General features: G+C 41.2%; 1 protein-coding gene across 1 annotated transcript; it reads right to left on the minus strand.

The window, feature by feature from the left end:
• Nucleotides 1-21,577: 21,577 nt before the first annotated feature.
• Nucleotides 21,578-36,844, minus strand: Tnfaip3 (TNF alpha induced protein 3). The gene is made up of 9 exons (XM_055599487.1): nucleotides 36,706-36,844; nucleotides 33,089-33,398; nucleotides 29,202-29,392; nucleotides 28,190-28,337; nucleotides 27,864-28,034; nucleotides 26,195-26,375; nucleotides 25,130-25,992; nucleotides 24,251-24,420; nucleotides 21,578-23,652 (listed from the first exon to the last, which is right to left on the minus strand). The coding sequence occupies exons 2-9, from the start codon at nucleotides 33,381-33,383 to the stop codon at nucleotides 23,368-23,370; spliced, it is 2,304 nt and encodes a 767-aa protein (XP_055455462.1). The 5' UTR covers nucleotides 33,384-33,398; nucleotides 36,706-36,844; the 3' UTR covers nucleotides 21,578-23,367.
• Nucleotides 36,845-72,089: the final 35,245 nt, after the last annotated feature.

Here is a 72,089-nt window from a genome sequence, read left to right on the forward strand (position 1 = left end):
TGTTGAATATTCATTTCTGTGTCGTGAGCACGCCTGCCTGCCACTCTTGTGGTATCTTCTTTGCCAGTGTGCAGCTGTCCTTCCCTTCTAGGTGCCTGTCTGTCTCTCATCTAGAGTTCCTCACATTCTCACCTTATTTTTGCCTCTGCCTTTCCCCTCTTCCCTTCCCTTTCATCTCCATTCTATGAAGAAAATGAGAGGTAATGTGTTGTGGATTATACCCTGTAAAGATACCTATGATTTATCAAGCAGATTGCTAAGCAGAGATGACCATATCACACACCACGAAGAACTCTTACACCATCCAATTTTCATACAGCAGTAAGATGTGTTCTATTTTAAAATCATGTTACTACAAAGAAGAGACAATTCTACTACATGACTATACTTTTCACACCCGACTCCTTTCCCTTTCTCGCTCATATTTCTTTGAAGAGGCCATTTTAATCATCTGCAGTGGTAGACAGTAGAATCCACATGAGTTTACCCATATGTGGAGTGAAACCTTAAGAGAAATTACGTCTTAACCTTGGTGGGAGGCCTCGGGCATGGCTATTAAAAATAACTTTCTAAGTGAAAAAAAAAAAGTGTATTGGCAAAAACAGATAGTCTAGAAACAGGCATTTTCAACATAAGATTACATATTAAAGTAATGTGAATTAAACTGGAACTGGGGATACAAGAACCCCCCCCCCCAAACACACAATTGAACTGAGAATGGTAAAATGAAGCAGAAAAAAAACCTCCTCATAAGGGTACCAGGACTTCCCAAAAGGGTAACCGGGGGCTGAGATGACATGTGTGGGCGCTGCCCACATTCAGGGGTATGCCCCAAGTTAAAACTGTTTCCAAAAACCCCTATGCGACCACAGACAGCGCAGAGCCTGCCACACTTATATTTAGAAACAAAGCAATAAATACAGGAAGGAATTCCATCAGATATAATGAGATTAAAACAAGCGGCTTCTCTCCACTTTGAAGAAAAATAAAATTGTATGTACCTAGTCATCTTGTTTGAAAAGTGAACCAAAAATACACTCTCTCTTTCTTTTTTTAAACAACTCAGTGGGAAAAATAAATTTCATGAGGGTAATTTTGCAAAGTTTTCCTATGTAGTTTTAGTAAAAATTTTAGGAAGTTTTTGGTTCCATTTAATGATTCAACATTAGAGGTGTGTGTGTGTGTGTGTGTGTGTGTGTGTGTGTGTGTGTGTGTGTGTTTGAAAAAAGTAAATTATCTTGGTTGCTTGCTTGCAGGCAGATATGCATATCTGTGCATATACAGGAGAGAAAGAGGGAAGGGAGAACATGATTACAGAGTGGATCAAGCACATGGTTGCTGGAGGAACACATCAGAACAAATCTCTAGAGGATAACCTGGAAACACTATCAAAGTTTTGTGCTCTGTTTCCACAAACTTACTCTGAGAAAATTATCATAAAATAATGAAAAGTCATAACTTTATAATAACAGAATATTGAAAATGTTATGTGATAACATAAAATAATTAATTATATTACATATCATGGAATGTACAATGGGTCCACCAAAAGATGCAGAAGGCTTACAATAATTGATAAGAAGATGGATGGATGGATGGATAGATAGATAGATAGATAGATAGATAGATAGATAGATAGATACCTCACCATTTGGTTAATCAATGCCTAGAAAGAATGAGTTCATTTGTGTAAAAATGTGTTTATTATTGAATAAAATCTGAATGAATATAACATCAAGGACCTTATGGTGGTTATTCATCTGAAAGCAAAATCCTTGAAATTGGAAATAGTACATTTGTATTACAATGGTGATCCAAAGCTAATTTGAATGACTTCATTAAATTGTGTGTTGGGGTTATAGGTAATAGGTATTTTAATTAATTTTGATGTTATACCAATTTTTCTATTTTTTTCAGTTTTTATTTTATATTTTATGAAAGACAACAGCAGCTGAGTGTGGTGGCGCATGCATTTAATCCCATCCTATCACTCAGAGAGGCAGAGGCGGGCAGATGGCTGTGAGTTCAAGACCAGCCTGGTCTACAAAGCAAGTCCAGGACAGCCAAGACTACAGAGAGAAACCCTGTCTGGAAGAAAAAAAAAAAAAAAAAAAAAAACCAAACAACAGCAAAATAACTGAATAAAAACAATAGGGCTTGAGTGATGCTCGGTGCATACCCATAATCCTAGCTAAGGCTGGAGGAGGACAGGCCTGGGCTAGAGCAGGATCATCTCTAAAAACCAAAAATTAATAAGAAATAATCAATAATCAACCACATGAATACGAAAACAGACAAAAATGTGTTATGGAAGTTAATGTATATGCAGAGAGAATTAAATACACGAAAGTAAAATTAAAATTTTTGTTGACTAATATTAATAGAATAGTAAAATAATAGAATGTATACTTTTTTAGCATTTCTATCCACACGCTTACATAAGTACACACACACACACACACACACACACACACTCACGAGTTGTGGGCTCCATGGGTAAAGGCAATAACTGTCTAGCCACATACCCTTTATCCGTTTTTGGAATATGTAGTTGAAGAAGAGGACTGACTCTGAAAGTTGTCTTCTGTCTGCCACACAAATGATAATAAAAAGCCAACAAAAGAAAGAAAGGTGAAAACCACATGTCAAATGACAAAATATCAAATGTTTGTGGAGAGTCCTCTCAAATTTTTAATTTACTAAAATTCAAATCTGTGCATAAAAGTCAATTGAGTTTTTATGTAACTGAAAATAAGTTAGGAAAAAATATAAAAAAAAAAAAGATAGTGTCTCACCATTCTAAGAAAAGGCCTTGATGTGTAGCTCAATCTCACTGAAAACTCTTGATTTTTCCTTCCTCAGCTTTCCCATAGGCCATCATCTCAGTTTACTCAGTTTAAGAGTCCCCTTAAACCACAGAATAAATATCAAAGGAAGAGAAAACACAAGATATAGAAATACTTTCATTTTCTTTCTTTTTTTAATTGTCAATTAAAATTTTATTTTTTATATTAATTACAGTTTATTTACTTTGTATCCCAGCTATAGCCCCCTCCTTCATTCCCTTCCAATCCCACCCTCCCTCCCTCCAAGATGACTGATAGGGGAGGTCTTCCTCCCCTTCCATCTGACCCTAGCCTATCAGGTCTCATCAGGACTGGCTGCATTGTCCTCCACTGTGGCCTGATAAGGCTGCTCCTCCCTCAGGGGGAGCCAGCCACTGAGTTTATGTCAGAGACAGTCCCTGTTCCCCTTACTAGGGAACACTCTTGAATACTGAGCTGCCATGGGCTACATCTGAGCAGGGATTCATTTTCAAAAGAAGAGCCAAATTGTATAGAGAACATTGTGTTGTTTTATTTGTTAATCTAAGAGATCTGGCTTCGTGTGTTGTGTGACCTCTTAAGTTCATGGCAAAGAACATGATTTCCCATCCTCCTGCTCTAGCATATCTCAAAATCAGTTTCAGAGGTTAACGACTTAAATGTGAACAATAAAGCTGGAAACACATGTTTGGTTATCGAGACAGGCTCTATCTACATAGTCCAGACTGGCAAGTTCCTGGAGAACCTCCTGCCTCTGCTCCCTGAGGGCTGAGGCTGCAGAGAGGCGTGTGCTGCTCTGCCTGACTGTTAACAAGATTTTTAAATAACAACAAAAGACAACACCTTTATGACTTCTAGAAAGGGAAAGATTCTGAAATAAGACTTTCATTTGTCAAAGGAATAAGATTAAAAATTTTCAATGTAAAAATTTAGTCTTGGTAAAAATTCAGCTACAAAATTCACAGAATATATTTGCAATATATTGATCTAACAAAACTATGTGAGACAACTGACTCATTAATAGGACAAAGATGAATAACAAGAAAGATACTTTAAAAGAGTATTTTTGAAAAGAAAGAGATGCCATTATTTGTAACATTAAAAGTTACATAACATTCAACTTGCTGATTTTTAAACATTTTTATTCCAGAGAACTTTCTATACTTATGCAATGAAATATAATCATACTGAAATAGGATCACATTAAACTTCCATTTCTTCTTTACAAGTGGCCCCATCAACCTGCTGATTTTAACTCTAAATATATCCTTAAGAAAAATTATAGCATACAATACCAAGACTCAAACAAGAATACTCAAATTGTTTGTACAGAAAAACAAGATAACCACAAGTGTATATAAATACAGGGATGGACAAATAAATAAAATTCATAGAGTTGTATATTAAATAGCAGTGGAAATGAATTATAAGCTATCCTTTCAAAAATAGACAGCATTTAATCAGAAGAGAAGATTAAGTATGAAAAGTTTGTAATGAGGCAAAACTAACCAATAGATTGTTCAGAGTAAATACAGAGTAGAACTGAAAGCAAAACAAATTATTTTATAAAAACCTAGAACATCCTTTGTAGCCAGGGAAAAGGCTCATTCCCTGTACTGGGTTGACAGTCTCTGGAATAGAGAACCATGGGAATAGAAAGGGGTCCATGAACCCTCAAGAGGGTTGAAATGTCTGGTTTCTTAAGCTCAGAGAATTATATGTATTATTATTAATTATATTTATTTTTATTTATTTGTTTGTGTTTCAAGACAGGGTTTCTCTGGTGTAGCTTTGGCTGTCTTGGACTTGCTTTGTAGACCAGGCTGGCTTCTAACACGCAGTAATCTGCCTGCCTTTGCCTTCCTGAGCACTGGTATTAAAGGCATGCAACCATCAGACCCAGCTTATTTTATTTTTATTGTAAACTATGCCTTGATGTATTAGCTTTTTATTCAGTTTCTTATTAAGGTTCAAAGGCATTACAATGAGTTTATAATTTTTTTTTTCTTTTGGAGACTAATGGGCTTCTAAGAAACACAGGTGACATTTTCAGATGTGATGATTCTGAGAGTCAGTTGTTTGTCAAATGAAGACAACACTTAACTCATAGTGTGTTGTTAGGATGATGTTAGAGTATAGTGATAAAAAAATGAGCTTATATGATATATGGTTCATATTTGAAATATACTGATAATAAAAAGTTCTTCAACAATAAGCAAAAATAGAAATCATGTGTTTGAAATGAAATGTGCTAAATGGCATTAAATTACTGCTGCTCTGTTCATTACATCACTCCCAAATTGTAGTATGTTTTATTGAAAGGACTCAAAGTTTGTGGTCTAAACTTTCTCGCCATCTATTTTGCACACAGCATTACTACTAACATGTTTCAGCCATCACCTTTGGATTTGATATGCAGAATACCAAGGGTCTTCCAACTTCAGACTTGAAGGAGCCACCTGCCAGCAAAAACAAGGAAAAAAGAAAGTGGAATTAAGTTCAAGGAGATTCAGGGGTTCAAGTTTGAGCAGACATGGCTAAAAGTGAAGTCTTGAATTACTGAAGAAGTCAGAAGGAGCCTCGTTCCTCCAGAGGCCAGGATTGCATGCAGGCCACTATCTGCATGACTTCATTTGATCAAGACATATCAAAGCGAATTGGTTTGACACCCCCAAAAGGGTAACTTCCACTAGCAAAAGTCATACTGCTCTATAGAACAAAGAAAAGGTTACTTTGCTAAAAATCTTTTGAGTCAAAAGAAGACAGAATTTCCTCCCATCACGAGGAACCAAGAAAAAAACATCGTATTTCCTGGCTGCCCACTCACCTTACCATTCCCTCCCCCAAGTCCCTTTACACAGCAGAGAAAGAAATCACAGAAGAGAAACACTGGCTGGGTGAGCCAGACTTTCCTTCCCAGTGTGATTCAGCCCCTGCTGGAGGAGGGGTAGGCAGCCAGCTCTAACTGTGTACTCTGGGCTGGCTTTCAATATTAGACATCTGGAGTTTTTGAAAATTAACACTGGAACAAAAGTTACTATCATCCTATATGTCCCCTTCACCCACCCTCAGTCAAAAGTTTATTTTAGCCTACTTGAACAAGAAGGAGGAGGGGGGGGGAAGGAGGAGCAAAAGGAAAAGAAAGAAGAGGAGGAGGAAGGGGAGGAGGAGAAGAAGAACGCTATTGGGAAACACTGTCTAGAACTTTAGGAATCAAATCAACATAAAGGCATGTTATTAGGGATTACCACCACCCATGACTGATTTTATTACAAACTAAAGGAACCATGTGTTAAGTGACACTGCATGTCAGTTAATAGCCTTCCTCTCTCCTTCCAGCATATCTACCTAACCGTGTATGACTGCCGCCAGGGTGAGCAACAGTAGCTATTATCCGTGTAGTTGTCTTATCTAGGTGGAATGATCTGTGATTGAGTCCCAGAGATAACACGATGCCATGGGGTCCTTTGGGCATTAGAATAGCAAGGAGAGTTTTGCCAAGGCCTCCTAGGGTGTCTGAGGTGCCTAAGGACTCTGGGAGGTACCCTCTAGTAATCCACAGACCAAATAAGAGCTCTAGGTTGCTGGATTGTTTAATCCACTACATATGCTCCACATTTCCGACCTAAGACTCTAATAATACATTCAGTTTCCGTTCCCCTTATTTGGTTGCAATGTACCTAAGATAACCTAAGTGTCCAGAGGATATCTGCACATTACCTTTGAGAGGCCTGACTCACTTTTGTTTTAGGTTCCCCACCAAAACTGTCAGCATGATGTCTCTCTGTTAAGGTACACTTATTGTGTGAAGTTCACACTCCCAGGTATTGTGAATTCTTCTGGGCCACCAGAGTACAAACAACACTTTTGTTTAAACCCCAACAGACTCACCCCACAAGAGTGATTTATTGTATCAACAATATACCTGTGAAACAGCTACCTAGAAACACTCACTGTCTAGCAGAAAAAGAGAGTTCCCAAAGCTCAGTCTACATGAACTTCACTATCATTCTCTCGAACAGGATAGAACATTTTAGAAGGTGCTGCCAAATTGCTCGCCTTCAGGGTAATAAGGAATCTGGGTTGAAAATTTAGACAGCTGCCATCTTCTATGCTCAGATTACAGTAAGGAGAAGTTATCTGTATCTCCTGACAGCTTGCTAGAGTCTTCCACCATGTAGGTTCCAAGGATCAAAATCAGTTACCAGGTACTTTGATGACTCAGGCATTGGAATTTGAAGTCACAAATCCATATGATCCTATTCATTAAATACATTTCACACAAGATCATTGTAAAACACTTTAATCTAAACTCTGCTCCCCAACTATGACATATTCCCACTTTTGAAAAAGAAAATTGGCTTCGACTCTTTCTTAAAACTGATATTTACTTTGAGGGGAAAAAAATAGAAGGTTTAACTTTGGCACACTTAGTTTTTCCACATAACACTCTTGGGAACTGGGACAAATGGACAAGAAGCCTTCAGATTTAATACTGCATTTAAAAATAGATGCTGGCTTAACTTTATTGCTATTTATAACCACTCCCTTTTTGGATGTGTGTGCTGCTCACCAAGGGTACGCTCATTGAGAAAATGAAGTCTGGCTATAGGGCTTGGGGGAAATCATTTATCAGATGTATCAGTCTTTCAGTGTCTCCTGTTTGGTCTCGTTTAAAACAGTCTTTTCCACTCTCAAGTCAGAAAAATATTTTCCTATATTTTCTTCAAGGTTTAAAATTTGGTCTTGACACATGACTTTCTTACTTTGTCTAGAACTGTTTCTTAGTGTGCTATGAGCCAGATATCCAACTCAATTTTATTTATAATTATCATTCATTCCCAGCTGTACTTAAATACCTCGTCCTTTCCCTGCTATTCAGCTAGGTCACCCCATCACAAGACAACTTTTTTAAATGCAACACATGAAATAATGGTCTCAGTGATGGCCAAGAAATGCTAACCAGGAATGCGGAGATACCATTGTATAACCATTTGGTTGGTCTCTCCACTCTGTTCCACTGGAAATAGCTCCTTCTCTGTATTCCAGCCAACTCTATTACTTGTTTATTTTGTCTTAGGATGGAGCCAGTTTTTGTTTTGCTCTATCATACAAGGACACTTGCTCAACCATGTTCACATCAGATGTCCCACAAGCAAAGAATGGATAAAGAGAGTGTGGCACATTTACACAATAGAATACTACTTAGATATTAAAAACAAAGAAATCATGAAATCTGCAAGCAAATGGATGGAACTAGAAGTGATCATCCTGAAGGAGGTAACCCAGAAAGACACACGTGGTATGTACTCACTTACAAGGGGATTTTAGCCATATAGTATAAGATAAGCATACTAGGAGATAAATAACAAGGAGGATCCAAGGAGATAAATAACAAAGAGGATCCAAGGGAGGATGCATAAATCTCACTTGGAAGGAGAGATAGAATAGATGGAGGTAATGGCTGAAGAGGGAAAAAGGTAGAAGAGGATGCACAGAGAGTTAAGAGGGCAGAGATCAGACCTGGGAAGAGTGAAGGCCAGAAGACAGAAGGCCTGTAGAGAAAAGAAAAATGGAGGGTGACAAGCTGGAGACCTTGGTCAGGGTAGGCTCCTGGGAGGATATGAGGGGACTCAAGCAAGACTCCTAGTAGCAGAGACCATAGAGACTAAAGAGGACACTCACTAACTAGTCTAGCCTCCTAGTATAGTATAGTATAGTATAGTATAGTATAGTATAGTATAGTATAGTATAGTATAGGGAGGGGAACTCCAACCCACCCACAAAAACTTCAACCCAAATTTACCCCACCTACAAGATGTGCAGGGATAAAGATAGAGCAGAGATTTAGGGAATGGCCAAACAATGCCTGGCCCAACCAAAGACCCACCCTATGGGACAGTGCCAACCCCTGACACTATGAAGGAAAATCTACTAATCTTGCAGACAAACACCTGCAAGAGTTGTCATCTGAGAGACTTTACCCAGCAGCACCTCAAAACAGATGCTGAGACCCACAGCCAAAAGTTGGGAGATGCTTATGCAGTCTTGTGGAAAAGTGGGAGCAAAGAGAAAAGGACTGGAAGTCGCGTGAGCTTCTCAAGAAGACCAACAGAGCCAACTGACCAAGGGCAACAAGGGCCTGTGGAGACTGAAGCGCCAAGCAAAGACCATGCATAGACTAGACCTAGGCCTCCTACAAAGATGGCCAGCTTAGGCTTCATGTGGATCTCCTAGTAAGGGAAGTGGGGACTGAATCAGACAAGGACTCACTTGCTAGATTTTTTTTTTTTTTACTTTCACCTGGTGGAACTGCCTTACCAGAACATGATCTGTCCTGATGAGCTGGGGTGGATGAGAAAAGGAGCTCCTCCTTTCTGAGAAATAGGAGAGAGGGAGAGGAAAGGAGGAAGGGAATGACTAGGAGAGGAGAGGGATGGGACTACAACCAGGATGTAAACTGAGTAAAAAAATAAAATTCAAAAGTTCCATTTACAGGATACTATCAAGGATAGACCTTAAGAAAATGGTTTTTAGGTGATTACAAAACTATTATACCTACAGTTACAACACACACATTATAAAGGAAAAAAAGAGAAATTACAATTAGAGCATTACCAACTAGAAGGTATTCTCATACATATTTTGGCATACTTCCTCTAGTCAATCTCTGTAAGACATGTCCCAGATACTGTAAAATTTATTTACTCTCTCTCTCTCTCTCTCTCTCTCTCTCTCTGTGTGTGTGTGTGTGTGCGTGTGTGTGTGTGTGTGTGTGTGTCCCACAATCTGCATGCAATGCCCGTAGAGTTCAGAAGACAATGTATAGGAAGTCTATGAGTCCTGGGGACTGAACTCAGCTTATAAAGCTTGGCAGAAACTGTTTTTACTAGCTGTGCTATCCTGACAGCTATGTCTAAGTAGTTTCTTCATCCATCTTTCCAGAAATACACACATACACACACACACACACACACACACACACACACACACACACACCACCCTTACACACATCAGATCACAAGTATATTACTTTTCTATTTCTATACTGTTACATTAGTATTCTCTAAACCAAATATGCCTTAAAATAGGAGTTTGTATAGCTGATTTGTTAAAAATCAATTCATACTAAATTTTATTTAGGAGTTGGGAGTGATGGTTTCAATCCCAGTAACCATCAATCTAGAGGATGACGCAGAAGGATTACAAATTTGAAGCCATGTAATGAAAACTTGTCTTTCAAAAACTTTACTAAATTAAGACACAAAACAATAAAAAAAATTCCTTTAGGTAATTTTTTTTTTTTTTTTTACTATTTCTGGTAAATAAGGTTAATGTGTAAAAACTCAATACATTAATGTTAATATGTTTTCACTTCCTGTTATATTTTGGACACCTGTCACCTCCCTTCTTCCTTTATCCCCACACAGCTGGTATGACCAAACATGGACCTGTGTGGGCTCCACCAACCCTCTGACATGCTTAATCTTAAGTGGATGCTGAATCCAAGGCCATGGTGCCTAGAGAAGGCTTCGGTGTCTTTGTGCCCACTGAACTATGTCCTTTCTCTTCTGGCCTCTCCTGAGAGTATTGGGCTACTTGTCTGGATGAATGCTGGAAATTTCCACATGAGCTCAGATCTAGGTCTCTGACAGCATTCAGCTTCTTTAGGGGCTCTCACTATCAGATATTTATATTCTTATTTTGCTAATCAGTAGCTCAAATCAATGCAAACATGTTGATTGCCTATCCTAAGCCAAGCTAATGTGGATGGTGAGATGGGTTGGTCTGGACTTTGATTTTATGCTGAAATGCCACTGCAAACAGACCCCAGTCAGCCCTGCCAAGAGCCTGATTTGGGACTCACCACAGCCCTGACAGACTGGTTCAGCCCCAGATTGGATTCCATAGACACTGACACCATATGGAGCTCGCAATGTCTCTTTGGCACTGTAACTTGAGCAATAAACCATCACATTCAGGACCATCTTCCACTAATTCTGGCTTCCTGTCCAACTCTAGTGCTCCTTACCAAGATCCTGGCTGAGGTTTTGGAAAAGTTCTGCTGGGTTCTGACATTTACAACTTTATAGTTTACAAAAATATCTTTACATGCATTTCCCCAATCTAGTTTTGAACCTTAAAAAAAATGAGATGATAGAAGAGGCTTGTTACATTTCAGTTTCTCCAACAAGGGGATCTGAAGTCGGATGAGTTAGTTGTAGTGACATAGCTAATGAGTGCCATCTTTAGGATTTGAACTCTCTTCCTCCTTTCAGTGTTTTCTTCAGGCTGTGGGGCTTGGGAGAGACAATCTCCACTTTGAACAGACTTCACATTTCATTTCAAAAGGCAGGCATCTTTCCAGCATGAAAAGTTAGAAAGCCAGGAAGCCCAGGAAAACACTTTAACCCCCTCCCCCCAAATAATAATTCAAAAGGCATAAATATGAGAGACTGCTTTCAGCAGGGTAAAAGTCTGTGGATGTGTAGGACCTCTGAGCCAAATCCTTCCTTGTCTCAAGGCCAGAAACTCTGTGACTGAGCAACATGCAGAGCTGTCTGGGGAAAGTTAGGTCCAACATCCCTGCACACCTAGCTGACATGGATACTTTGGAGTAGAGAAGCATTCGTAGTTTATAAGACCCACGACAGTGTTAGCTGGAACGACCTGTTGTTGCTGGCACTATCATCAATGGTCTCAGCAGCGAGTTGAAAAGACTAAGGAAAAAAGACACCATTGTTTTCTGGTATCTATGCATGGGGTAGTGGACATAGACAGGAAGGAAATATGATCCCACTTCTTCACACTTTCTGTTGAGAAAGTCAGCAGCAAATATTGTGAATGTCTCTTCTCCTTCCTTCCTTCCTTCCTTCCTTCCTTCCTTCCTTCCTTCCTTCCTTCCCTCCTTCCCTCCTTCCCTCCTTCTTTTCTTTTTGGTTAAAAAAATTAGTGTGTGTGGGGTGGGGGGTGGGCAGGGTTTTCATCAACATGGAACTTACCAAGTAGTACTAGGCTGGCAGAGAGTCCAGGGATATGGTGGTCTCTACTTTCCAACACTGAGATTACAAGCAAGCACAACCACGCCTTCTTTGACATCAATTCAGGATTAAGTTGCCCTATTTGCACAGCAAATACTTTTCACACTGAGCTGTGTCTCTAGCATTGGTGACATGATTTTGAAGTGAAAACCAGGAGTAGTGACCAGAAAAAAAAAAATTCAGGACAGGGTTTCATTATGTAGCACTGGCTGTCCCGGAACTCACTATGTAGACCAGGCTGGTCTTGAACTCACTAATTACTGTGCTTTACCTCAAACACTCAAACACTCAAGTTCAAATCTCAGACATTGAATTATACATTCAGCTGAGAGCAAAATGTAATTTTCCTACTTGAAAAAAATTAACATTGGTCAAAAATGACAAAATTATATTCTACATTGAATAAAAATACCTAGAGAAAGCAGCTGGATTAGACATAATAGTATGTTTTCCATATTAGGAGAGTTTAGGCTCAAGTCCGGAAAAATGCGTAGGTGCTAGCTAGATAACTCGGTCAGGTCATCACAGGCTGTGGAAGGGGCAGGGAGGGTGCCCATGGCAGTTTTGCATTCTGCATGGAAGCCAGAATGGCTGTGGAGATCTCTCAGTAGTAGAAAGCCCATTACTCATGTCACCAGGGGTCTTACAGGTTTGGCCTTGCTTGAAGATCTATTAAAAACAAGTCCCGTGGACGAAGGTTAGGGACATGGATTTTACCTGAGTCCTTGTCCCTAGAAACCTCCAAGTTGAGAGTATTCCATGGCACCAGGGGAAGAATATTATTAAATGAACATTTAAAAAGATCCCACTGCTATGCTGCAGAGGAGAATTTGAAGGAGTTTTGGCAGTACACAAAGGACTAGCCATGAGACGGTGAGATGGTTCAGGTAAGAAATTATGTGATGGACATGGCATTCCAGAGGAGATGAAAGTTTAGACATTAAAGAGATTTTTTTTCAGGAGTTAAAATATTATTCTGGATATTTCATTTTTATTAAATAATATTTAATATAATAATTTTCCATTTCCCTAAAGGACTAGAAGGTTTGCTTACTGTATTATTCTCACATCCATCAGCACATTTTCTGATTTTATTTTAATTTACTTAGTATATTTACTCAGATACGTGACTTTAAGTTGTATTTTTCTTAAAAATACAAAATCCTAGCAGAACGTGACGGTGAATGCCTATAATCCCATTACTTCCGTGTTTGAGGAGAGAGGATGGATGAGCTCAAGGTCAATCTGTTTCCATAGTGAGTTCAAGGCCAGGCAGGGCTACGTGGTAAAACCCTGTCTTAAAAAACTAAAAACCAAATCTTCCAAGCAAATACCAAAACAAAAGGGGCACAACATTTGTTTATATAAAATATTTCTAATTTTGGTGGTTGAGTAGACACAGCATACTGTATGATCATTTAAGGGGTCTGTGCAACCTGCAGCTGGCGTGGGGTCAGTGGCCCAGACCCTGTGAACCCAGGAGCCTTTGTATCAAGAGATTCCTCTTTCCTCTTGGAAATGATTCCTGGTGTTTTGTTTTTCTTGTTGTTTTCATTGTAAAAATGACCACCCATTAAAAATACCTATTTATTAAATACTCTTATTTGGTATTAGTATTTTCTAGTAGAAATTTTACCTCCCGGCCCTTTTTTGGTTACGGGAAAGCTGGATTTCTTAGACTCAAATAATGTCAAGTCTCCTGTTTTGAAACCCTCTTCCATGTTGACTACATAAACAAGTAAATGAATGAGGCAGAAAATACTATAAACAGCCATCTATTAGCCAATGGATACTTCTTCCTGTGTTAGAAATTCTAAAGTTCAAATTGATTTGAAGCTTACTTTGTAAAGAGGGTCATGAGAACTGTGAAGTGTTGGTACTTCCTATTTTCTGACTCACTCTAATGGAAAATCTATAAAACTGGAGTTTACAGAGTGATGCTGTGTACATTTGTGAAACTAATATTCAACTACATGCTAATTGGTTTCACCTTCATCAACTTATTGGAACGAGGGGGTGTGGAACATCCAGGGGACTGGCGGATTTCGGGGGGACGAGCCCTCAAATGAGATCTGGCTCCCTCAAACCTGAGCAGAGTTTCAATGAATCAGATAATGGAAAATATCTAAAACACCTAGATAAGTAGATGGGTGCTGTTCTTGAAGAGCGCTGTGTGTGTGTGGTGGGGAGGATTGGCAACAGAAGAGAGTTTTATTTTAATTGCTTTGTTATCTCAGAGTTACAAATTCCTTGCTTTGTTTTTTAAGGGGTAATTTATTTATCTTGAGAGGAGATTTTTATGTAACCCAGGCTGGCCTTGATTTCAGGATGATCTTGACCTTCTCAAACTCTGGCCTCATTCCCTGTGTGCTAGGGTTACAGGTGTGCACAGCCCCACCCCGTTCATGTGGTGGTGGTGGTGGTTGAGCCCAGGACTTTATACATTAGGGAAGAGCTGCATCGCCTAAGCTCCATCCCTAGCCTAAGTACCGTGGCAGAAAGAAACTCCGGCTTCAGTTTGCTGCACTTTCTCAAGATACACATGTACTCCTTGTTTGTATTCCTATGTGACTTGACAGTAGCCAATTGTCCTTTTTAGTATATACCCATATATAAAAAAATGACAGGTTTGTTGAAATGGCTTATCAGGGAAAGATGATAGCTACCCATCCTGATGACCTAAGTTTAATCACTAGAACTCACATGATTAAAAAAAGACAAACCCCCAAAAGTTGTCCACTGTCCTCCACCTGTGCACTGGTGGCCCGTGTGTCCCCCTTCACTCGCAGGACAATGTGCACACCCACACACACACAAGATTCCCCAAGTGACTAACTTCAACTCAAGACTTTACTTAATAATAAGAAAAGAATATAGGGTTAGTGAAGATCCTTTCCCAATCTGCAGGCTGTAGTTTTGTTCTGACGACAGTGTCCTTTGCTTTACAGAAGCTGTTCAGTTTCATGAGGTCCCACTTATTGATTGTTGCTCTTAGAGCCTGTGCTGTTGGTGTTCTGTTCAGGAACTCCTGTGCCAATGAGTTCAAGGCTCTTCCACACTTTTTCTTCTAACAGATTTAGTGTGTCTAGTTTTATGTTGAGGTCTTTGATCCACTAGGACTTTAGTTTTGTGCAGGGTGATAAATATGGGTCTATTTGCATTTTTCCATATGGAGACATCCAGTTAGACCAGCACCATTTGTTGAAGGTACTATTCTGTTTTTCATTGTATGGTTTTGGCTTCTTTGTAAAAAATCAAGTATCGATAGGTATGTGGGTTTATTTCTGGGTCTTCTATTCTATTTCATTTATCCACTATTCTGTTTCTATGCCAGTACCATGGAGTTTTTATTACTATTGCTCTGTAGTACAGCTTGATATCAGGGATGGAGATACCTCCAGACGATCTGTTGTTGTACAGGATAGTTTTGGCAATTCCGGGTTTTTTGTTTTTCCATATGAACTTCAGAATTGTTCTTTCAAGGTCTGTAAAGAATTGTGTTGGTAACCTAGAACCTCTGCTCAGATGTAGCCCATGGTAGCTCAGTATCCAAGCGAGTTTGCTAGTAATGGGAACAGGGACTGTCTCTGACAAGGTGGGGGTGGTGACAAAAAGATGAGGCAGGGTCTCAGGGGTAGTTGGCAGTGCCTGTCCTAGCACCTTGTGCAGAGACAGACAGTACTCTGAAGGATTCTTCTTGATTTATAAGGAAAAGAGATTCCATTGTTGAGAATCTGAGAAGGGCATGTCCCATTTGCCGAAGAATGCAGCAGTCACTGAGTCTGTCACTAGCTCCTTTGTGTCTGGTTTTGGGCTCATGGTGATAGCATCCTTCTTGAATGTTTCTGACGAGGGAGCAACTGATCACAGGCATAAGTTTTTGTACCTGTTTGGTAAAACAGCTCATGCACAAATGGTCATTACAGTAGCTTACCTCGAACCTTGGATTACCTGTTATTGGCCCTGGGACATTGATTTTGATGTGGCCTTGTGGCCACACGCAGAAGAGGGTAACCATTGTATTTTAATACCCCAGATGTGTCCTGTTACTGTGTACCCTAAACTTTACTTGTTTCCATGGATACTGATGAGTTTAAACCCTAGTTGTTTAATTCACTGGCTTATGAAACAAAAATCTACAAGTCTACAAGTGCCATCCTAGGCTAAGGATGAGTGTCTGTGTTGGCCCCATTTACAGTACTCAAGAAACTGAGGCAGGATCCAGGTCAGTCTGTGCTACATAGTGAGAACTTGTGAAAAAAAGAAAAGAAAAAGAAAAGTAAGAAAGAGTGAAAGAGAGAGAGAAAGAAAGAAAGAAAGAAAAAGAAGAAGAAGGAAGGAAGGAAGAAAGAAAGAAAAGAAAAGAAAAGAAAAGAAAAGAAAAACACCTTTCCTTTCTGGTAGGATAAAAGTGAGAAGTTCCCTGATATATTTCAATGTGTGTGTGTGTGTGTGTGAGAGAGAGAGAGAGAGAGAGAGAGAGAGAGAGAGAGAGAGAGACAGACAGAGGGTCCCCTACAGGACAGAATCAATGGGATGATTATATATGGCCATATGTGTTTGTGTGTGTGTGAATTTATTAACTCAGCTTACATCAAAATAACAGTTTGAAAGGCTGACAATTGGCTGAAATCTGGAAGGGTCCTGGCAGGTCCTTAGTCTGTGATGGAAACTTGGGTTCTGATATCAGTGAAGGGATCAGCAGCAGCAAGAGCAACAGGGTAAATCAAGAGGGTAAGCCAAGGGATAAAAGGCAAGTAGCATTCCTTCTGCTGGGCCTTTTTTATCTGAACTGCTCCCAGGTGTCACCCACAGTTGAGGTGGATTGTCTAGCATCAATTAAGGCAATCAGGGTAGTTCTTCAGTTGAAGATTCTTATTGAGATGATTTTAATTTGTAGCAAGTTGATTTTAAATTCAACCATAAAAAGTGTGTGTGTGTGTATGCCTACACTTGTGGGGAACTAAGAGGACCATACACTATAACATAATCAATTAGTTCTCTCCTTTTTCAGTTAGTTGGTTACAGAGGGTCTAACTCTGGTTACCATGTTTGTGAAGCAAGTGCTTTTACCCACTGAGCCATTTCACTCCCTCTCTAATTTATTTTCTAACTGATGTATTAAATGAGAAAACAGAAGTGCAGAGGCATGAGACAAGTTGCCTAGGCTGAGTAACTACAGGAAAAAAGACCCAGAAACATAAACGTTTCTCTTATAAAATATCAAGCTCTTCCTGTGATATTTGGATTTCCTGTCATCTATGATATCAACTATTAAACATCACACATGGTATATTTTTATTTTTCTTAATTACAGTTTATTCACTTTGTATCTCCCCTGTACCTCCCTCCCTCCTCCCCTCCCCTCCTCCCCTCCCAACCCCACCCTCCCTCTTCCCCACCCGTGTCCCTCTCCCAATCCACTGAAAAGGGAGGTCCTCCTCCCCTTCCCTCTGATCCTAGTCTATCAGGTCTCATCAGGAGTGGCTGCATTGTCTTCTTCTGTGACCTGGTAAGGCTGCTCTCCCCTTGGGGGGGGGGAGGTGATCAAAAGATCATCCTGAGTGAGATTATCCCAGAATCATAAAGACACACATGGTATATCCTCACTCATAAGTGGATACTAGACATATAATATAGGATGAACATACTAAAATCAAGCTAATTGGGAAGGAGGACTCTGGCTAAAATCCTCAATCCCCATTCAAAAAGGCAAAGAGGATGGATATCAGAGGAGGGAGAAAACAGGGAACAGGACAGGAACCTGCCACAGAGGGCTCTACCCTGCAGGGTATCAAGGCAGATGTTGAGATTCATAGCCAAACTTTGGGCAGAGTACAAGGAATCTTATGAAAGAAGTGGAAGATAGTAAGACCTGGAGAGGACAGGAGCTCCCCGAGGACAGCGACAGATCCTAAAAGTTCGGGCACAGGGGTCTTTTCTGAAACTGATACTCCAGCCAAGGACCACTCATAGAGATGGCCTGGAACCCCTGCATGGAGGTAGCCTATGGCAGTTCAGAAAAGTGGCCTCCATAGTAATGGGGACAGGGACTGCCTCTGACAGGAACTGACTGGCCTATATTCTTACATAGCTTAATATATACCCCCTGTGCTTGCCAGCATGTAGTCTTAGCTTAAGGAAAAGTATGACCAGAATATATAATAAGAGGGGGCTGAAAAGAGGAAGCAGGAGGTGAGAAGACTGAAAAAGAAAAAGGCTCAGGTACTGGATGTGGATGTGGGGGAAAATATAGAATTGGCTAAGAAGAGGGTCGTACCTCCTCGGGCATGGAAAACTCGGACGTTGGGCACTGTGAATCCCTTTTGGGCAGTAGTATATATGCTACCTTGTGCTGTATAAAGATGGCATTCTGCAGAAGTAGGGGTGAAATTCTGAGAAACTAAACCAAAGGTACTTCTTTCTACCCAAGTTTCGGGGCTGCTTGCCTTTTAAAGGAATATTTTCTTTACAGTTCTGAATGTCAGGGGTCCTCACTTTAAAATAAAAACGAATGTACCCATAACATGAAATGGTGAACCACACGACCCCCAGAAGTTTACCCACTTCAGATGGAGGCCCTGCTCTACTCCACTCCTCGGTGCCCTCTAAACCCTCTCTGTTCCCTGTCTGGATGCCATCCTCTGAGTCAGATGTTAATTATGTCACTTCCTGCTTTAGAAATCCTGGTGAGTTATGGTCAAGTGCTAATGCTCATCATGCTGACTGAGGAATTGCAATTTATCATGATGGTTGAGAGACAGGAGAAAGAGTGGAGAGGAAGGAGAGGGTCTTTTTGAGAGTTTATGATCTTCTGGGTAAGTATTCACACAGTGCAGATAGGATGGGTTTGCAACAGGACACTCATTGTCACTGAGCCCAAAATAGCAAGTATAGAAGAGAAGGCTCAAATTAACTATCCTACAAGAAAGCAAGGATCCAAATCTAGAACAAGGAGTATTCTGTAGAATAACTCTCTTAGGCTGGGCCTGGTAGCCTGTAATCATAGGACTTGGAAGACTGAATCAGAAAAACTGCCATAAGTTTGAGGCCAACCTACCACATTGTTAGTGCCAAGCCAGCTAGTGCTACAAGGCTGTCTCAGAAATATAACACAAAACAAAATAGAACAAACAAAAACTCAAGCATCTCATCTCAATCCTTCTAACAAACTGATATCATAACTGGAATATTGGAGAAAAAAAGAGCCTTATGAAAAATAATCAGAAGTGGACAATTTTAACATTAGAATCAAGCAATAATGGTGTATCTTGATTGATAACACAGGACGGTGGTCCCATAAAATTACATTACATATGTGGTAGCCACTTCTGTTCCTGTGAGAACACTCTGACAATACCACAATGATGAAGCCAATCAATGGCACAGTTCTTAGAACACATTTTTCATTAAACCATAGACCTCCCATAGATTGGCTCACAAGGAAATGTAATTAAGCTAGAGTTATAAAGCTAGGAGTACATTTTTATGAATTTGAGATACACACTGAAATGTTTGTGGGTTTGAGGTCATAATAACTAGAATCTGCATTCATAGCTATCATAGTCCATCAAATAATTTTGAAGCAGAAGAAACAAATTTAACAAAATGTTGCTAGATGGGAGTTAATTGAATTTTTTATTTTATATTTTTTTCATAAGTTAAAAGTGTTTTTAGGATAATTTTTCAAAGGCATGGCTCTAAAATCTTGATGATGGTCAGAATCACATAAGGAACTCAATGAAAGACTCTAGGAGCTATGTAGTGGTCCTGGCCATTTCCATGGTTGATATATTTGGGGGTGGGTGGGAGTAGGGATCACACTCCATGGTTCCTGCCTTGTAACTTTTTCCCTAAACTGACTTATGGAAAAAAATTGTCTTTAAGACAAATCAAAGATCTACTATAATTTTACCCCTATTTGTGTTTTGGGCTGGCCATAAAGACCGTGTTTGCTATTAGTGCCTTTTCTTATTAATGTGATCAAATATCCAACAAGAAGCCACTTAAGTACTGCAGGGTTTATGTTGGCTTACAGTCTGAGAGGATACAGTCTATCATGGTAGGGAAGTCTGGTGCTCAGCTCACATTCTCCTTTTTATTCAGTTCAGGGCCTCAGTCCATGGATGGTTCACCTACACTTAGGGTGGGTCTTCTCATTTCCGTGAGCCCAGTCTAGAAACTCCCTCCCTAGCAGACATGATGAGAGATTCGTCTCCTAAATAATTCTAGAATCTGTTAAGTTGACAATCAGGTGTTAAACACTATATTCTCATCATAATCTCCTGATTATGTCCTGCTTCATGCCTGCAAGGAAAGAATGCTGTTCAGAAGTAAAGAATGTTAGGAATACACAGGCATTCCTGGGTCTTTCCACAACATCTGTTAATATTAGGTTGACTCTTTTGTCCCACCACAGATCTTCATGATTATCTTTGCTTTCATCATGCATATACAGTGAAGTATACATAAAACCTGGAGAGCAGGGTTCAAAATGCTTCCCTATAGCTAGACACATGGAGGTGAGTGAAGGCAGTCAGCCTAGAGAAGGCCTGAAAGGTCTACACTAGATACTGAGCTTATTGTTACTATTTATCTGTATCCATTGCAGTATTCTTCATAATGAAAGAATAAATATGCTTCTCTGACCTCAATGGCCACTGAACAAAATTAATCAAGTCTGAGGAGGGGGATCTATGGAAACCCTTATTTCTGTTGGGGCTTGGAACTGGCATGTAGTATGTGGGACTGAGTCCTGAACTTCAGTAATTTGATGCTGTCTTTGAATGGTGTCAGTACTGAGTCAGAGGACTCCACTGCAGAACTGAGAGCTCTTGTCACCTGGTGGAGATTGTCCCAGTGTTTTTGGGTGATCACAGAACCCTATGTGGATGATTACGGTAAAAGAGGCGAGCAGAGGAAAATACTTCATTTTCCACTGGGGAAGTTGATAACTCACCAGCTCTGGTGGTTATCATAGCCAGGCTAACTCATCTGCCCTTCCTGACTAAGGAAGCAACACACTAATCTTTCTCCTTCCTGATTTCCTTCTTCCCTGTCACTCTCTCCTTATTGTTTCATTTTTCTCTCAGCAGGAGTCTCCAGAGACCTGGTTCTGCACCTGAACAGGAGTGTGTTGGGAGAGAAGCTCTGCCACATCCATCTGGCTTCTGTGTCATTGCTATTAAACCCAAGGCCTGTGCTTGAGTACATGGCCTTATTCTCATGCACTGATCGATTCATGTGTGTGTACATATGTTCTTGTGTGTGGGCGCATGTTGTGCCACCACATCTGCCTTGCACATAGGTGATAGGGATTGAACTCAGCTCCTCATGCAGTAAGTGCTTATGGACCGAGCCATTTCTTCAACCTCCTGATTATGTTTCAGAAGTTATCTCTATTTCCATGGATAAGAGTTGACCCATGGTCCAGTATACATCAGTCTTCACATTTGAGCCTATCGTCTTCACTTAACTTTTTAAAATTTTATTTTTTATTAAAAATACAGTTTATTCACTCTGTATCCCAACTGTAGCCCCCTCCCTCAACCCCTCCCAATCCCACTCTCCCTCCCTATTCTCCACCCATGACCCTCCCCCAATCTACTGATAGGGGAGGTCCTCCTCCCCTTCCACCTGATCCTAGTCTATCAAGTCTCATCAGGAGTGAGCCCATCTTGTTGTAATGCTCATCAGTAGAAAACATCAGAATTTGTTCTTAAATAATTTATTTTTTAATGTTGCCTTTTGTGAAGTTACAGTTCTTTAAGACACTCTGAAGAAATCCAGAAAAGGTAGATTCTATCTTTTGAAAGACAACTAAATGTGCAAATTTCACATACTTTTTATAAGTATAAATAATTTTATGGTTTCACATTAAGAATGAAAATATCAATAGACACAAAATATCAAGCTATTAACTTTAAAAGAATTATATAAAAATGCTGCACTGTATCTGGAAAAGAAGGACAAAGACGTATGTCAGGGAAAGACACATGGCAGATATGGAAAGAAAAGTCTATGTAGAGTTATATATCATAGTCCTCTTGAGGTTCTGGGTTAGACTCCAAGATTTCCACTCTTACCTCTACAGAAATAATGTCCTTCCTTATATAAGACTAAAGCACACAGAGAAGCTGCAATCCAATGGCAGAGACCTCCTCATCCCCATGACTACTGTCTTTGCTATCCCAAGGCTAGAGTTCCTATCTAGTATCCCAGGGGTACAGAATTTGCTTAGTAAGTAAAGGTCACAAAAGGCCACATATTTCTGTGCCCCTGCTGTCCCTGCCACTCCATTTCTATCTTTTCTTCAAAGAGGTAGGATACTTAGAAGCATTTATAGAAGACAGACAACAATTTCTTCTTGTGCAGCTGGGGAGTCATATGAAGCATCAGACCCTGAAGGCTTTATTCATAAAGCAATCCCTTCTTTGCTAGGGAGGCAACAAGCACAGAGCAGGCAACTTCCCATCACATCCTGTGGCCAGGGACTTGCCAGGTTCCCAAAACACAGTGGAAAATAATTCCAAGAGAATACTGCCATTTAAATAACTTTGAAGTTCATAATAAATAAAGTAGAATGAGGATTCCCTTTAAGAAGGCAGCTCATTGAATTCACACAACAAGCTGTATAGACAGGGGCGACCTGACAACCAGAAAATAGGTTATTATTATTCAGTCTTCCTGACTGCCTCTAGGGAACCATTTTACTGTTTAAAAAATCCCTCATACATAATGATAAGGGTATGTTACATATATACACATTCTGATACACACCTCAGTCCAAACTCATCTCCTTGGAACTGAAGACAACAATGACCAATGGTGGCATGCCTTCCTACTAAGATGTTCTGCTGTCTAGAAGGTGCATACAGTCAAGAGCAGCTTGTTTTATCGCCGTGTGAACATGTTTCAGCAGCCTCAGGATCACAGTCTGTGTGTGGTTCTTTCCTGAAGGACCTTGGGAACTGAGTAGGCAGGTAGGGAAACCTACTGACTGCAGATGTGCTCTGCCGATGTCCATTTTCCCTGAGCTTTCTCCAGTATCCTGCGGGGGCCTTGGCACTCTGAGGATTCAACCTTGGCTCTCTGAGAAAAGTTTCCAGGGGGCAGTAAGATGGTTCCAGGCTCCATCCCACCTTTCTATATGTCTGTCTTTCTGTTTCCTAGCAGGCAGACATAGGAACTGCTACCAGTCCTATCATGCATTCTGTGTCTAGAGATCTCCACAGCCTCCTGGTAGATGAGCAGCAACAGCTTCAGGCTGAACCTAAACTGCCGGTCACAAGGTCTACTCTCAGCTCACCTGGGCAGAGTCTTGGTTACTAACCTGATGATCATGGCCATGATGAAGGAAGAGCTTATCTTGCCTCCTTTGCTCACAGACACTTGAAGCCACTGCCCCAGGGCCCACCCTTCCTGTGGCTGTCTGGGGTACAGCACCACTCTGGCTGGCAGTTTGAGGACCCGTCTTGTTGGGTCAATCTACTTGCTCACACTTAGCCATACATCTGCTTGAACTGGAAGCACTCGTTGCAGTAACCGTTACACTTGGCATTGCCGAAGTGATCACAAGCAGGGGCCCGGCAGCGCTGTTTAGGAGGCTCTTCAGGACTGGGCTCACCCCGGTGGGCCATAGGTCCCACTCGCTGGCTTAGGTGCTGGCACTCCATGCAGAGCTCCTCACTGCGACAGGCCAGGATGTTCTTGCAGGAAGCCCGGGCACACTTGGACCTTGAGGCTCCCTGTGTGGTTTGAGGCAAGTCTCTCCGCTGGCTGGATCTCTGAATGGGAAGATCAGAGAGAGAGAAAGGTGTTATATTTCTCAGGAGACCAGAGGGGGAATTTCAACTAACAGTAGGGATGAGAGAAGTGTGCAACTGAGGACCCAAAGCTCCCTACCAATCCCAGCAGAAGCTGACCACCCTCCAAGGGAAGGTTTGTCTTTCTTTTCTTTCTTTCTTTCTTTCTTTCTTTCTTTCTTTCTTTCTTTCTTTCTTTCTTTCTTTCTCTTTCTTTCTTTTTATTTTTATTTCTTTTTATTTTTTGGCAGTACACAGAAGCATCTGGGATCCTCCGGGAAAAGGATTATTTGAGAAATTGCTGCTCCTTCAAATCTAAAACGTTTCTTGATCCTTCCTGGCTTTTGGGTACTTGCTAAGGTTGCACTGTATGACTGACTATATTAGCTTTTCAGAGTAAATTCTAAATGAGCTTAGGCCATACAGTTTGTCCACCTCAGAAGCAAACAAAATGTGGCTATCTTTCCCAGGCTCTCTCCCAGCAGCCTTTTTAAAGGAGCCTTTGTCCTAAGGAGCCAGCCTGTCTGTCACAGACAAAGTGGCTGAAACCAGAGGGGGCACATTCCACCAAGTGTCTCACCAGTTGTTCTTCAGTCCTTTTTGCTTCATGAAATCTCTGGTTCTGAGCTTCAATGAAACACTTCTGACAGTAACCTTCAAACATGGTGCTTCCAAGTGTGCCACATTCCCTGCCCAGGCATGGTTTGTTGTTTTGGAACCTGGGGGCTTTCCCAGAGGCAGTGACAAACTCTGCAAAAGAGTGGATGCTATTCAGTATCACATCTGGATTACCATGCACATACAGACAAAAGAGAAGAAATGGGCTCTCAGCATAGATGATAACAGCCTTAAACATGTACTTGAGGTCAAACTTGCAATGAACATCTTTGGCTTTACTGATCTCACGGATCACCAATCAGTCAAAGAACAAAACAACAGGCATTAACTGTCTACTAGCTCTTTGAGTTAGAGCTTCCTAAGTTATAATGTTTACCTGGTGTTAGTAAATACTTCTTGTCTCTTGCTACCCCTCTATAGACCATTTCAGCAAAGTTGCTGAAGTCTGAACTATTCATGGATGGATATCCATAGCCTTAGTAAAACCAGCCCACAGTTTGGTGTGTCAGCACATGCCTAAAATCCTAGCCGTCAGGGCATAGGAGTAGATAGATTGCCAGAACCCTGAGGCCAGCCTGGGCTACATAATGGGTTTGTCTTGGGCTCATGCGAATTCCATCTATAGAGCACTTTTGATGTAGGGCACAAGGTGACTAGAACTGCTGCAATGAGATAGTGTCTACCGCTTTCAGGTATAACAGCAACAGTAACTGTCCCCAACTACCAACCTACGGAAAGGTGCAGTGAGGTGTAAATTCTCTGATGCTGAGGCTACTTTCTTGACATTCAAGGCCCTTTCTAGGCAGCAGCTACTGCAATAGGCAACTATGATTTCACTCACGTTTATTTTCTCTGTATTCGATGAAACACAGCGTGCAAAAGCCCTTTCTTTCTGGAGTCCCAAAATACATGCAGCCAGCTTTTCTGCACTTGCTTGTCCCCGTTCTGTCTCCTGGAGTTCGTGCTGCCTGGGAAAGGCAGCCAGAGGGGATGTCATTTCCAGTTTGGTGGCAAGAGTGTGGGGTGAGACTTTGGATGAGTTGTGAGGGGTCAGACTTGGAGCGTTGGTGACAGGAGGGAGGGACACTGGAAGTGAGGCTGGAGAAGGGCTCTGCTGTAGTCCTTTTGAAACAGGTACTGCAGATGCCATTAAATGTCCGAGTGACATCCTGATGGCAAGCTTGGCACTTACCAGGATCTGCAGTATGGCTGACATTAAGCTGCCGGGCATTGTGGCAATGCTCACAGAATCCATTATGCCGCACATTCAAGGTGAAAGGGCATCCAGGGCTCCTGCACTTCATTGCAGTGGTCTCGCTGAACAGAAAAAGGCTGGGTGCTGTGGGTGGGGCCGAATGAGGTCCTCCAGCTGCTTCTTCAGGGCTCCAACCCATGCCTGGGAGTCCTTCAGGGCCCAGCTTTGAGTTCAGCTTTGGGAGTTTGGTCTGGGTTTTTTGGTGCCTCTCTGAGCATTCATGGCATAAAGGCTGAGTGTTCACAGACATGAAGAAAGGACAGTTGGGTGTCTCACATTTTATATCCATGAGTGATAGCTGCGGTGTGGAAGGTTCCAAGGGGGTTTGTGCATGTGCCCCTCTCCTGCCCTCATCATTATTTTCCTGCCATTTCTTGTATTCATGTTGAACAAGTTCAAAGTAATCATCTACCAGATTTATTTCTTTGGGTAAGTTAGCTTCATCCAACCTAAAGGGCAAACAGGAAAATAAGTGGTGACCCCAAATAACACAATACTTTACATCATTAGCTCCTAGAACACATTTCCAGAATGCAGTCCACAGCAGTGACATCACAACCAGAGCCAAATGCAGGCTTATGACACAACGTAGTCAGTACACTTACTGTCATGTTCTCAGGTCAAGAAGGCAAATCAAAGGGAACTGCTTACTTTGCAGCACTGATAAGGTGAGTCGTGCCATGGTCCCAGCCTTGCACAGGAATTTCCATCACAATCAAGTACTCCTTTAGAAGCTTTTCCTTCATCTTGTTTTCAGGGTCTGTCAAAAAGTGAACTTTTAAGTCTTCAAATCTTCCCCGGTCTCTGTTAACAAGTGGAACAGCTCGGATTTCTGAAGGGAAAAAAAAAAAATGTGTGTGAGTAAAACATTATACTACTAAATGATGCTGCACATATTGATCATATAATGATTCAAATTTAAAGACACTGAAAGCATACAAAGAGTAGAAAAGTATCACCCAGTCACACTTAAGTCCAAACAAGAAAATAAACTGTGGTGAACTCTAACATAAAACAAGTTGTTTCCAGGGAGCTCACAGAATAACAAGGGACCTAGCACTAGCAGACTGCTTTTAAGCAGGGATCTTATTTGTGATTTTTGTATATTTGTTGTAGCCAAAAGGCTGAGAAGTGATTTTAGTTTTTTCTTAGAGTACAAAGATTCTGTCCTTTCTTTTGAAATAAACAAATGTAAATGGACTTTGGTGGAATTTGAGCTTTGATGTCCTCTCATTCCTCCCTTGCTGCTGTGCCCCTCCTTTCAAAATTGTCTGCCTTTTACTTTCATGTCTTTTATTCTGCACCCTTCAAATAAACATCTAGACTCCATATATGAGACAAGATATGTTTTTCCCCAAGTCTGTATTATTTGTTTAATGTGATTATCTTCTGTATTATCTTTTTCTGAGCAAATGACAAAATTTTCTTTTTTCTTATGGCCAAATAAAACTCCATTGTGTGGTGTGTGTATGTGTGTGTGTGTGTATGTGTGTGCGTGTGTGTGTGTGTGTGTGTATACATATATCACAGTTCATTCATCCATCCACCTGCTGATGGTCACCTAAGCTGATTTTGTCACCACAAAAAGGAGACAGTAGAAATGCCCTGCTTAAATTCTCATACCTCCCCGTCTGTTCTGAGTCAATGTCAAGCTAAGCATGTCATTTAACCTTTCTGAGTTTCCATGGCCTCATCATTAAATAGGACAACTCATGTCAATATCTCACAGGGATGCTATGAGAACGAAATGAAAGAATGTTGCTTAGAGTGCTTAGCACAATGCTTATTATACACTAAAGTATTATAATGATAGCTAGCCTGACAAACATCTACTTGCTCTGTGCTAAATATGAGACTGAGGCTCTGTGTACCTTAATTCATCATGTAGTAATAATAATAGGGGTAGAAGTATGCATACATGACTGTCCAACCTATGCTTATCATGCTGAAAGTAGTTCCTAATTCAAACTAAAAAGATGGGGGGGGGTATATTTACTGATACTACATTACTGTGCCAATGTGTATGACTCCAGTCTGAAAATCTCAAACTTATAAATCTGACTGGACTTGGGAGCATTCAGATTTCTGATTAGGGATGCTGAAATGGCAACATCTGTATAAACATTCAGGACATGTAAGACTCTGAAATCTGAAATGATATTGGTTACAATCATATCACATAAGGGATATTTAATCCTCCATGATTAAGCAAATGACAAAATAACAAACATAAATAAAACAATTTTAACTGGGAACAAAAGAACAAGCCTGGAACTCTAGGATCCAACAGGGTTATGAATATCAACTGATGTTTTCTTACCAGGTCCACTGTCCTTCAGGGTCACCAGGGGAACAAAGTGCTGGCTGTCATAGCCAAGGACGATGGGATATCTGTAACAGTCCTGCGCAGGCCAGTGGAGAGGCAGGTAAATCCCACCCATTTTCAAAGGAGCAAAATTGGAACCTGATTCCAAACTTCTTAGCATTTTGTCTGTTAATGCAAAGAGGAAACAAGATAAGACACTAAGATGAGGGTAACTTTCAAGGAGTCCCCTCCACTGTTAGCGGAGGGCTGCAGGGGAGTGCTGTTCATCCTCACAGCTGCAGTGAGCCTGGGGAGCAACAAGAAACTCTGAGGCAAGTCACCTGAAATGACAATGATGGGTCTTCTGAGGATGTTGCTGAGGACAAATATGTGGATTTCTTCCAGGGAATTATACTGAAGTCCACTTCGGGCAGCAGGCGTGTCTGCTGATGCCATTTTGACCAAGTTGTCCCATTCGTCATTCCAGTTCTAAGGGGAGAGAAAAAAAAAAGAGGAATAAAAGAATGGATTAACAAGTAACTCAGATGTCACTCTGTATTTGTACATGTAAACTCCATTCATTCTTCTCCTTCATTGAAAAAATCATTCAAATGTTTACCGTCTCCCCAATTTTGATTTTCTTCCTTTACTTTTTTCTATGCAGGGCAAACTCAAAGCTGCTGGGAGATACAGACAGCATTTGCTTTCAGAAAAATCCTCTTCTAGGGGTAAGGGAGTGGGGTAGGGTGCTGAGTATAGCTCAGTTGGGAAAGTGCTTGCCTAACGTGCATGGAGTCTTAGGTTTGACCCTTAGAACCACATAAAGGTGCATGCCTGAAATCCTAGCACTATGGAGGTGGAGGCAGAGAGATCATCGTCAGCCACACAGCAAGCTCATTTTCTGCTACATGGTGGGTTTAAGGACAGTCTGAGCTACATGATATATAGCTCAGAAAACAAACAAACAAACAAAAACCCACAAGACATTGAAGTACTTTCTTCCATTGTTTCAGAATCTTCCCAGCTTGTGACTGAAGATTACAAAGTACAATCTTCCCTAGACTGGCTGACTCAGCTGAGCCAGCAAAGTCAGGGAAGTGCTCAAGAAAAGGTAGGAAGACCTGTCATGACAAAGAGATGCACACCCAGGAATCTGCTGCTCCCCAAGCTGCAGGGCAGCGAGTGGCTAAAGCTCAGAATTAACCTCACAGAAGGTTCTTGGTGTTCTCCATTGAGCGGGTACTGCTTAGCGTAATTCATCTGACTACTAAATCATATGTTCCTCAGGGAACAGGGACTGGCCCACAGTATTCTTTGTCCACTATAGGGCTGTTGCACAAGAGCAAACCATACCCGAGTGTCATAGCAAAGTCCTGTTTCCACAAATTCCTGAGATTTGAGAGACTCCAGCTGCCAGCGGAATTTAAAGTTCCGTGTGTCCGTCTCCTTGAGGGTGCTGCAGAGGGCCTTCCTCAGGACCAAGTCAGTATCCTGAACACCCCACATGTACTGACAAGCTGCATGCATGAGGCAATTTCCATCACCTGAGGACAGAAGGGAGCGATGAAAAGCAAAGTTAAGCAGCCCAAAGTGACTGTCCTTTGACAGTTTTCAAGATAAATTAAGCCTACTGCTGGGAACGGCACTGTTGGTTCTTAATCAAGGGCCAGCTGATAAATAATCCATAAGAAAACTTTTTTTTGTTCTTTTGTTTATTGCATGGTACCAAAAGGAGGAGTCAGATGACTACCACTGTAGCATGGCTCTGCCCCTAAATGCTCTGGAAGACTTTGGGAACATTCCTGAAAGTCTCTTCTTTTCCATTTTGTGAAGCGGAGGGCACTGGCTTATGAACTCTATAGTTCTTTCTTCCTAGCAGTCTTTGGCTTGATGGCTAAGGCCCTGGTACTACTACTCTCTAGTTCTAAGGAAAATTTTACATCCAGGGCAACATACACACCCGGAAGCACTATGGCTACTAGATAGGGCCTATCTGGCTATGACTCAGTGATAAATGACTTGGCCATTCCACTTTAGCTTTCAGGACCTGGGAGTTTCCTCTTCTAGCTTATAAAGCAGGACTGACAGTCCAGTGAATTATGAGAACCTGCTTGTAAGCAATTGTAAAGCCCTTTTTAAAAGTGTTAAAAGGCAGGCAGGCATGATTGTGCATGTTTGTAATTCTAGCATTTGGAAGGCAAAAGCAGGAGGATTAGAAGTTCAAGGTCACCCTTAGCTACAGAGTGAATTGATTAATTAGCTTGGAGTACATGAGAAACTGTCTCAATCAGTCAATCAATTAAAAAACAATTAAAAATAAAAGTTATAAAGATGTTGACATTTAAAATGATTCAGTGTTTGGGGGTAGCACTTTGAGGAAAAGACATTAATTCTATTAATTTGTTACCTTTCCAGGATAAAAGCCATAATTCAACAGACTGTATTCTTTCAGTTTATACTTTTTTTTTTTTTTCCAGTTCTGGACACTGAACCCAGGGCCTCAGGAATGCTAGGCAAGGGCTCTAGCAGTGAGCTACATCCAGTCCCAGACTGAATTCTTTTCCATGTCCCAAACAGTAAACATTTGGGAGAATCATTTAATATAAAATAGTCAATTCTTCATTCTCCTTTGGAAAGCAATACATATTTTTAATTTTTGAAAAGCGTATGTGTGTCTGTGTGTGGGGTTTACATTATTCTATCAATAAAGGAATGAAGCTATTTGAAATTCCATCAAATCCTAATTATCGTGAAATGTAAACAACCTGTCAAATACATGTCCCGGATCAGTATTCCTTCAGTGTGCTTGCTTCACACAACTTGCTGAACTAATGAACAAAAAAGATTACTAGAGCCTAGTGCCTAGGCTGAGGTGTGGCAAGGACTGCATTCTGTTGAAATTTCCCCTTTGCAAAATCTAGAGCAAAGATAAGGCTTTTTTTTTTTCTTCTTCTTGGGCTTACTTTCAGTTCTTTATTGAGATGCACCAGTATAAAATTCCCTAAGTAACATGTGGAATTCCCCAGTGCGAAGATATTTGACTAGCAATTGAGCAACAGTTGTTGTACGTTTTGTTCTGGTGTGTAGACATTTACACTGCGAACTGCACCCTGGACTTTCCAAGTGGGTGTGGCCAGGCTGAGCTGGAACAGGGCTACTCACTATACAAGTGAAATTGCCGTGGCCAATAGTCGATGGAATTTTCATGAAGTTTCAATTTTATGCCACCTACTCCCTTCCTCATTCACCACAGTCTCATATCCTCAAACGCAGGCTTTTGAATCACCCCCTCCCCAAACAGACCTGCCTTTGAAGAAAACTTCTTGGAGGGGAAGGATTTTTTTTAAAAGGAAAGAGATGATGCTATAATAATCATTTGGGCAGAAAGGCACTTGTTCCCTCACTTCCTCACCTTAAAGGTCTTTTCTTTCTTTTTCATAATTTTAAGAACTTTTCCTCAAAGCAGGGAAATTAGGATTCTGAGGCCTCTAGATCCATATTTTCCCCCCAATATGCTACTAAAATATCTTTGCTTTTGTAGCTTTATTTGTAATGTGAATCCTTGCTGATTTGAATAGCAAAGAAATTGTTTAGCATATACATTGTATTTTTTTTCAGACAGGAAATTAGATATTTCCTCTGTTAATGAGATACTATATAATAGCTACTAATTCTGTGAGTGGCAAATAAAGACTTTTCTCTACTCCATTTCTAATTCTCTCAACTCCATCTCTCTTTTTGTAACAAAATGGGACACAGTAAAAACCACAAACTGTCAGGTATATAAGCCCCTTGATGAAAAGGTAACATAATTATCTACTTCTAGGCATCACTTGACTTAATGCCAAGAACAATGTAGATAATCACTGTCTCCAGTTTTCTCTCGACTCTATTTCTAAGAGTCTAAGCTTCATAAATATAGGGAAGATCTGCAGGTAATATATAAGAGTCCCCAGAATCAAAATAAACAAAACCCAACATCAACCCATCACGGAGCTACTCAAGTCAAGAACAGCCAAAGTTAATGTACCAATTAAGTTATTAAGCTAACATTCCTAGGACCAACTGCCAACAAGGATTTTCTACTCTTGGATGTATTATTTTGACCCAGATAATTTAGTCACTGATGTAAGAAAATGAAAAAAAAAATAGACATTATCCTTCCTAGTAAAAGAAAAGAAAGGAAGGAAGGGGAGGGAGGGAGGGAGGGAGGGAGGGAGGGAGGGAGGGAGGGAGGGACGGAGGGAGGAAGGAAGGAAGGAAGGAAGAAAGGAAGGAAGGAAGGAAGAAAGAAAATGAGATTGTGCTAGTACCTGTACTCTAAGTATTTAATTGATCTCATACACTCTGTTCTTACAATACTAAATGCCTACTACACCCTAAAGGCAGAATTCTGTAACTGCTGAAACAGTATCATTGGATGTTTCTGTCAATATTCTTATTCAAAGGACATGATTTTAAAAACTTGAAATAGAAAATAGTTATCAGTGGGAAAGTTCTTAATGTAAGAAAAGGCAGAAATCTGACTGTTTGATACAATAGGTGTAGATGCCCCTCGATGACAACATAATTATCTGCTTTTATACTTCACTTGATTTGATGCCAAGAACAGTGCTGAAAAGCTGTGCCTCTCATTTGCTTAGGCAACAGAACCTAGGTAAGGAAAGCAGAAACAAAAGCATACCCTGTCCTTAACATCACTTGTTTGTGAATCGAGAAAATGTCATCAACTCAGGAAGAGTAAGGACATCACCGCATTGTTTCTATTGACAGTGGCAAACAACTGCAATTCCAGTTTCAGTACTCTACTTTCCTTCCGAACTAAAAACCTTTTAAGGTCCTTCCATTCTGGCCAGTAAAGGACATTTTATAGATGATTAAGAAGATTAATCCCCTAACTGGGTCATGGGGTTTAGAAATGCATTCCACAAGACTTCATGCCCTCTGTACCCTAACACACACACACTTAGAAAACACCTTAAATAAAAACATTCACCAGCTGGCTGCAGTGACGTACACCTGTCCTCCCAGCACTAGGAGGATGGAAGCAGAAAGATCACAAGTTTGAAACCAGCCTGGGTTACACAATGAAATCCTACCTCCATACAACAGGAGATGCATCAAACACATTTACTGCTGTAACTTGTCCCTTACAGAGTTTCTACAGGCGTCTGTTTAATGCCATTAAAAAGAACTGCCAGAAACAGCCTCCTAGGCTGGAGGAAAAGAGCAAGCCTTACCATTGGTTTTCAGAGCCACAAGCTTCCTGACTTCGCGACACCAATTCAGCTTCTTCTGGCTTTCCAGGGAAGCCTGGACACTTCTGTCAATAAGTGCCTTGTGGATGATCTCCCGAAACTGTGGGCAAAACTGACATGTTCTGAACATCTCCAGCGTGTATCGGTGCATGGTTTTAAAATGATGAATGATCCCATTGGTAGGTTTGAAAATGTCTTCTGGGGTTCTCTCTCGTATCTTCACAGCTTTCCGCATATTGCTCAAATACAAAGCCTGAGGAAGGAGTTGTTCAGCCATGGTCCTTGACAAGGCCTGAAGAGGATGGGGAAAAGCCCATTCCGTTAGCCTGCCTTTAACACTGCTCCCATATACCTGTCTACAGGAAACCCCAGTGTTTGATCTTGTCATTACTCTAATCTGTAGGTAAAAGATCTTAGTCACCTCTACTCCTAGGACACTAGCTGGCCCTGAAGATTAACTCACACTGGACTGTTGTAAGTTACATCACTTTTAAAGATTAGTCTAAACAAGAGAAGGAAGGCGGAGCGTGGGTACTGAGGAGGAGGGGAATAACCCATGCTTTCAGTAACATTTGTCAGGGAGCCAAGTCTGTCTCTTAGCGACAGGTACTACTCCACAAAGCCAACCTCAGATCCCTCTGATGTCATTGATCAGAGTCCCAAGTCTAGACTGTTTTTGAAGACCACCACCATTCAATCCTTGCTCATGACCCAAGTCTAGATTCAGATCATTCAAACATCCCCTTCTTGATGCTCCAAAGACAGCAAATATTTTATGGAAATCCCATGTGGCATCTAGCCGCTGCCTGGTATTTCCTCTTTCATATTGGCCCCAAAGAAAAGTTATAAATACTTGGTTCAGAGAGTTTATGATATCCATAAGGAGTCAACACCAAGTTGTTTTAAAACCAACAACAAAATAAAACCTCTTTTTGACAAGATGCTTTGCAATCTTAAAAGTAAATAAATGTCAGCTTTACTTCAGACCCTGTGGCTGAACATGACACAAGACAAACGAGCTGAGTGACAATGAGGTACACCACACCTCCCAGACAAAAACAAAAACAAAAACAGATGCCAGAGAGCTCTGTGATTTCAACTCAAGAAAACCAACTATTATCGCTGCCCTTCCAGGTAGCAATGCTCAGAGACAGCTCCCCTCCTTCCTTCACCCTGAAAGACCAAGCAAGGGTGGAGGAAATGAAATCTGGAAGCAAATAGGAAAGATATCTTGGCTAGGGTACCACTCGGGACAAAGACAAGTAGCCCCATGACCATGCAGGCCAGTTGTGCAAGCATGTACACTGATGCACAGCGACACCCTTCCAGTGTGGAGCAACCGTGAGCCAGTTCTGCTTCACTGTCCCCGTGGACCCTCCAGAGGGCACTTGGCCACACATCCTAATTTCCTAGACGACAGCAATGATTTAGAGCACCTAGCAAGTTTTCAGAGCGAAGCTTAATATCATCCAGGCATCGCTATCCTCCAAGGCAAACTCACCAGATTAAAAAGGTGTTAAGATGAGGCAAGAGGGAGAAGAGATCTAGAGATTACACTCCCAGGTGGGGTCTGGGTTCTTTTAAGCCTGATACAGTGGTCTAAGTTGTTAAAGGGAATTTGCGTTGGAATTCTAAATGCTAGCTAAGGCCTAGAAATCATTCTCTGTGTCCTTGCAACTGAATTAGGCCGAAACAGATAGAATTAAACTAAACTACATACATACATACATACATACATACATACATAAACACATACATACATACATACATACATACATAAACACATACATCTCCTTGGCAATGGAGTAATGGTCTCTTTTACAATGTCATTACTCCATCCAGCCATCCAGCCATCCAGCCATCCACACAACCAGCAATGCCAGACTTACCATTTAAGGCCAATCCCTGTGCTTGATGCTATAGCTAAAAATGACTTCATTCCCAGCCTTGATAACACACAAACACCAGGTCTGCATCTAAGGCAATGAGGGTAAGATACATCTCACATCCAGCAGACACAAGGACTTAGCTTTGCCTAGAAGCCAAGTCTTCCTATTTCCAATACCCATCCCTTGCTAGTCTCCTAACAGCAGCCCTGAGGCACAGTGCTTGCAGCTCTCAGTAACAAACAAGAAGGCAGGAAGTGTTTTTATGACTATTCTGTTTTGCTCTTCTGGACCTAAAGATCTTTTAGTGTAAATTTAAAATGTGGGTGAGGGGTTCTCTAAACCATGTAAATATTTGCTAGCCTGCTGTGACCCCATCCTTAGACTCTGCCTCGCACTGCCTGCAAGGAGCCTATTTAAAACAAATCTAAACCACTACCCAAGTTTCCAGTTCTTGGATTTCCCCACATTTAGAGAATAAACTTTCCTGACATATTATTGTAATGTCTTATGGGTAAAAAAAAAAAAAAATTACACCATTACATTTTAAAAATATATTTGTTACCTCACTGCCTTACCGATAAATTTCCCAATTTTTGTCACTGGATCAATAAGATTCTACAGAACTTACTCATCAAAGTCTTTCCCCCAGTTTTATTTTTCCACTCCGAACAGATTTTCTTTTTTTGTCTGCGATGTGAAAACTTATGTATTATTTATCAACAGATACCTCAGGCAACTGTTGGGAAGTACCCCTTCAAAAAAAAAAAACCATAAAACGAATTACAAAAGGTCCAAGAAGCATCTCAGACAATGAGAATGGAGACCTGATTGGCTGCTCAATAATCTGGGACACCGTTGTACAGAAGACTAATTGACAATGACCAACTCCAAAAGGTGCCCCCCAAACAGACATTTGACCAGACTAGCTTTCCAAAGAAAGATCAGAGACCAGGAGAACTCAAAACAAAGCACGCTCCAAAAGGAGCTCTTCATACCTCAGCTTTCCTCAGAGTCCAGTGGCAGGATGTGGGACGACCCGGACTGACAACCCACACAGTCTGAGTGTGGGTCAGGGCTACAGGAGGGCGTCACTCGCCACCTGAAGTGGACTCCCAACAAGCAGGCTGGAGACCCATTTCTGGGTAGTAGAACATGCATACTTGTCTTATTCTGCTGCAATTAGGGGCCGAACTATCGCAGCACGCCCCGGACCCCCGAAACCCTCCTCCCATAGATCACCCTGTCTGAGGAAGCTGTCTCCCGAAAAGTTCCCTGATAGAAGCCTCCAAGTCGGCTTGGGGGGCCTCTGAGAAACCCATCAACTTGGGCTAGTTATGCACGACAGGCGATGAAACTCCAGCGCGGTTCTGCAAGGTCTACGTGCCTACGAGCATGCTGCGCTTGCTCTCCAAGAGGGGGGGAAAAAGAGGAAAAAGCAGCAAACGGCTCAGGAACACAGGACCTAGGTACCCACCCGAAGGGTGACTCCTCACCAGGCAGCTGCAGCTCAAGCCACCGTGCAGGATGGGGAAGGAACTAGTCTGCTGGAGAAACCCGGCGCTGTCACCTAAACACCCGGCGCCGGGTCCTCAGCTCTGGCCAACAAAACCCAGGCTCGGGGACCCCCGCGGGGCCAGGCCCCACGCGGGCTGGCCGCGCACCCCGCATCCTGCCGGCCGCGCACCCCGCATCCTGCCGGCCGCCGCTCACCTGCTGGGGCCGCGCGGAGCCGTCAGTCTGTGCGCGCGCCGCAGCCGAAGGTCGCGCTCCGGGTCGGGGTGGGGGTCGGTCCGAGGCGGAGCCCCATGGGCGCCCGCGCCGGCTCGCTGTCTGCCTGGGGGTGTGCACGGCTCCCGCCGCTCGCCGCTCCGCCTCCGGCTCCGAGGGCTGCAGACTGGGCAGTTCCCTTTTTTTGCCTTTCAGTTGTATGCCTCGCCACAGGGGATTTCCGAGGGACTTTCCAGTCACGTGACCCCCGCCTGGCCCGCAGCCGGCCGGCAGGGGGCGCTCGCCGCCGTCCGCCCCCCTCCCGGAGAAACTCCTAGGTCCCGCCCCGGGGTGTCCCCGCGTGAGTCACCTGGGCATTTCGGAAGCTGCCTTCCACGTCATATCCATGTGGAAATAGCGGTGGTGGGAACTGGAAATGCAATAGGTTCTTTTTTTGTAGCTTCTTTTCTGAAGAAAGTCAGCTGTGAAAAGGAAGGGAAATTAAAGAGAAAGAAAACCCTAAAAACCACCCGGACACACAGGACCTGAGGCCTGAAGCCGGCTTTGAGTCTGGCCTGGGCATGTGATGGGCACTTAAGAAAAAGCCCTTGGCAGGGCCCTGAAGGGAATTGAGACAAAAAGCGGCAGGGTTCTCCAAGCTCTCTGTGAGCTTCAGGCAGAGTGACATCAGACCTCATGCTCCAGCAGCTTTTGAATTACAGGGGGCAAGGTCAATTTCAGAGAGAATTAGATTTACACACACATACACACACCCTCCAACACTCCATTTCTCTTTTATCTCCGTGCTCCCAAGAAGCACATCAGTTTGGAAATCTCTTCAAGTTTATTGCTGGCTTTTCCCATCTGTCTACAGTTGTTAGTTGTTGTTTGGCTGGCCTGAGAACTAGTTCACCCCGAGAAGCCAACAGATAATCTTCCATGCAGCCCTGCTCCCCTATTGTGGCTCACAAAAATCACTGTACTTCTCTAGAAGGCAGAGGACTACGCTTCGTTTGGACAGAGAGGCTTGAGCCGTGCAGAGAGAGGCTGAAATGCTTTTACCATCTTGGAGTTTTTCTTCTAGGATCCCCTTGGCAGGATTCCTAGAAAAGAAAGCACAAACAGGCCAGAAACACCCCGTGTCATTGTGACTTTAGGCATGTTTGTCAGGTTGCCAAGCGGTGTAGCTCGCGTTTAGACTAGCAACATGCGCTCCTCGCCCCAGCAGTGACTGGGCTAGGTGACAGAGCGCGGTGCCACTTCTGGTTTGCAAAGGGAGGCTTGGAGCAAGACAAGAGTACTGGCCACGATCCCAAGACTGGTACAATTCTTTTTCAGCCAATGGCTACCCTCCCCATTTCTATTTAAAACCTGGTAGAATTTGTCCTCTTATTTACAGATGTTTTCAGCTGTGGACACTCAAACCATGGTCGTAATCTAAAATGACATTGCTGAAATATTTATTTTAGGTTCACATAAAGCTTTTATATGAAGTTTAGAACGCTTACGACACAGGCCCACAGTCTACATAGTAAGTGTCCTGGCAGCTTTTGGAACTGTGTCTGCCTTGCTCCAAAGCCCACATGAGAAGATTACCCACAAGACTATTTGAAGCCTAGGAATCCTTTGACAAGTACAGGAACATAGATAACCACAGTAGATGCAGGCTCCACTGTCAGGAAATCTCCCAGGCACACTGAGGTGACAAATTAAAAAAAAAAAAAAGAAAAAAGAAAAAGAAAAAGAAAAGATGCTAATAGAAAACAAACAGAACTAGCCAGCTCTCTGTTATCTCAGATGGCTCCTTAATTAGTCCAGCAGCTTCCATGTGCCCATTCTGACTCCATTTTGGCTCCCTGGTTCGCCGAGCTGGGGGTTCCATAAGGAAGAATAACAAACCTGGAAGGCCAGCTTCAAACCTGTAACTCCCATCGTCCCCACAGAACTGCTTCACCATCTTGCCTGCCAAGATTTGTGATTGGGCAGATGTAGGAGGTGCTCTGTAGCTTTTTCTATTTCCCACAGCTTAACTGTGCAGCTCACCAGTGCCCCCCCAGCCTCTCCAGCACCCCCACCCTCTCCAGCCTCCTCAGTCTCCCCAACCCCCCAACCTTCTCCAGCTTCCTCAGCCCCCCCAGCATCCCCTACTTTACCCAACCTCCCCAGCTCCCCAACTTCCCCCAGCCCCCAACCTTCCCCAGCCCCCCCCCCCCCCCCCCCCGCCCCAACCATGCCCTGTCTTTCTGGCTCAGAGAAAAAGGAGTGGAGGGCGTACTTCCTAGTTTTCAATGTCTTTTAGGGCACGATTTAGCTATACATTTAGCTTTCCCTTTCTGAATCCATGGACAAAACCAGTAAGAAGTGTCTTCTAGGTGAATCAGAAGAAAAAGGTAGCAAAGGGAGTGTAGGAGTGCCTCCTTTGGGAGAAAATAAAGACAACTAAAGTCTGGGGACATTTGATGAAGGCATTGAAACTAGTGAGAATCATAAGGTTTGAAAGAGCCTTCAGTTTCTGCTATATATCTTGTCAAGATGTTCAGGGCTCTGCAAAAAGGTAGGAATACGTAGGAAAAAAAGTAGTGGATTCAAAAAAGTCTCTTTAGTAGAAGAGAGAGGAATTGGAGGTGTACAGAACATTTCTGAGAATTGCTGAGTTCTCAGCCATTTTTACTGTGTGCCAGCATTCCTGTTATAACTGTTGTTCTCTAGAAACTGAACTGTGGGACTATTGAACCACACTTTGAAAGAGATGAAGATCCCTCAGTGGTCTGCTGTAACTCTGGGACTTGGGAGATGAACACAGGGGAATCAAGAGGCCAAGGCCATCCTTAGCTGCACAGTTAAAAGCCTGCCTGGGCTGCATAAGACCCTGCCTCAAACAAGCAAACAGTAACAACAAGCGCTCACAAAAACAAGGAAGAGCTGAAACCCAGTAAAGAAAAATAGACTCCAATTGGTGTGTATGCTCAACTCAAATGCCCTGAAGGGTCTTTCTTAATCAGAAGCCAGTGATGGCACCTGAGAGACTGTGGAATTCCAGAAGGTGGCAATCACAGATCCAAGGGAAATCAGACATTTTGGGCCCACAGTTGCCTTTTCCCTCTCTCCCAGCATTGTTCTCAAGTGAAAAGACAGATCCCCTAAAAACACATTCCAATGGCTTGATACAAGTCTGGTGGTTTACTTATTACATGGCGTCTTTGAATCCTGCATACCTGTAATCTCAGCCATCCAGACGGACATGAAACAGTTTGAAGCTGCTCTAGGCCTCATAGTAAGTATAAGGCAAGCCAGAGCTACAGACAAGGCTCTGCCTCTAAAATAAATGCATTAAATAAAGAGAATAAAGGAAAGTGTTTGTAATTTCAGGGCCATTACAAGGACTCCTTCTGAAAAGACAAGGGCAGTTCTCTGTGAGAATCGGGGGATATGACGTCATGGATTTCATTATCACAAGAATGCTGTCATCTTCTGAAATGCTCCCTCTTCCATAGGGACCTCAACTCCTTACAGGAATCCTGTAGGAAGAAACCCAAGACCCACTGCAGTGAAAGGCACCTGAGGTAATGCTGTGAGTCACTGGTCCCAGGAACCAGACCCTTCATCAAGGGAGGCAGCAGGTTTCATGGTAAGGGCAGCTCCTCTACTTCCAGGGGGCCTGAAACAGTGAGCTACTAGAATCACAAACTGCTCAGAAACCCATTCTGTGAATTCCAATTTAATTTACTGTCAGCATTTGGCTGAGTTACTTGGCAGAGTAATTTTATTTTGTATCACAAATGAAAAGACTCAATTCTTGATTTTCTTTCTGTTTCTATGTAGAGTTCTATTAATGAGTGACCATGAACAATTAGGAAAGGTTGGGCAATGGGTTCGTAGGAACTCACTGGTGTGTGCTGCTGGCTTAAACAGTAAGATGGCTATTAACTGAGGGAAATTATTTATTTCTAAGTATGTAAATAAGTGTTTTTCCACCCATTCATCCCCCAACACACACACACACACACACACACACACACACACATACACACACACACACACACACACACACACACACACACACACACACACACTTCATCTGCCCCTTAATCCCCTTGGATTAGTTTGGGTTTTCCATAGTGCTGCTTTGTTGCTACTCCAGTCTCCTTTACAGGTCATCTTCATAAAAAAGGATGTTGGCTTTAGTTCATTTGGGGACTTGTTTTCTGGGACTGACTGACAATGCAATTGATCCAGGTTCACTTATTTTCAAGCAAAGAGCAACGTGTTACCATGTTATATTTCTTGAGAAACATACCTATGGATGCCAAGACATCCCACAACGGAGTGGTGGAAGTCCCAAGCACTTTGGCAGCCTGGAGGAGAGTAGCTGGATGGGGAGATTCTGTACTTCCATCCTGAGAGCCCTTGTGTGGAAATCACAGTGTAGCTTCAGTAACAATGGGAAGAGCAACCTAATTGTACTAAATACAAACATGCCTTTCTTTCACTCACTGACAATAGAGTATATGTTTTGATGTTGCTGCATTCTTCCCCCTTCTTCATTGCTGTCCCATCCATGTTTGTTCCCAATGCTTTTGTGGGGTTATGAATCTTCTGAGCTGATCTTGGTCTGTAACAGGTACGCATGGCAATGGTTGAATAGGCTGTTGTAAGATCTGGCTCTTTGGATCTCTTATTTATAACCTCAGTATTGACCATGCCAATATATATGCACTTAAGCATTTCTCCAAGACCCAGCACAAGCAACCAGTCATCGAAATGTGCTGTTCAGTGACTGGTACCTATTCCAGCCTTGGAAGACAATTTGGTGCTGTCTAAGCCTGAGTCAAGGGGGATGGCTTATATCTCCATACTTGTTAATTTTTTTTTCATTGATGTGGAAAATTTTCTAGCAAAGCAATGTAAGGAAGGAAAGGTTTACCTTGGCTCACAGAATGAGGATTGTGATAAGGAAGTCATAAAGGAGAAATGTGAAGCTGGTTAAAAAGGGTTGGAGCCCCTTCCTAGCCCTGCTCTAAGCTTCATGCCCAATATTAAAAAGAAAATAGTGCGTTATGAAGAACCCAGAATATATGGTATTTCATAATAATAAACACTCAATGCAGTTTACAGAGCCGAAGTTCTGGGTTAATTCTTTAAAATGATTTATAATTTCACCCAAGTTAGAGCCCAGAGACAAGGCCATAAAACAAAGTGTACTGCTTTTAAATATTATGTTCCCAAACCTGCTATTAAGTGTTTCTGAATTGTACCTTAAATCATGGGGTGGGGGGAGAAGAAGCCAGCTTGAAATAGGATTACATGTTCCTGCAGTGGCCTTGGCCAGTCGTTTCCCCCCTTGTTTTGACTGACTCAATAAATATCAGTAAGACAGCCTGTATCAAGCCTATGTGTTGAACATACGTGTTTGTTCCTGCTTAGCGGGTATTAGGGATATATACTTTGGATAGATATCAGCTAAGACTCAAGGATTGAAGGCACGGTCCCCGGCCTGTGGTGCTGCTGGGGGGAGGGTGGACTCTTCAGAGGTAAGGCCAAGTGAGAAGAACTAGTGTCACTAGGAACACACCTTTCAAGAGGGGTATTCTCTCATTTCCCAGGTACTGTGAAGTGAGCAGATTGATTCTGTTAGACATTGTAACACCACCCTGCCATAGGCCCAAAAGCAGAAGAATCAAAACCTTTTAAGTTAATTTTGTTACAAGTGGAAAACTGAGTAACACAGGTTGGCTGTTTTCCCATGGAAATGTTTAGAGGTTTCAAAATGTATTTTAATTTTTATTCACTAATAAATTATGTGGAAACTTTTAATACTTTGCTTACATTACTAAAAAGGTTTTTTCCTCTCTTGTTCTTAAAAAGTCTTAAGAATTAGTGTTTTTCTTAATTCCTAGTTTCCATCAGAAGCTTAGAAGAAAAATTTATAGTTGGCATATTTCTAATATGCCTCACAGGAAGTTCAAGTGATAAGATGGGGGTTGAGATTTTCCTATTGGAAATAAATCTAAGGAATGTGTTTTTAGCTATTCAGCTCTCACAGGAATATAATGATGCTTTATTTGTTTATTTGTTTCTAGAATAAAATTCATAGTTGGAGGAGAAATTTGACTTTTAAGATAGCTGCTAGAAATACCACATTACACCAAATCAACAGCAACAATTAATTTTTCAAAAACTCTTAACATGTTACATTTCATCTGTGAAATAGATATTTCTGAGGAGAGATGGATATCTAAATTCTTGAAGTTTCATGATCAATTCTTAGAGTCTATGGTTGAACCTGACCATGACTTGGCCTTGATGTTAAGTAGATGGTCTTGATATCAAACATTCGAATGCGAGCAAATGTGAGATTTGAGACTGAAAACAAAACAAAACAAAATCATAAAACAATGTAATTCATACATATATTTTTGGCTTTAACTATCAGGAAAATCATTGTACTTCTTGGGTAGCTGAAAAAAAGCTTAGTTGTAGATGTTGTGATTTTAATCACTTGAAAATATTCAGCCTCTTCTGCTTTACTTCCTAGAATGGCTGTTGTCTTTACAATAACTGATCTATGGCCCAGGACCTAAATTTGCTGGCCTTTCATGGTGCCTTCCTAGAGCTAACTCAGATAATGTGAGTGTAAAACAGCACCACAGACATGGAAATAACCTGCTGAACCAGGTAATTTAGCTGGAAAGCTTGAGTTTGCCCAAGTTAATATGTGTATTTAAATTTAAAAAAAACAATGAAATATTTAGGTTGCAAATTAATACAGGAATCATTTTAAGAAACAGTATAAAAGGTGAAAATTTCAGGTTCACCAAGAGATTTTTTTTCCCTTTCCTAAATTGCCTTTATTTTGTTCACTTATAAACTGAAAGATCTACCCATACAACTTGCTAATGTGCATGCCTCAGCTCTTTCCAGGCAGAGACAAAAGGATCAGGGTTTTAAGGTTGGTCAGCAAGTTGAAGGCCACCCTGGGTCATAGGGGAGCCTGACCTGAACATACATACATACATTCGTACATACAATGTGGTTGGATTTACTGGTTGGTCAGAGCTATTCTAACTCCAAAATCATTCTGTAACTGCATCAGGGAATTTGCTATCCGTCACTAAGAGCATTGAATGCAGAAATCTATGTACAGAGGTTGGGTCAGATGTGGGATCAAGGTGGAAGTCTGCCATACGACACATCAAGTAACCTTAGTCACATCACTGGCTTCTCCACATTAGTTCTGCATTTGAAAAAAAAAGTGATAATAGGTTCTAATTATTGGAGTTATTGTAAAGATTAAACACAATGAATATATTGAGATGCTTAGAGCAGTGACTAGCACAAAATAAGACTCAGTAAATAAATGCTGATTATTATCTGTTCACTTTATTGACAGAACAAAGCTTCTTCCCTGCATAAGGTTTGCTTATAATGATTCAAATTAAAAGCTAAAGAAACTTCATGGTTATTGTCCATATTAGAAAGGAAGAGGCCATGCCTCTATTGTACAAGAGAGTTAAAATTTTTCTTTATATATTTACTTGTTTTGTTTTTCCCAAATATGTGAAATCTTAGTTATTACCAAGATAGAAATCATCAAACTATGACCTCCATGAGCATCTTTGACTTACTTGGAGGTGAAACCAAGGTCTTCCCAAATCCTAATGTGATGAGATGAATCTCCTTGCTCTAGCAATATCTTATTCCTCCAGACTGTCTTTGCTTCCATCTGCCTTATATATTGTAATTCTTGAAGAAATGAACTGATTTAAGTAAACACTAGATGAAGGGTGCTAGGCCAAAGGCTTAGTGTTGACTGTAAATTCCTCAGAATCTTCATCTCACTTAATATTAACATCTCTATAGAAGAATGAATGATTGCTTTTCTAGGACATATGCCAAGGGCCACAAAATTTATACGTGTCAACTACGTGGAACTCAGGGTGAAATTTTTCCTACAGCAACTACTGTAAGTTGAGGTTTCCTGGCAGGGTATTTTTGTTTTTTGTTTTTGTTTTTTGCCATAAAAGAAATATGAACCAGGTTTTTCTGGGCCAAATGCCAAGTTAGGTCCTGTAATTACCCTTTGCCCATTTTCTTTCCCCAAGCTGTTTTAATTAGATAAGAACTCTGTATTCATTTCCTTCTGTGAATGGAACTGTAATGCTGCCATGAACACTTCTGGGACTGATAATGCTCCAGTATGCTGAGTGCCTTTTCCTTAGAAATGGAAAGGTTTTGCTATAAGTACAAAATGCTTTCCAAGGAGTAGAAGGTCTAGAGAAAAAAAAAATGTGGGCTATTCAATACTACATCTCTTAACTGACAACTAGTTCAGGTAACCCTGGGGGGAAGTAGAGAAACCATACTTAACCCTTGTCCCCCAGATGTCTCTACTGTATTGCTCTTCAGGACTAGCAAGATAACTAAGCAAGTGCAGACACCTGTCATCAAGGCTAAGGACCTGAGTTCTGTCAATGAGACCCACTGTGGAAGGAGACATTTGATTTCATCAAGTGTTCCTTTCACCACCACATGCTTTCCTTGGCATGAGTGTTCATATGTGGAAGCACATACACACATAGCCACATACACTCAAATAAATAAATAAATAAATAAATAAATGCAGCAATAAGAAGAACTAAATTTTTCATTATCAAGTTGTAATGGATCAGTATCATGAAGCCAGTTCTTCTACTCTACACTCCCCATCCTTGAACAAACCATCCAAGGGAACAAGTGCCCCACAGTCACAAAGCTGTGACATTCACTGGCCTTTACCATTTAACATAAATGTGCCTTTTGCATCAGCACATTTAGAGTGCCTGATGTCTCTTACAGCTATGCTTTATGCTCAGACAAAGTTCAGTTCTAGTACTAATTGTCCTCCTACAATGCAAGATCCTGTAAGGTAAGTCACTCTACTGCTAGAAGCTTCTTTTCGTAGCTTACCTAGTTTTGTTGGTAGTGTTTTTTTCTGTTGGTTTTGTTTTCTCAATATGGCTTGGGGTGGTGTATATCAATGCTTGAACTCGACCTTATTGTCTTCTTCTAATGGAATACAGCTGCTGTATTCCATTACACAGCTGTAGCATCATTTAACTATGGATGCATTTCCAGTCTTTTGCTCTGGGAGTCAACTATTCATTGTGGGTGGGTGATTTCACACTTATCTCTGTAAGACCTATTATTATGCATGGAATTGCAGCCCCCCCCCCCAAAAAAAATCTTTTGTGTATGGAAGGGAGGATACTGGTAGGTATTGTTCACTTACAGTGCATTGTGGTTGTCTCTTTTGACCACTAGTGCCTAAGAGCTGTTTCCACAAGTGAAAAAAAAATATTCAGTGTCATAACTGAGGTTGAATATGCTTTTATGTTTACAGGGCCATTTTTTTCTCTTCTTTTTTCTCTAACCACAAGGCCATTGTACATTCTCTCTTGAGCATTGGTCTCTTTTTGTTAAATTGTGTGAACCATTTTGTATAGGGAAATTAGTTCTTCTTGTGAGTTATATATACTGCAGATATGCAAGCATATTTATAGAATCTGAAAATTTAATCTTTAAGCTTTGCATATGGGGTGGGTTTTAAAACAGAGCTTTTTAAAAATGTTCTGTGACTTCTGGGTTTGTATTATATTCAGAAAGTTTTGCCCTACAATTCTCTTTATAACATTTGGTGACACTCTTTTCCACATTTAAATACTTGGCCCCTCTTGTACCTTATTGTCCTTTAGTCTGGGAGGTACAAATCTAACTTTATTTTATTTATCCAGTGGCTACCACTTGGTTCCAGGAACACTTATTGATAACTGTGTCAAACTCCAGCTAAGTTTACTGTGTACTTAATTTGTCTGTACATTTTAATTCACTGCTGGATTTTCTGGTCCCTTCTACTAATGTTTTAACTGATCCTATGCAAGTAAGTTGTTTTTATAATCAGGATGCTATGGTATGCCATCACACCCAGTGAAATATTACTTTTCGTTTTATTTCTTGTGTGAGTGATGTGTATATACATGTTTGCACATATGTGGGTAAATGTGCACATATGTGCATGAGCTTGAAGATCTGAGGTTGGTGTCGAGAGTTTTCCTTATAGTTTGTGCACCTTATTCATTGTGACAAGGTCTTTCAGATGAACTCAGAGCTCACTGATTCTGATAATCTGACAGGACAGCTTGCTTCTGGGACTCTTGTCTCGGGTATTTAGGGTGAAATTGTAGGTAGACTGGCACACCCACCCAGCAACTACATGGGTTCTGGAGATCTTAACTAGGTCCTTATGCTTGAGCAGCAAGCACTTTAACCTCTGACTCATCTCTCCAGCCATTAGTTCAGTTTTCTATCTAAATTTTCCTGCCTATTATTGTTTATTAAATTTTTCCCCATGTTAGGATCCACTTATTTAGCTCCTCTTCTATCAACAAAATCAATTAGTTTGTTTTGGGGAGAGTATACAAATATATAAATAAATTAGAAGAACTATCCATGTTTATGATACTAATTTATTTACTGAAGACTAAGCCATGTCTTTCTATTTGACTATTTTGTGTCTCTGTAGGATTTTAAACTTTCTTTATAAGGCAGATAATATAGAGAGAATAATGATAGTACCTACCTGTCCTGTTTGGCACATTAGGTTTGTTTGTTTGTTTGTTTTTTGTTAACTTGATCCAAGCTAAACTTATCAGAGAAGAGGAACTTCAATTGAGAAAAATATGTTCATCAGATTGGCCTATAGGCAAGTCTATAGGTCATTTTCCTGATGAATGATTGATGTGGGAGGGTCCAGCACACTGTGGGTGGGGCCACCTCTGGGTTCATGGTCCTATGTTGTATAATAAAACAGGCTGATCAAGCTAAGGAAAGCAAGCCAGTAAGTAACACTCCTCCATGGTTTCTGCTTCAGTTCCTGCTTCCAGGTTCTTGCTTTGAGTTCTTACTCTGATTTTCCTCAGTTATGTACTGTGATACAGAAATGTAAGCAAAATAAACTCTTTCCTCTCCAAGCTGCTTTTGGTCATGGTGTGCATCACAGCAGGAGAAACCCCCACTAAAGTACTTCCTTAAGGCGTTTTTACAAAGATATAGTGAAGATAATATACACTGTATTAGTGTAACATGTAACAGTCAGGTAGACGATGTATGACAAATGTACACTTCTTGCTATATCCTGGAATATGTATGACTAATCCAGTAATATAAATCAGTATTTCAACTGTGCCAAATTTCCATGGCTGTGACTCATAAGTGGTTTTATCATTGAGGCAGAAACTCTTTCCTGCTCGTGCCACACTCATCATTGGCATAGGTTTATGGAAGGGTATCTGTGGGTATCCCTGTTGACTTGAATTAAACAGGTATGGCTGCCTTGCCAGCATAAGGGAGGTATCACCACCCAGGAAGAAGTGTCTGTGTAGGAGTCATTGTTAATCATACAGCAAGTATGGATGGTCATCTCAGCTCTGCACTCCATATCCGTGTGCTTTATATGCTCTGTGCATACAGTGTTGTCAGTACAGAGCTCATGTTTTATTTCTTATATTTTGTCTTCTAGAGTAAGTGCAATGGTCTCATTTTACAGTTAAAAAAAAAAACCTGATAGTCTAGGTCACGGATCTAACCTGATGATGGAGATTCATTTGTCTCTAAAGTGCTACTAACCAGTATTTAAGTTAGCATATTCAGAAGAAATTAAAACCAATGACCAGCAATGTGGCTCCATGGGTAAAGACAGGAGAAAACCAACTCTACAAATCTGTACTCTTGTCTCTATGCTGTGGCACGGTGCAGACCCACACATGCTATCATTTGAACATGCATAAACGCTTGAGTCAACGGTAAAATAAGCTGTAATGCTATTTGACCATGTCAGAGCGCACTTTTTCATCTGCTGTAGAGGCATTATTATGTCATGCATGACTGTGTGCATTCTTTCTGTCAATAAAACCACACCTTTGACAAGGACCATACAGTTCCTGCTTTGAACGTCAGCCTGAAAAAGCCCTGGGAAATTTGTCTTTTCAGATACATTTGCCTTCATGGGTTAAGCTGTTTATTTCCACATCATCTGAAAATGCCACAGAAATACTCAAATACCCTGTCTCTTATTTGTCTTCATGCTTAGACATCTTTATTTGGTGAAGAACTTGTGACACTTCCATATAGCTTTTACCAGATAACCTGTCGAACCTAAGTAACACTCTGGCAAAAGAGGCAGTCCAGAAAGCAGCTTATTCCCCAGGGAAAGATGCATGTGCGGCTCATGGATCAAGAAAAATCCATTTGCCAGGAGAAGAGCATTCTTCAGGCATCTCTGCATGTCTCACAAAACAAAGATATCCCTACACGGCAAATGAACAAACCAGAACTCCTTTGCCAGATTCCATTAGTGCCATCCACACAACCTTGCTTACTACTGAGGATGGAATGGTGGTTTCCCACTAGAAATTAGGAAGTAATGCCTTGTCACAGACGAGCTGGGTCTGGGAGCTAACACTGGAGGAGTGGGTCAGGTGTTTGAAGGTCAGTGCGACATTGATGGTTCAACAGAGGGTAAGACCCGGAGTCAGGGAGTGGGAATTCGTGCTCACCCAGAGTTCCAGAGTTGGCAGAAAGATGGGGTTTAAGTTGGGTGTCAGAGAACCTTCTTTCTAAAAGAGCACATCTAGGATTTGCTCTCACAAGATGTGGACCACCTATTGTGTTAGCAAGGTAGATACTTGGGTAAAAGTCTGGCTCACTTGAATCAAAGGGAAGGCTTGTTCCTAGTAACCATATATTTTTCTGGCTCCTTGCTGAGATGTTTTCAAAAAGGGACCCTCTGGCTGGCAACTCAATTGAGCATTCATTGAGTGAACACATGAGGAATAAGGTTGTCATGCAGTTTCTGAATATAGGGCAAGTGGTGACAGCAGTTCTTTAAGAGGTGATAGCTTGGTGCTGAGTCACCTGCAGGGTGACTAAGGACACAGTTATTCCCAAGCCTAGGGTGGGACTGAACCTGTAACTGGCTCAAGTAGGGAAAATTACAGGGGGCGGGGAAAATGTAAGGGGATAGTTCCTTATTTATCCTTTAACAGCTTTCTGTTATCACTGGCTCTTAATTTTTTGGTCAATCTTTCTGAAAATGCTTTGCTACATTCCTCACCTTTCATGGAGTCAAAATGAGACTCTAATTAAGGATGCCATACGTGGCTCTCGTGAGCACTGTTCACAGCTGTGGGAACAACCATTTAGCTGGAATGTGTTTAAAGCTATGTGGCTGGCACTGTCAAGTCTAATATACCTAAGACCTCTTTTCCTTCAAGTAGTCTCTAAAGGAACATGATATCGGACCCACATCCCCTAAAGAACAAATTGTCTGAGGCTCCATGGATAGGAATTATTAGGAGTGCCAGACCCCACCATCTTTCTCCAGACCTCCTTGACATGGGTCTCTCCACAGATATAAGCTTTAGAGTGCAGAGAGGCAGCCTGTTAAACCACGAATTCTAATTCAGATTTTGAGCTAAGACCTTTCGCTCACTTAGAAGCACTTAGGTGAGGCCGCTGCTGCTGATCCCTGACGCACACATTGAGTGGCAAGACGCTACAGCCAGCTTAGCCAGACAGCGTTTTCAGACTTGTGGGCCTTATGGTCTCTATGTTATCACTTCAACTCTGCTGCGTGTGGAACAAGTGGGTCATGGGACTAAGAGAACCAGCCTGGAGCAACAGTGAGGTCAAGATGTGTCTGCACCCTGAAAATCCTGAGACCAGCAGGAGTAAGGATCGCTCCCTCCCACTCTGGGCCTTCGTGCCCAGCTGCATATAGCCTTTCAACCTCCCACCTCTGCCACTCTTGAGGTAGACACCACGTAGCGTGGTGGGCAGGTTTCAGGTTAAAACTTCCAATTTTTTTATGAGGCCATGTCCAGCTTGCACTTGGAATTCCTCTTCTTCGCGCAAAGGAAGCATTCCCAGCACCTCAGCCCCCGCCAATGAAAGCCCATTCCCGCTTCCCCAAGGTTTATAAAGTCCTTAAACCCCAAATAATGGAGAGCTATTCCACTGAAAACCGTCCGGCCGAAGGCTCCCCTGCCACGCATCCTGCTAACCCATCTGCGCCACCCTCCACCCCTTCTCCCATCCGCGACCAAGCTTCATTCCTTCAAGTCCACCATCTGTGCACTGCGCGCCGGGATGCTCCTAGGGAAGAAGTGATCTCTCAGGCTGTCGGTACACTCAAGCTTCAATAGACTATACATGCATGAGCAAGCGTGTTAGTAAGCTAGCAAAACTTCCTTCGTGGACACTGTAGCCAAGTTTCTTGTAATCTTCATGTGTTAGAATTTTTTTTTTTTTTAATTTTCCTATTTGTTTTAGTTATTTAAGTGTGGGAAAATGAAACTGGGGCTGTGTGTAGCTCCATGTTAACTCTTACCTGGCATGTGTGAAGCCCTGGGTTGGACCTTTACCACTGCAAAACAATAGAAAATAAGAATGTGAAAATCTTAACAGCCCCGTTTCCTCACCCACAGTGTAGAATGTTCAGGGGCTTTGGTATCAAAGGGTGAAGAGTTTTTTAGAGAAAACAGGAAGCCCATCACCATCTACAGTGACAGGGAGCAGACAGATGGCCAAGGTGAACAAGAAGCCTAATTTGCCTCTGTAACAGCTATGACTGGTCCAGTATGGTAATAAGGAAAACTTCATATTTTTTAGGGCCTCAGTTTCTCATGTGCAAAGTAAGACTAGAAAGCACCTTCCCAAAGGGTTATTGTTAAGAGAACAAAGACTATAATCAATCTACATAAAACTTTTGTGACATATGGAAGAGATGAATTACAATGTATGAACCAATGTTTCAAACAGTACCGGAGGACAAGAGTCCCTCTGAACAAGAGTAAGCTTCAGAGCCAACCAGCCGGCAGGGGATTTGCAGGATAACTTGTGGGCCAACAGATCATGGTTGTTAACAAATACACATTTTGGGGAATGCACCTTAGGAACGGGGTGGCAAGTGGTCCATGTCTGTGAGTGAGATCTGTGAGACAGCTTTATGAAGATGTCTTTTCAGAGTGAGAAACGTGGAGAGAAAGGTCGGGAAGATACAAGGACAAGATTCGAGTGATGCCATAAGGATGATTACGAGCTGTCAGAATTCACTGAGTGCCTGGTGACGGGTCTAACACTGCTTCCCACACAGTACACTAGTTAACTCTCACAATCGCTTCACAAACCAGGCACTACTATAATCCCCGTTGACCAGACGAGGCAGAGACAGGAGGCTAAGCAACACGCCCAGGGCCATCTTTTTCTAAAGTGGCAGACCAGGCTGGCTCTAGCATCTACCTTCTCAGTCATCACACTGAAGTGTTGATCTCAGGGACTCTAGGTTCCCTGAGTAAAAGTGGATTGGCTAGACACGGGATGAAGAGGGTGAAGTCTCTGGTTCTCAAGTGGGGTTCAGGGATGCTCAGTCTTTTTACGCCACTATGTTATGATGTATAAATATGTTTCATGTGAGACTATAAATTGCACTTTCTGTCCTCACGTGTCACCTAACCCACCTTTGCCACAGTTTTGGCATATCTACACACAGAATGGGGGCAAGTTCAAGGCATATTCTGCATTTCCATGTAAATTCATTTTCAAAAGCAGATGGGGGCGGGGAATATATTTCCTTCTGTCTTCTTTGTGGGTGATGATGCTTGCCTCACTGGGGATTGTGCACAGACAATGTGAAACAGAAAGATGCCTATTGTGGATATAAAGGAAATGCCACTCGAAGTAAATCTCCTGAAATTAGTGCCTGTGATTACTCGGATCCCATGAGTCTACACAAAACTTTGGGTGGTTCCCCACCTTATGACTGTCGTATTTTCCCATCAGTAGTCTTTTAAAAATTAAACACATCTCTTAAGGTTGAGTTTGGAACAGGAATTTTTAATAAGGGTATTCCCAACCTCTTCACCTCAGGTGATTTGCACAGGAAAATCAATCTGACACTATGTGTCCATATTTGGTAACTTCCTCTTCAGTCAAATCAGATTTCCTGGATGTTCCAGAATTGCCCACACTGTGTTTCTTCAGTAACAGGAAGAAAATCGAAATTCAAATGTTATAACACCTCTTCTCAATTTTTAAAGAAGATACATGACCTGTCTGTCCTAAAGCTGCATGAAAAACTGTACATACAAGCTTTTACCAGGCTCCATTGTCAGTCCTCAGACCTAACCAAAACTACTTCAGGTTCTCCAAATCCTCTAAGGAGTCCTTCTAGATGATTGGAGACGCTGTGTCCTCCACTGCTTACTTACTCAAGGAGGATGTATGTAAGTACTTGGATAAACACCCTCTAATTACTGCTATTTTATTACTATAATAGCAGTGATCCCTGAGCCACACAAATGTAACTGCTTTGTTTTGTTTTGTTGAGAGAAGATCACATGCAGCTGAAGGTGGCTTTCCATCCCTAATCCTGCTGCCTCTACCACCCGCCTCCCCCAGGTGCTGGGATGGCAGATGCCTGACCCCATGCCTGGCTCCTATTGCAGATTTGCTTGATGCTTGCTTTCTTCCTTCTTTTTTTTCTTTCTTTTTCACTTTCTTCGTTTTTCTGAAACCTTTTTTTTTCAATTGTGTTATTTATTTTTAAAAATAAGTTAGAATAATTGTGAAGAATTATGTCTTAAAACATATGGTTTAAAACAAAGCTTTTTAGATTTATACATTATAAACAGCCCAAAATAATAATTGGGAATAGATGTTTAGTTAGGTGAGAGTCACAGAAAAAAAATCTTGAATTTCTTTAATGGTGCTTTGTCGTAGTCTTTTAATATGCTGAGGGAGTCAAGGCAATCTGTTAGGAGGATATGCTGAATACAGGGAGTAAGAATTCCCTCCCTCTGTCTAGACACCTCATAAACAGACTACAGTCTTCAGAAACTGGCTTGTACCACATTCTTAAAACAGCAAAATGTTGATCTTGTCTTCTAGGAAGGATTTGTTTCTCTTCCAACACAAATACATTCTTTAGAGCAATGTTTACAGAAAACTAGAAATAACAAATATGGGTTTCTAAAATATATTCTTTTTAAAAACTAATCTTGAGATGAATTATTGCATAAAGTGAATTCTAAAGGTGTTTGGATTTTGGACATTCAGTACTTAGACAATCTGAGCAGCACGTTGTGGTGAATATACCAACAATTTAGATTATTCAACATTTAATTTATTTCTCTTGGCTTGGTATGGAATTATCTATTTTGAGATATGTGTTACTCCCAAGAACTTGATGCACTGAGAAATCCAGGATAACCCGCATTACAGACAATTTTATAGCTGCCGTATGTTGGAGACATTCAATGGAGACCTGGGTATGGTGGCACCACTCCAGAGTCCCAGCACTCAGGAAGCAGAGGCAAGTTTGAGGCCAATCTGAGATGTATTATGAAATCCTGTTTCAGTATAGAAAAGGGAGGGAAAGGAAAGGGATGGGAAGAGACAAGAGAGACGAAAGGAGAAGGGGGGAGAAAAAGAGGAAGAAGGAAGAAAGGAAGGAAAGTAAGAAGGAAGGAAGGAAGGAAGGAAGGAAGGAAGGAAGGAAGGAAGGAAGGAAGGAAGGAAGGAAGGAAAAGAAAGACCTTGAAGGATAAAATAACATCGAGAGATGTCACTAGGCTAGAAACTCAGAGGAACTGAGAAACCTCTTGGTACTGAGTGACAGGGAAAATGTTGCACAGAGTCTACACAGTTGAGGGCTTTCCAGGTGAGGGAAACTAGGTGTACCAATCACCAAAGCAGGAAAATGAAGCCAGAAACTGCATAAAAGATAAGAACTGTAACCAGACCTGAAGACAAAACTGGGATTCCACATCCTACAGAAGCCACCAGACAGGAGACCAGGCTGGCCTTAAACTGTAGCAATCCTACTCCTCCTGAGTCCTCGAATTACAGATGCGGCCACCACACCTACTCTTATAGAGTCTTAATTCAGGAAATTAGCCAGTTTGTGATATAATGAAGCATGTTAATAGATCATTTACCTTCGAATCAACTTCAACACTTAATCTAAAATTGTATTTATCATAATACCATTTCAGAATTTTGTAGCAAAATATTTAATAGAGTAACATCAGCATTCATCACTCTCTGTTTTGTAACTATGGGTGTGTTGTGACCAACCTACTCACACTTCCATTCCTATGCCTTCACTCCCATGGTATACTGTATTATCAAATTATGCACATGCGTGGGGAGGGGTGTGGGGTTGTACGTGTGTGTGTGCATGTGTGTGTGTGTGTGTGAGAGAGAGAGAGAGAGAGAGTGAGCTTAACATAACTGCACTGGCCTACTTCTGGTTCTATGGACCAAAGAGAAGTAAAAGGCCCTACACATGCTGTGTTAGGGTCTGCCTAGTACTAGATGATGGGAGAAATAGGATCTATGTTCGGAAAACTTATTCCTTGAGTTTGGCTGTAGACAAATCATTGCAAAACACTGAGTTGAAGTTGTGCTGACTCCTAAAAGGTACTTGATAATTTAGGGAAGTCTAAGGGAGGGCCTCAACACAGTGTTGGGGCCTGAAGATTTGGGGAAAGTCTCCCTGGGGAAGTGATTTTGAAAACGAGATCTGACCACTGTGGAGGAAGGGAGAGTAGAAGTGGAAGGGTGTTAAAACTTCTCAGAAGAGGAAATTGCATTTGTGAGGGCTCTGAGGTGAAGCAGAGTCCAGAACATTCCAGGAACTGAAAGAAGGGCCAGCTGGGCTGGAGGTCAGGGCAGAGCCACATCTGAAGGGGCACTCTGCCAGGCAGATGGTGCTTGACAGTGGAGACCACAGCAAGAGCTTTCTTCTATCATACTCCTTTATCTTTCTTAAAGCTAACAGCCCCCTTCCTTCCTATTTGTCACAGTGACCTTGACATTCACACTTATGGTCCTATAACATTAAATCCTCAAACACTGGTTAGTTCTCAGCATCTGTGTGGGACTAGGCCCAAGATCTTTTATGAATAGCAAAATTTGAGCACACTCTTATACCTTATAAAAATGCATGATATTTGCATATAAGCCAAGCACACCCTGCCATATGCTTTGAATCTTCTCTGGATTATTTATTATACTGAATACAATACAGCTCCCTGCAGATGGTTGTTATACTATGTTGTTTAAGAAGTACTGGCAAAGAAGGCACGCTGTCACATGCTTGGTATCTCAGATGTGAGAGGTGGAGGCAGGAGGATCATGAGTTCAAGGCACTTCTCAGTTATACAGTGAATTTGACATCAGCCTGAGATACAGGCGACTTTGTTTCATCATCATCAATAGTAAATAATAATCATAATAAAACAATAATAGCAAGGTAAGGGTTTCTATATGTCCAGATATGCAATATTTTCCCAAATCTTTCGACTCTGCAGCTGGATGAATCTCCTGTTAGCTGAACCCAAGCTATGGAGCCCAGATGCTCAGGGAAGATTGTACCTACATGAGATCCGTGCAAATATTACCTGCCCCTGAGTGAGACCACTTCTTAGAGTTCAAGGTTGGCTGAAAGAGCTCAGCCTCTGTCATTATAGCAAGCTCACATCTTTTTAATGGCTTTAGTGCTTAGTAAGCACTTCTGATTGATTGCTTACTCTCTTCCTCCCTCCTGCTTTCTAACTTTCAGGCTTCATCAGCCCTGAGCCTGCTCCCCTACTGGGCTATCCTGGCAGGAGCCCAGGACTCTGCTGGACTTGTTTTTCACTTTCTATGTAGATGCTGGCCAAATCCTATTAATTGAATCAACTTTAGCCTCTCTTTCACTTTCCTTCTGTCTAGCCAAAAGGCTGGTTCCTGGCTTTGGGTCCTCACTTTCCTTGCCAAATGGAATTCTTCCAATCTTTCCTCCACACTTCCTGGGATGTGAGATATATAACTTTGTCAGTGCTTTGTTTGAAATTGGTCAATGACTTTCTTTCCCAGATATGGAAAGTCCAACCTCTTTATGGAGAAAACAGGGACACTCTGGCCCGGTTCCACTGCATCCACAAACCTTCTGCCCAGGCATGTTGCCTACCTCTGGTCTATTCCACACGTGAACCTTGCATGCTAGCTGTGCTAACTTGGCTTCTTTCTCTAGCACCACGCAACAGCCTGTCTCTACATACTGTGAGATCTGTTTGGGGGTCTTTTCCCCACTCATGTTACTCCCCACATACCCAATGTCTTTTAGAATTCAGCACACAAATTCTTGAAACACTGATCTCTTTCTGCATAGTTGGTCATGACCTCTTCCTCCACCACACACTCCCCTCAGTGGATAGCATCGTCACAGTAATAATTTATCATCAAAGCTTTCTTTCTTCCTCAACCTGGTTGGAAGCCTCTCAAAATCAAAACTTAAGCATTATCTGACTTTTCATAGATGGTGCTCAGCTTGGCTCACGGTCTGTCATGAGCACCCAAGACAATCTCTGACTTGACAATCTTACCTCTCATATCGCTGAGTTTAACTCTTAAGTGAGACTCTTCAATCTTCCCTTCCCCTCCATAGAAGAACCTTGTATCTGCTTTATCAGTCAGTTTTTTATTATATATATGAAGCAGGCTGCTTTATATGAAAAAAAAAAAAAAAGGATTCTTTATTTCACAGTTTTGAAGGTTGAAAGTCAAAGTCACATGCCTTATATGGTGGGAATTCTTTCCTTTTTCTTTCTTTTTTTTTTTTGTTTTTGTTGTTTGTTTGTTTTGAGACAGATTTTCTCTGTGTAGCCCTGGCTGTCCGGGGACCCACTGTGTAGATGAGGCTGGCCTCAAAATCACCGAGATCTGCTTGCTTCTGCCTCCCAAGTGCTGGGATTAAAGGTGTGCACCACTACCACTCAGCTTATGGTGGGAGTAGGCAAATGATTGCATCCCTAACCAGGAGCAGAAAATAGGCCAGACCTCCCAATCCTTTCTAAGGGTACTCTTTAGTAACCTAAGGACCTCTCATGAGACCCTCACCTCCTGAAGGTTCTACCACCTTCCCATACAGCCAAGCTCCATCTATTAAAGGGGACCAAGCCTTTAACACAGGAACCTTGGGGAGAGGGTGTCCTGGTTTGTATTCTGATGCTTTTTTAACATCATGGCCAAAAGTAACTTAGGGGAGGAAAGGGCTTATTTGGCTTATATTTCCACATCACAGTCTATTACCGAGGGAAGCCAAGGTAGAAACTAAAGCAGGAACTGAAGCAAAAACAATAGGGGAATGCTGCTTAGTGGTTAACTTTCTCTGGGTCTTTCTCAGCCAGTTTTCTTAGACAAGCCTGGAGCCCCCCTCCCCAGAGGTGGCATCATTGAGAATGCACTGGGCCCTCCCACATCAACCAGCAATCAAGATGGTTCCCCACAGACAAAGCCACAGGGCAATTTCATCTGGGCAGTCCCTCAACTGGAACTCTCTCCTCCCAGGCAATTGACAATAAAAACCAAGCAGGACAGGGGCTGTCTAAATTACATGTATATCCACACACCTCCTCCCTTTCTTAAGCCCTCTTTTCAAAAAAAAAAAAAAAAAAAAAAAAAAAAGTGTCCTTGATGCTTTCCTAGGCTGGCCCTAACTTCATGTGCCCATGATCTAACACAATTCCATCTCTTGAACTTTACTCCCTAACTCATAACTCCTGATTTCACTTTCTCTTTCTTCCGCTTTTTTTTGTCTTTTCTTCTTCTACAAATCAGCTCTTTCTTATAAAATGAAACAAATTCACTTTCCTCACCCTCTTTAAGCATTATGTCTACCGTTGCATATGGAAACATGTTTTTGTTTTGAGATGGTCCTCAGCAGGAAACTATTTTCCTCATGCCCTCTCTGAGAGGGGCTCTTTGCCAGCTGTAGATAGTTAAAAGTGATGACTCTGAGGAGGAATAAAGGTCAGAGCCCAGAAAGAGTTGAGGGGGCTCCAAGACAGAAAGTGTCCATCCTTGCTGCTTCTGGTTGCTGTTAATGCAGTTTGATGAGAAGAAGTCAAAGATATCCTGAAATGAAGACCGGACTTCCCTCCAAGGAACCCAAAGACCCTAACCAGCAGTAAGTAGCTGAAGAGAACTCCAATCCCTCTTAACTTCCTTTCTCTCCTACCCAGTATAGGGGTTTTGGAAGGGACTGGGATGGAGAAGGGAGAAAGAGATATTAAGAAACATAAATAAATAGTTAAAAAAGAACACTAACAAGTGGTGCCCAGATGTTGGGCTTGGAATAACCTCGGAAAATAATCTGGAAAATCTGGATTCTAATGCCATAGAGGAGACAGCAGGGTACAGAGAAATTAATATACTGTTTCAGGATATGACCAAAAGGTTTGCTGTAGCTGCTGCTACTGGTTTCTCTCCCACTTTACTCCCAAAGGTGATTTTCTGTGTTGCTTCTTTGTCTTTGAATTCCACATCTTTAATTCTCTTTCCAACCTATTCTGGCTCCTGTAAAACTATACCACTGAAGCTGCTCCTTCAGAGTTTGCCAGGGACTGCTTTATTACCAAGCTCAATGGCCTGGACAGTTCTGTGGCATTTTACAAACTTTTGAAGTCATCTTACTTGTTTCATGTCTGATTCGTTTTCTCACCCCTGTGTCTTGGCCCCTCTTCCTTCATGCAGTTCCTTACTGGTTTTCTAGGCACTGTTTTTTTCTCACACCACACAGCCCATTTCTCTCGCTCGTTCTGGAGGTTTCAGCTGGGATCTCCATGTGCACACACTGCAAACCTACAACCATCTCCACCTTCCTTCTGAATTCCTAGTTTCCTTGACATATGTTTTTGTTTTTTCCAAAGCAGAGGCCTGTTGGTAACCCCAACCCACAATGACTAAAGACAAAAGAAAAATAAAAGCAACTCTACAGATTTTCCTACTCCTGGATCCATATTCCAGACCATAAGAGCATGTTTTCAGACAACCCAAATTTGACCCTCAGCACCTATATCAGGTAGCTTACAAACATCTGTAACTCCAACTCCAAAGGAGTTGATACCTCTAGCCTCCAGGAGCATCTGCATACATGTGGCAAACACACACACATAGCTAAATTTTTTAAAAAGTAAAAGTTTACTCGCTTAAATAGTATGCTAAAGAAAGGAATCATCTCCCCATTCACATGGACTTAGATAATTGGAGTTACTTCTGTTCCTCCTGGGTACTCCTGGGTCAGTCACTCAGTTGATCAACTCCCTTGCAAACATCTGCCTTTAATCTGGAATGCTTTTCCCTTAACATTAGCCTTCATATGACCGCTAAAGAAATCTTTCTGGAATACCAACTTAAAACAGCTTGTAACTCTATTTTTTTTTAACTGGATTACAAAATTTTGGAAAGATTAAGAAAAAAGTATACTATCTAAAACTATGTAGATGGCCTACTTGTTAGAAGTGCTTGTTTTGCAAGTATGATGACCTGAGTTTCATCCCTGGAACTCATGTTGTAAGGAGGGGACCAACCCCTAAAAGTTGTCCTCTGACCTCTACATGTGTACCATACACATGTACAAACCAACACACACAATAGTAATAAATAAAATAGTTAAACTTCATAAGATCACTGTGATTTCATATTTTTATGAAAGTCTAATTTTGAAATTTTTGTTTATTGCCAAATCAAGTTATAGACTTCCCTGTTGACACTGTGTGCACAAGCATAATGCATTATATATAAATAATGCAGCCTAATTTCCCACCTTGATTCTACACTTACTCTGTTATAGCCAAATAGCTTATTCTTACATATGTTCATCTCCTTATCTACAGTCTATGCCAGTTTTCTAATTAAATTATGACTCATGATATCATACACATATATAAAATACATATATAATACATTCATACATATATACGTGCATATGTACATACATGCATAGATACATGCATTAATAACAGGATCATACTATGTTGTCCAGGATAGACTTAGGCTTGCAATTTCTTGCTTCAGCTTCCTGAGTGATATAAGAAGAGATAAATAGAAAAGTACATTTTAAGACCATTTCCTTAAAGTATTAATCATCAATAAAGTTAATAGCTCAGAAATTTGAAGGCAAAGTTCCCATCTATATATGTAGCCTAAATCTGTAGCACTGAATTTACAGCTATCCCACAATGTAGTTCATGTTTCTGAAGATTTCTTTGTCATTGGTGTGTGCTGTTCCAGATCAGCCACTACACTGATGAGCTCTGTCTACTCAGAGCTACTGGCCTCCTATTTTCCAACATCAGTAGGTCTCAGGGTCCAGATTCCAGGATCTAGAGCATGGAAAATGCTGGGCTCTGCTAATCTTTCTAGAGTCGGTGTCAAGAAAAGAAGTAAGCAGCTGTGTGGAATGTGATCATGATCACCGGTGTTTGTCTCTTCTCACTGTGGTATGTGCAATCTCCACTTTCTCAGGATGCCATTTTTCCACGGTCAGCCCAGATGTGCTTATATTTTGACCATGGTAGAAAAGGCATTCATCTCCAAATCAGAAAAGTGGATTGTGTTTGCAGCTTCCTTCTACTACATCTGATCTTGGGCTGCTCACGCTCCCTAACTGCAATGTCATCAGAATGGCTGTCTTTTGATAGAAGTTAGTATCTGGCTGGTACCTGGCTATTAGGATATTTGTACCTCAAGGATGAACATTTGAAACACATTTTAAGACTTTTGTCAAGTCAATTTGTTGTTTTTTTTTTTAAATGCAAGAAATTTATTAGAAAAAGTACATTTTTAGTTCAGTTGCTCTACTCTTATGTAACTACAACAGGGTAGCAGCAGTGTTGTGCACTATCTGGGTTATTCTAAAGAATCTAACATTATTCAATAACTGTACTTTCATAAGAAGCTGTAGTCAGGATTCAAATAATCAAAAACACAAGAGTTTTTAGAACGTATAGTGGCGCGCATTAAGATTTTAACTTTTTATATACACATATTTGTTTTTATAGCCTGAGGTTGGATGAGACTTTGGAAAACAAAGGTTTTAAATATGCAAAGTGATGAAAAATGTACATCTTAGTCTTTATATTTATTTATTCTTTCCTCTGCTTTCTTTCCTTCACTTCCTCCTTTTCTTCCCCTCTTCTAACTTTACCTTTCCCCTCCTCTTCCCTCTTTGTTCAGCATATTCCCTAAATTTGGTGTTTCTGATGGGTGTAAGGGAGCCCTTCAGTGCAGGGAAGCAGAAGCCATAGATTCTGCATGTCACTACTTGATGGCATTCATGAATTTAGAAACTTACACAGGTGATTTCAGTATTTTACCTAACTATATTACCAGGTAGGTTTTGTATGTACAGGAGTTTGTTTTTTACATACTGATCAAATAAAGTTGGATAATAAAGCTGAGTCATTTAATCTCTTTAAAAAGTCCCCAATCTTTCCTAGTTCCATTCATTTGCCTGAAAATTTCATGATTTCCTTGTTTTTAATAGCTGAGCGGTATTCCATTGTGTAAATGTACCACACTTTCTGTATCCATTCTTCAGTTGAGGGACATCTAGGTTGTTTCCAGATTCTGGCTATTACAAATAAAGCTGCTATGAACATAGCTGAGCAAATGTCCTTGTTGAATGGTAAGGCATCATTTGGGTGCCAGGAGTGGTATGGCTGGATCTTGAGTAGCACTATTCCTAATTGTCTGAGAAAGCGCCAGATTGATTTTTAAAGTGTTTGTATAAATTTGTACTCCTACCAGCAATGGAGAAGGGTTCCCGTTTTTTCCACATCCTCTCCAGCATGTGTCTTCACTTGAGTTTTTGATCTTAGCCATTCTGATGTGTGTAAGATGGATTCTCAGAGTTGTTTTGATTTGCGTTTCCCTGATGACTAAGGACATTGAGCATTTGTTTAAGTGTTTCTCCACCATTCGATGCTCTGTTGAGAATTCTCTGTTTAGCTCTATAACCCCTTTTTTTATTGGATTATTTGGTTTGTTGGTGTTTAATTTCTTAAGTTCTTTATATAGTCTGGATGATAGCCGTCTGTAGATTGGAGGATTATTGAAGTTCTTTTTCAATGAGGCTGTCGTTTCATTCTATTGACAGTGTTCTTTGCCTTGCCTTTGCCAGAAGCTTTTCAATATCAATAGGTACCATTTATTAATTGTTGCTCTGAGAGCCTGAGCTGTTGGTGTTCTCTTCAGAGAGTTGTCTCCTGTGCTAATGAGATCAAGGAAATCATTAAATTTGCAGGCAAATGGATAGAACTAAAAGCGATCATCCTGAGTGAGGTAACCCAGAACCAGAAAGACACTCATGGTATATATTCACTTATAAGCAGATATTAGCCATATAATATAGGATAAACATATTAAAATCTATAGACCTAAAGAGGCTAAACAACCAGAGGGGCCCTAGGAAGAATGCTTAACTCTCATTCAGTAGGCAAACAGGATAGACACCAGAAGTGGCAGAAGACAGGGAACAGGACAGGAGCCTACCATACATGTCCTCTGAGAGATTCCACCCAGCAGGGAATCAAAGCAGATACAGAGACTCACAGCCAAACTCTGGGCAGAACACAGGGAGTATTGTGGAAGAAGTGGGTGGGAGGTGGAGATAGAAGAACGTGGAGAGGACAGGACCATCACAAGAAGACCAACAAAGCCAACAAATCGGGCCCAAGGGGGCCTGCAGAGATTGATGCATCAACCAAGGGCCATGGAGAGGACCTAGCCCCCCTGCTCAGATGTAGCCCATATGCAGCTCAGTCTCCTTAGTGGGTTCCCTAGTAAGGGGAGCAGGGATTATCTCTGACATATACTCTGTTGCCTGCTCTTTGATCACTTCCCCCCAATAGGATAATCTTGCCAGCCCCCAGAAGAAGAGGATACAGGCAGTTCTGATGAGACTTGAGAGACTTGGGTCAGATAGTAGGGGAGGAGGACTACCCCTTTCAGTGGACTAGGGGAGAGGGATGGGAGAGGAAAAGGAAGGAAGAGTGGGACCAGGAGGAGATGAGGGAGGGTACTACAATCGGGATGTAAAGTAAAAAAATTATAAAAAATAAAAAATAAAAATTTGAAAACTCTTAAAAAAATAGAAAAGAAAAGAAAAAGGAAAAAAGTCCCCAATCCTTCTTCTTCCACTTGGGATTTTGAGTCTGAAAAGTTCAAGCATTTTCTATTTTCTATGTGATGTGCTCTTTCTAAAAACATGACTTGCACAAACCCTGGCACTATTTTCACTCTGTGTGTTCAGCATTGTAAGTAGCACCCGGGAAAGTTTTCCTTGTATTAACTCTAAAGTTAGCCCTCTGCTCCTCTGAACAGTACTCTTGGCATTTTCAGAGAGACTGCTTTCTGGTCCTGGCAATTCTGTTGTCTTTTGAGATTTAAACATCTTGGCTGAAGATGATAGTATATTGTATTATCCAGGTGGCAGGCGCTGTATTTATAGCATTATTCGCATCTGGATATATACCTCTACCTGAAATAGCTTATTAAAAAATAAATATGCAACTACACACGAAGGTCTACTGAAGAAATATTTAGAACTTGGGTCAAATGAAGACGACACACATCTCGGATCATCTCATATGTTCATGCTGAAGCCAGAGCAGGGTACTAAGAGGTACATGGTAACTAAGTCAGTACTTAAAAGTCTTGTGACTATGGTATGATTTCTCTACTGAATAGCAGGATATTTGAAGGGAAAGACCTTTCTTTAGCAGACCATAAATACTTATCAGTACAGAGTGATACATAATAAGTGTGTGTAAATATTTATGAAATTTACCTTTAATTAAGATATGCTTTGGGTTCCTTGTTTTGATCTCCATAACGTTTGTACCTGGAAAATTTATTCTATTCTCTTTCAATATATTTATTCTACTAGGAAAAACTAATAATAAACATTTTGTTAAGTAAGCTTTTCATAAAACAGCATGCAGCTTGTTTTTTGTGAAGCTTTTTGTCTGTTACTCGTGTGTCTTTTTCTAATGTCAGTAGTGCATTTCAGAGAGGGCTGACTTGGTTTTAGTATTAGTTAATAGTAGACTTCTAGAATGTCCTATTTTCACTATGCTCATTTTTTGTAGGGAGCTGTGGTTCATTGAGAAGGGGAGTTCCTTTATGGCTAGTAATACTTTGGAATCCCCAGGGATGGTCCATGACAAAAGAGATTAGAATTCTGAAGTGACACCCTGAAAACCACAACTAGTCAGCCTATGGTCTGAGTCACAGTTCAGGTCAGCCTGTGCCTAAAAGGGGGTAAGAGAAGGATGAAATCCTTGTAAAAGTACAGTTTGCCCAACAGAAAATTTTCCAGCCATGCTTTAGAATTTTGAGCTCAAACCGACTGACGCTTTCTAATATTTAAAATTACAAAGAGGCCGTGGATTTCCCTTCACTACACTGAGGACTTTAGTTGTGAAGTACTTCATTTATCTACATATTCTTCAAGTTGGTTCTGAATATTTTTCTTGAAGCTTTTTTCTATTTCATTTTTGTTTCCAAAGAAAATTTTCTCAACATTCCAGGCTTCAGGTTAGCTAAGGTACTTTTCTAAAGGGGGCTACAGGTTCAGTGTAACAGCAAGAACTGAACTTGTTAACAAAAGCCATCAAATTTTTGTTAGGGCGTGTCTATGAGTGATAGGTCTGAATGGGCTTCCTTAGTCAGGTGTGCACATTAACCACTGAAGAGGTTTTGAAGAATCCATGCAATAAAGGACGGGATTATCAGAGTAAGTTACTATCTTTTCCTAAGTAATTTCCTCATTGGTATTCATGAGAATAGCTGAGTAATTCCAAGGTTTTGCTGAGGAAAGCCTTCCCTTTATTCCACACCTGTGGCTGGAGGTCAAGTTGGCTAAACCTGGTTGTTCTGCTCATTTTAGCTCTTGTCACTTCTGTAAACTTTGCTTTCACTTCATAAGACAAAGTCTTCGGTGTGTAAACCGTACAATATGGTGGAACTTGGGTTTCCTGAGGGTTGACGTGCCAACTCTGCAGTTTTTAGGACTTGGCTCAAGTTATTTTCCTGGATCCTCCTCTCAAAGCCATTCTCATCTCTGGAAAGTGTGTAAAGTGACATTCTAAAGCAAAGCACATGGACACATATTAGGTGTCCCATCACCTCACACCCCAACAAATACTAATAACAAAATAGAAGCCTGGGTAAAAAAATAAATAGTAGCATGAGTCTACGGGAGACTGGATCAAGAAGATTGCAAATTTGCGTCCAACCTCAGCTACACAGTGGGACTCTTTCAAAAATCTAACTGAGTTTCAAAAAGCAGATGAGAAAAACATAACACTATGCTTTCCATTTAACATGGGCACACAATGCTTGTGGTCTCTGAGGAAAGGGAACAAGAGGGCTTCTAAGACTTACACTGAAGTCCTGCCATGTACTTATTAGCTGCCACCTTAAGAATTTTCTCTCAAAGCCTCCGTTTCCTCATTTGTAAAATGAACAGAATCTTTCATGACTTGTCTAAGCAGCTTAAAAAAATTGTGTGTGTGTGTGTGTATGTGCACACTCATGCGTGTGCATGAAAATACTTTATAGAAGATGAGATATTAAATGTGAGGGCTCTAACTACAAAGTTCTTGGGAGGTAACTCTTTTCTTTCAGGAAGAATAGTCTTTGAACCAGACCTTCAGAGTTCCCGTCTGTCAAGGGTAGTGGTCCTTTCCTCGCTTTTCCTAAGTGGCTCATATGGAACTTGTCACAAACTATCTTTCAGTTGATTTTTCCTTCCTTTACTTCAATTCAATTTTAGTTTCTGGAAGACACAAGTTTACATGTGTACATTTGTGCTCTCAGCTCAGAGGAGGGCCTGTCAGGAAGCCCTTCTGCGATTACCACACCACACCATGCTGTACCACCCCTCAGGTGGGAAGAGTCAAATGGGACAGCAGCTGCCTTCTCGGAGAGGAGGAAAGAAGAGTGAGAATCTGGCTGAAAGGAGGAATTCTGAGTTGAAGAGGAATGCTTAGCAGTCTTATGGATTTGACTTGATCTTATTACAGTAAGGAAGGAAAGCCAAAGGGATGAGAAAAAGAAAGGAGATGAAGTATTGAAGACACAGACATCAAAGTACCAAGATGACATCTTGGCTCTTTATTTCTGTGTGATAGACAAGTCCATATTTTTCCTTTTGGAAAAGTATCATTGCTTATTACAACTGAATAGAGTTGACACTAAAATAATTAGTTCTTGACCCTGAGATTTGTAGAAAATATAATTTTGTTATTTATATTATATAGTAGTAACAAATACAATAGCACATGGATATAATATCACAACACCAAAATGTATAAAGGCCACGTGCTTGCAACTCCATTATTTTTAATACTGAGAACAACCTGGCTGGATGATGCCCTCATTATACCCAATTTCAAAATCAGAGTACTGAGACTTAAAGCATGCTTACAGCATGAACGGTATTGAGGGAGGAAAAAAAAATCAAATAATTGTAAGATATGATTGAGAGTCAGTTAAAACCAGAGCTTGTGAGTGTAGCCCAGCACTACCTGCTTCCCTCAGCTGGGTTCTGCAACCTGGAGTAGCTGACTGAACTTATCTGGATTTAAACCTTTCTGGTTCCGGGGACGTCACCGCCTTTGTGTTCCACCAATTAAGTCAGGCAGCAAAGAGAGGACACAGTCTTGAATGGAGATGGGAAAGAGATGTTAGAGACAGATGGCTGTCGTTGGCCTTGAAGTGTTGGAGAAACTTTGCACCATTGGTTTCGCTTTGTCCCAACCCCCTCTGGCTAAATATCTGAATCCTGGCCCATGTGATCTTAACTCTGTTCAGGAAATACTGGTTAGGAGGACTCAGAACTTGGGAGGAGCCTGTTGGTGAGAAGCCATGAGCCTGCACGTAGCCCAGAGTTGTTTGCTGACTAATGGGTATTGGGACTAAAGTGGAGAGGACATCCCCACCAAAAATCTGGGGAGGGAGGGGCACAGTCCCTTCACGCCTTTATCACTTACCTGGAGATCAGGGACAGTGTCTTGGCTCTAAAAGTTATTCTCTTTATCAGAGCCAAGACGGCTACGAAAGGTAAGAGAATTTGTGCAATCTTTCTAGTACAGGGCAAAAGGGACTTGCAATCAGACTTAAACTACTCAATAATGGCAATTAATTTGGAAAAATAAGTATTTGATATTATATCAGTTTTAGCTTTCTATCTGTCAGAACAGCTTATGAAAATCGTGCTGTTTGAATCTGGACCACAGAACTTTCTCAAAGGAGCAGACGGGATATAGAGAAAGTTGAGAACAATGTCACTCAGGCTTAGGTAAAAGGGTGGCCCACCCCACAGGGCACATGCTTAGCAGGCCTCCCCTGTGCCTTGATGCTTTTCTGCTGTGATAATCAAAACACATGACAGAACCTAAGGGAAGATAAGCTGTTTGGATCCTGGTTTCAGAGAGGTTTCACTTGTCATGTCATGGCTGTGGTGGTTTGAACAAGAATGCCTCCCAACAATCTCACATATGTGACACTTGGTTCCCTGTTGGTGATGCTGTTTGGGTGGAGGTAGGAAGTGCATATGTCCTGGAGGAAGTTCATCACTTGGAGTGTGCTTTAAGTTTTCAAAGCTTTCCATCACTCTCAGTGTTCTCAATCCCTCCTTCTTGCTTGTGTTGTAGATGTAAGCACTCAGCTTGCTTGCTTTGGCCACCATGTTTGCTGCATCCCTATGATCGCATAGTATAAGCTTCTGGAACCACAAGCCAAAATAAACCATTTCTCCCATAAGCTGCCTTGGCCATTGGATTTTATCACAGCAACAAAATACAACAAAAAAAGGTGTGGAGGCAAAAGCGGCTCCATCCATCGTGATTTCTCACCAAACAGATCAGGATTCAGTGAATAAACTGGTCAGTATACTCTTCAAAGGCTCACCCTGCATGACCTGCTTCTGCCAACCAGACATACTTCCTAAAGGCTCTATCGGCTATAAAACAGTGCCACAAGCTGAAGACTATTCAAAACATGAGCCTGTTGGGTGACATTTCAGGTAGAGAGACTCAAAAATTGACTGGGATACAGTTTGGACAGCATCACAATGAATTCTAATTCAAAACTGAGTTGAGAGCACTGTTCAGAGAATGAGATGGTTGGAATGTAAAAGAAGATGCTTCCTCTTGGAAAAGGGTCTTGATCTTCCCTTCAAGAAATAGTACTGTACAAAGTGTTAGTGAGGTTTAAAAGAGGAAAAAAAAAAAGGTTAAAGGTTTGGGCTGCATGTGGAAGTGGATCAGGAGACAAGATATCCATGACTGAACAGAAATTGTCCAGGCATGCCAAAAAAAAAAAAAAAAAAGCCTGGTACATTTCGAACCCCACCTCATTCCCAGAGCACCTCTGCTTTCTCTTTTTTCTACATTGGATTTTTACCCTAATACATCCTTCACAAAAGAGACCAGCTCAAAAAAGTTTCAAAATCAGTTGACCTGTAGTACTATTAATAACTCTGAAATTCTAAAGTAGTCAATCTTTGATGTTTTGCCAGAAATCAGGCTCAAGATTGGTCCATTCTTCCAAAGTCTGAAGGGTTAAACAAAGCAGGTGTGAGAGGCATGAAAGAGCCACATAAAAGAGATTTATTCTCTTTGCTAAATTTGGGCTAGGAGACATTCCATTCTCTCTAGACTTGGAAGCACCTGACATCTGCCCGACAAAAGTCTCTCTTAATCTAGTGAACCTCCTCTGAGAATGACACCAGCATAAGGAACCAAGAAACAGTGTTAAGAGTCACTGACTTAGTGGGTGGGAAGTAAGACGTGGCTACTTTTATTTATCCCAGTTATTATACAAATTAATGGGTTTTATTATGGCATTTTCATAATATGGGCCCTACTTTGCTGTAATTTGTGCCCTGTCTACTTCTTCCATCCCTCTCTCTCCTGCTTCTGGCTGATGCCTTTCTTCCTCCCAAATAGTACTTAACCCCCTTCTCTTTCTATACTTTCTGTCACATGTTCTTCTCTCTTAACCCTACCTTTTCTACTTCTCTCTCTCCACACAGAGAGACACTCTATAATTTTAAATGTGGGTTTCATATGTGAGAGAAAGCATACATTATTTGTCTTTCAACATCTGGCTTGTTTTTCTTAACATAATTTTCAGTCCCATAAATTTTTCTTGCCAATCTCATGGCTTCATTCTTCTTTGTAGGTATATAAAATTTGTGCGTGTGTGTGTATCACATTTTATTTATCCATTAATCTCTTGATGGACATCTGGGTTGTTTCCGTTGCCTAGATACTGTGATAGTGACGCAATAAACACAGTTGTGAAATATCTCTACGAATATACCCAAGAGTAGCCTAGCTGGGTAATGTGATAGTTTTCTTTTCAGCTTTTTGAGAAACCTCTACACTGATTTTCATAGTGATTATACTAGCTTACAGTCCACCAGCACTGAAAAAGTTTCCTCCTTCCCTGTGTTCTTGTCAATATTTGTTGTCATTGGTTGTCTTGATGATAATCATTCTAACTAGGGTGAAGTAGAATCTCAAAGCACTCTTAGTTTGCTTTTCCCAGATGACTAAAGATGGACCAGCTTTTCAAACATTTATTGGTCATTTGTATTTATTTTTCTTGGAGTCTTTAGGTTTTTTTTTTTTAATTTTTTTTGAAGCATTGGGTCATGTTACCTGTTGAGACAAATGAGCATTCCACATCTGTGAGATGGATTATCTCGTAGATATGTTAAATTCTTTTAATCAATAGTATAGTTGAACTCTGTTGTTGTTGGCTTTTAGTTTGAATGACTTATTTATAGATGAGAATGGTTTTGCTTACTGTATGATCTGGTAGTTCTGACATTTTTTTTTTCTCAAGACAGGGTTTCTCTGTGTAGCCCTGGCTGTCCTGGAACTCACTCTTGGACCAGGCTGCCATTAAACTCAGCTATCTGCCTGCCTCTGCCTCTGAGTTCTGGGGTTAAAGATGTGCACCACCACCGCTGCCCTGCATGACTTTTGATGTAGATATAAAACTGTTATGATTTCTTGATGAATTGTTCCATTTATTGTTAACAATATAGAGTGATCTTTTTTCTGACTCTGATTTAAAATCTACTCTGACAGATATCAGAATAGCTATGGCAGCTTGATAGATTATCTTCCACTCTGTTTCTCAGTCTGTGGTGTCTTTACACTGAGGTGTGTTTCTTAGAGAGAACTGGCAGTTGAATAGTTTATTACTACAATCCATTTATCTGCATCTCTTTATTGCTAAGTTTAGGCCATTATATTTAAGATTATTATTGAAAGATGTTTATTAAGTCATCATTTTTTTCAGATTTTGTTTATTTACGTGTCCCAATCTGTTGGTTTGGATAGCTCTTCTGGTCTTACATGTTGATCTCATTGTGCAGCCTACTCTTGAGGGCCCAGTCTTTAGTACTATGAGGAAGGAGAAGATAAATTGCCCTTCGCAGTGACTTCTCTTTCCTTTCCCTTAGCAGGGAGTTCTGTGATGGAATCTGTGTTTGGCCTTCTCATTAGAAGAAAAAGACAGTGGAACCTGTCTTTTTATTTTCATTTTTCAGGAATTTTTCCACTTCTTGGTGGATTACCAAAATTCATCTGTTTCATTCTTTGGAATGGAGTCTAACTCTTCTTTCTGTGGCCTCTCTTTAATGAGTCAGAGGATATGTATACTCTACTCTCTCGCCATAAAGTCCTCTTTTCTTAGAAAAAAAAAAAAACAAGCAAACAAACAAACAAAAAACATTTCCCAGCTTCTCCAATCATTTCAAAATGTCCAGCACATTGCAGCAACCACCTCTGCTCAGCTTCCTCAGGCAACCCCAGGACAGGTAAGCTTCATTTTTTGTTTGTTTTGTTTTGTTTTTATTTGTTGGTTATAATGACATCTCATGCTTTGGACAAATATGGACACAGTGCACAGTGGCCTTTAAACCTGAGCTGCTCAGACTCATTTGGAAGACTTGTACAAGGACAGCTTCCTGGGCTCCACCCCAGAGATCCTGACTTAGGGCTACGATAAGGCAGTTTTAACCAGTCTCAGGTGACGTTGATGCTGCTGATCTGGATCACGCTTTAAGAAACCGCTTTAGGAAAAAGGGATTCATTAGACACACCGAGAAGAGCATCCCAGCAGTGGTGACTCAATTGATAGATAGCACACAGCCTTGATGTGACTTGAAATGGCCCTTTATCCACGCAAATCTAAGGTAATGGACGGTCTACACCACACCTAACTAATAATTTCAAACCTGTCAGAGATCAGTTGTGAAGAGGGGGTGGAAAGATAGGCAGAGTCAGAGGATAAGGGACTTTTCTCTGAGATTGCATCTCCTAGCAATGTTAGAGGTTACGTTATAACAATAAAGTTTCACTTCCATGCCTGCCTAAATACGGGCTAAACAAGACAGCAATAGACATAATAAAGTGGAAGAGGAAAGACCATGAGGCCTCAGC

The sequence above is a fragment of the Psammomys obesus genome, unplaced genomic scaffold (genome assembly GCF_907164565.1).
Source record: "Psammomys obesus unplaced genomic scaffold, mPsaObe1.curated_primary_1811, whole genome shotgun sequence".
NCBI lineage: Eukaryota > Metazoa > Chordata > Mammalia > Rodentia > Muridae > Psammomys > Psammomys obesus.

Bases quoted from the DNA above. Each gene is read 5' to 3' on its own strand.
- Tnfaip3 (XM_055599487.1), bottom strand. From the start codon at position 33,383: ATGGCTGAACAACTCCTTCCTCAGGCTTTGTATTTGAGCAATATGCGG. The intron at 25,993-26,194 runs GTAAGCAGTTCC...TTTGCCCTTTAG, and splicing joins CACCTTATCAGTGCTGCAAA to GTTGGATGAAGCTAACTTAC. The intron at 24,421-25,129 runs GTGAGTGAAATC...ACTCTTTTGCAG, and splicing joins CGAATACAGAGAAAATAAAC to AGTTTGTCACTGCCTCTGGG.